At 37.4% G+C, this 69,016-nt stretch overlaps 7 protein-coding genes, 1 long non-coding RNA gene and 1 pseudogene across 12 annotated transcripts in view; 5 read left to right on the plus strand and 4 right to left on the minus strand.

Moving 5' to 3' along the window:
* Window positions 1–1,665: 1,665 nt before the first annotated feature.
* LOC113774535 (probable inactive receptor kinase At2g26730) lies at window positions 1,666–6,222 on the minus strand. Its single transcript, XM_027319073.1, has 2 exons — window positions 4,142–6,222; window positions 1,666–2,409 (listed from the first exon to the last, which is right to left on the minus strand). Exons 1-2 carry the CDS (start codon window positions 5,496–5,498, stop codon window positions 1,742–1,744), a joined length of 2,025 nt encoding a protein of 674 aa, XP_027174874.1. The 5' UTR covers window positions 5,499–6,222; the 3' UTR covers window positions 1,666–1,741.
* Window positions 6,223–16,896: 10,674 nt separating this feature from the next.
* Window positions 16,897–21,757, plus strand: LOC113774598 (sodium/pyruvate cotransporter BASS2, chloroplastic). The gene is made up of 13 exons (XM_027319160.1): window positions 16,897–17,223; window positions 17,395–17,509; window positions 18,111–18,234; window positions 18,366–18,407; window positions 18,482–18,595; window positions 18,701–18,763; window positions 18,871–18,998; window positions 19,168–19,249; window positions 19,658–19,709; window positions 19,897–19,994; window positions 20,111–20,269; window positions 21,110–21,199; window positions 21,304–21,757. Exons 1-13 carry the CDS (start codon window positions 17,112–17,114, stop codon window positions 21,379–21,381), a joined length of 1,257 nt encoding a protein of 418 aa, XP_027174961.1. The 5' UTR covers window positions 16,897–17,111; the 3' UTR covers window positions 21,382–21,757.
* A 4,178-nt stretch (window positions 21,758–25,935) lies between these two features.
* Window positions 25,936–33,658, plus strand: LOC113773487 (transcriptional corepressor LEUNIG-like). Its single transcript, XM_027318132.1, has 18 exons — window positions 25,936–25,940; window positions 26,204–26,301; window positions 26,413–26,507; window positions 26,725–27,021; window positions 27,102–27,202; window positions 27,297–27,381; window positions 27,496–27,568; window positions 28,321–28,370; window positions 28,585–28,827; window positions 28,972–29,148; window positions 29,594–29,788; window positions 30,374–30,473; window positions 30,584–30,687; window positions 30,834–30,980; window positions 31,658–31,813; window positions 32,071–32,187; window positions 32,776–32,982; window positions 33,452–33,658. The coding sequence occupies exons 1-18, from the start codon at window positions 25,936–25,938 to the stop codon at window positions 33,587–33,589; spliced, it is 2,388 nt and encodes a 795-aa protein (XP_027173933.1). The 3' UTR covers window positions 33,590–33,658.
* Window positions 33,659–34,916: 1,258 nt separating this feature from the next.
* On the plus strand, window positions 34,917–35,900 carry LOC113776321 (annotated as a pseudogene).
* Window positions 35,901–36,320: 420 nt separating this feature from the next.
* LOC113772862 (ABC transporter G family member 32) lies at window positions 36,321–46,750 on the minus strand. 2 transcript variants are annotated; one of them, XM_027317351.1, is made up of 24 exons: window positions 46,334–46,750; window positions 45,645–45,765; window positions 45,433–45,521; window positions 45,270–45,354; window positions 44,992–45,151; window positions 44,840–44,916; window positions 44,687–44,740; window positions 43,948–44,038; window positions 43,569–43,870; window positions 43,210–43,491; window positions 42,703–43,019; window positions 42,461–42,621; window positions 42,247–42,350; window positions 41,504–41,663; window positions 41,148–41,270; window positions 40,933–41,024; window positions 40,519–40,851; window positions 40,156–40,446; window positions 39,047–39,130; window positions 38,792–38,925; window positions 38,473–38,700; window positions 37,550–37,721; window positions 37,213–37,467; window positions 36,321–36,846 (listed from the first exon to the last, which is right to left on the minus strand). In XM_027317351.1, exons 1-24 carry the CDS (start codon window positions 46,606–46,608, stop codon window positions 36,574–36,576), a joined length of 4,263 nt encoding a protein of 1,420 aa, XP_027173152.1. In that variant the 5' UTR covers window positions 46,609–46,750; the 3' UTR covers window positions 36,321–36,573. The 2 variants fall into 2 exon arrangements, with proteins under 2 accessions (XP_027173152.1, XP_027173153.1); XM_027317352.1 differs by lacking the exons at window positions 45,270–45,354; window positions 45,433–45,521; window positions 45,645–45,765; window positions 46,334–46,750 and having other exon boundaries at window positions 44,840–44,914; window positions 44,992–45,046.
* Window positions 46,751–52,478: 5,728 nt separating this feature from the next.
* On the plus strand, window positions 52,479–57,090 carry LOC113774509 (tudor domain-containing protein 3). 3 transcript variants are annotated; one of them, XR_003468820.1, is made up of 7 exons: window positions 52,479–52,776; window positions 52,871–53,038; window positions 53,379–53,616; window positions 53,894–54,076; window positions 54,699–54,967; window positions 55,762–56,390; window positions 56,796–57,090. XR_003468820.1 is itself a non-coding variant. In XM_027319038.1 (7 exons), the coding sequence occupies exons 1-7, from the start codon at window positions 52,522–52,524 to the stop codon at window positions 56,857–56,859; spliced, it is 1,332 nt and encodes a 443-aa protein (XP_027174839.1). In that variant the 5' UTR covers window positions 52,479–52,521; the 3' UTR covers window positions 56,860–57,090. The 3 variants fall into 3 exon arrangements, 1 of the variants encoding a protein (XP_027174839.1); XR_003468819.1 differs by having other exon boundaries at window positions 55,762–56,187; XM_027319038.1 differs by having other exon boundaries at window positions 55,762–55,916.
* A 951-nt stretch (window positions 57,091–58,041) lies between these two features.
* LOC113774510 (protein PGR) lies at window positions 58,042–61,621 on the plus strand. Its single transcript, XM_027319039.1, has 5 exons — window positions 58,042–58,515; window positions 58,625–58,738; window positions 59,441–59,663; window positions 60,302–60,550; window positions 61,255–61,621. The coding sequence occupies exons 1-5, from the start codon at window positions 58,370–58,372 to the stop codon at window positions 61,384–61,386; spliced, it is 864 nt and encodes a 287-aa protein (XP_027174840.1). The 5' UTR covers window positions 58,042–58,369; the 3' UTR covers window positions 61,387–61,621.
* Window positions 61,622–61,741: 120 nt separating this feature from the next.
* Window positions 61,742–62,546, minus strand: LOC113774511. Its single transcript, XR_003468821.1, has 2 exons — window positions 62,317–62,546; window positions 61,742–61,994 (listed from the first exon to the last, which is right to left on the minus strand). It is a non-coding gene; the product is annotated as an uncharacterized LOC113774511 (long non-coding RNA).
* Window positions 62,547–66,100: 3,554 nt separating this feature from the next.
* Window positions 66,101–69,016, minus strand: part of LOC113773430 (serine/threonine protein phosphatase 2A 57 kDa regulatory subunit B' kappa isoform-like) — a 4,019-nt gene continuing 1,103 nt past the window's right edge. For both annotated transcript variants that reach the window (XM_027318079.1, XM_027318078.1), the window contains exons 2-3: window positions 67,586–68,766; window positions 66,101–67,065 (exon numbers count right to left, since the gene is read on the minus strand). In XM_027318079.1, coding sequence (XP_027173880.1) covers window positions 66,709–67,065; window positions 67,586–68,749 — 1,521 coding nt within the window. In that variant the 5' untranslated portion in view covers window positions 68,750–68,766 and the 3' untranslated portion in view covers window positions 66,101–66,708. The remainder of the gene's footprint in view (window positions 67,066–67,585; window positions 68,767–69,016) is intronic.

Below are 69,016 nucleotides of genomic sequence, written 5' to 3' on the forward strand. Positions count from 1 at the left end.
ATTTTCTATATTAGAAAAAAGACAAAACAAAGCCAATAGAAAAATAGGCATGTTGTAAAGTTAACTTCGGTAAAATTACAATAATATATATTACCATAGCGTAGGGCAAGGCAAGGAATGCTTTTTTTTTTTGTACTTTTATCAATCCTTAACTCTTACACCATTTCTATTCCTATTTTGACTTATATTTAGGGAGAACTTAACTGGATTAAGTAAGTGGGACTAAGAGAAATGATTCCTGCCTCTGAACTATAGAAACATATTATCACACATTTTCAAATTTCATTATTATAAGTGCAAAGGGTTAGAGGGTGAGCATGGTATGTGCTAGTACGATGCTACCTACCAATTGGTTGCAGTTGCAGTTGCACCACAGGGCAGGGCACGACGGATTGCCTACTGCCTGCGCTGCTCCTTTAGCTTGTCAGAGAAAAAGAAATGTCTCCACCAAAAGCGAGCCAGCCTGTTTCCCAATTCCCTGCCCCACCGCCCCGCCCCACCACGATCCCCGTCAGTCTTCCTTCCTCATCACCCGGACGATTAATTCCCGTTTCTCCTCCCCCTTCCATTTTGTAATAACTCTAAAGTACCACCAAAACCAAAGACCCAAAGCCAAAATCAACCCCCCCCCCCCCACTTCCACTTCCACTCCACTTCTCATTCCCACTTATCAGCCATTTATGCCACGTGTCAATTTATTGTTCTCCAGTTCAGAATGCCATCATTAGCAACTAATTACTGTCAATACAAATTAGTTCAATTAGTAATTAAAACGGATTATTTTCTTATGAAAAGATCTCCAAAGTATAATGATGATGATCAGAGCTGAATTTACTTGAACAATTTTACACCCAAAACAAAAGGGAGAGAAAAAAAAAACCATTGCCCCATATTTTGGTCTATTCAAGTTTCAACACGCACCAGTTCCCCAGTCAAAAAGAGATTTCAAATTATTCAAGATAGAGGACATTTTTACCAATGAGGATGAAAGTTCACTAGATAAGTAGCCAGCGACAAAGAAGTATCAAGAAGTGTGGTGCATAGAGAAAAGTAATACTACTAAAGAACAAATGAGGCTGAGAGCGAAGGGTGACGCCTGCAGTAACCGAGTCGTCGTCGGCCAGCATCCTCCTTGACATCAATCAAACGTATCGGAATGTGCCTTGGTATGCTACTATCTTTTTGTAATTTCAAAGTAGAATTGTTTGTCAACAAACCAGTTGGCAATTTCCAGTCACATGGTTGCAGAATGACCAAATGGTAGTTTACCCAAATCAAGCCAAGACAGATGCATCCGCTAAGGAGGCATATATTCTTCCAGTCTTTGACTAAAAATCGGTAGTTTCTATTAAACAAAGAATCAAATCAAAAATATAAAACAACTAGTAAATCACAGAATGGTCAATTCCAACCAGTACATGGAATCCCCCAACTCCCACGGAACTATTTGAATCTTCAAATCTTCAACTATCACCGCATCCCCCCCCCTCCATCCAAAAGGAAAAACAAAAAAAAAAAAATTAATGCACAATTTGAACCCCACCAAGAAGGGGAAAAAAATAAATCCTGCTACGAAAAATCTAAAGAGAAACACAATGGTGTCAACCATTATTACAAATTTAATCCCAAGAACTGTGCAATTTTTTGGGGTGACACCATTATTCCTTTTTTTTTTTTTTTGGTGATTTCCAATTTCCCCTAAATGTCGATCTTATTTTTACCATTTTCCACCCGGTAGGGACTAGGGAGTGACACCACGAGGTGACGACCTCGACTCCTGAGGTGTGTGGCTATCTGATCCTTTGGAGGGATCATCAGAGGACTGCCGTAGCCCATCGTCTGTTTCACCTCTGTTCATATCTTCAATCATTCTGACCACCTCTTGCATTGCGGGCCTTTGGTCTGGTACGGTAGCAACGCATGCCATCCCTATTTGAAGAAGCTGCACCATCTCTTCTTCCACATTGTGATATCTCATTAGCTCGACGTCGAATACTTCAGCTGTCCATTCCTCCCTAACAACACTTTGGACCCATCTAGGCAAATCAATGCCTTCTTCACCTAACGAAGCTTGATTTGGCGCTTTGCCCGTTAAGAGCTCCAGTAACAATACCCCAAAGCCGTACACATCAGATTTAAATGTGACTCTGCGAGTTTCAAGCACTTCTGGAGCCCGGTAGCCGGCAACTCGGTGATTGGGAGGGCTCGAGTTGGAGAACAGTGGGTTCAACCCGTAATCTGATACACAGGCGTCCTGGTTTTCTTGCTTGAGGAGGACGTTGGACGACTTAATGTTGCCGTGGACTACTTTTCCTGAAACGTGGAGGTGCGCAAGGCCTCTAGCAGCAGCTAGGGCAATCCTCATCCTACTATCCCAGTCCAATGGTGTACGACCAGACCCTCTGCTCCCTGGAAACATAGAAAGCACCATTCAATAATCGGGTTCTAAATTATAGTTTTGAGTATATTGAAGTTCCATAACTATAGAAAACAGTAGCAGGCAAAAAGATAATCTTAATCTACACAACTGTTGCCCGACAAAAAGAATTAAACAAAGGATACGCATATAGCAAATGAGCCGAACCAAAAGGACCAGGAAATGATAATACATTTTAGCTTTAGTTACCGTGTCAAATTTGGATCAAAATAAGGCTTCAAAAGAAAGAAAATTGCCAGTGAAGAAAGAATCAGAAGATTGAGACATTTTAGTAAAAACAATCACAGTTGCTTACTTCCAAAGAATATGTCTGGTACCAGTGCATCAATTATTAGTATTATAAGCATTAGTTGTGATTGAGGAGCGCACTTTTCAATTTTTCAAAATAGCTACAAGCACCTTACCACAGAACTGCGTTTGGCGAAATGGGTTTGATGCGTAATTGGGGTTTACACAGGAATACATTATGAAGATATCGTGAAAGACACAACTTCAGAAAAGGTCATAACTACCATTTTAAAGCTGCTTTGAAAATTGAAATTTATCAATCTGGGTAAAACTGGAAACAGAGTAACAGACCCAGTGATACAACTGTAAGAGAAAAAAGAAAATATTTTCGTATCTTGACAAAGACTACATCTACAGTCTTAGAACATTTTATTAAATCAATCATCATTTATCAGAGAAAGCATGTTGGTCGTATGCAAAGGTACTACTGCAAAGTTAGAACAACGATGTTAATCTGTAAAATAATGGCAATGGACTTAAACTACAATCACTAGTGCATTCTAACTTTCAAAATTGTTGCAGAACTAGTGCAACAAATTCAAACAAGAGCAGCTCTGCACGTTATAAGCTGGTTAACGGTGTTACATGAGACATTTGCGCAACATCTGAACCGATCAACAACAAAAATATGAATAAACAAAGCAGCAGTTCTTAAAGTAGAGTATTTTCATGTAAGACAATGCAGTGCAATCGCTCAATAATTGAGGGGAGAGGAAACACTCACAATTTGTTCAAGTTTCGAAGTCATCATGCCACGCCACGCCACACCAACACCCCCCAAAACCCGAAATAAGAGGTGGTTTTTTTTTTTTTTGGGGGGGGGGGGGTGGGTGTGGGTGGGTTTTGGGGGGAATGGAAACACGAGGGAGATGAAAACATATTGAAAGAGAAGAAAAGCGTGTAAACAAGAAAAAAAGCCCCAGTCTTTAGACTTTTCGAAATCAATCAGTAGCATGACAAGCAGAGAATTAAATGTAGCTATACATTTATCGCATCCATAAATCTGAAAGAAAAGTCTAAAAAATGTAGCACATATCGACAGAGACATGAAAATTCAGACATCACACATTTGTTAGTAGAAAATTCTTCAATCAGGATAGTAATGCAGCAAATAATTTCAAGAGGAAAGAGCGCTTGAAGTCCCAGCGAGTCAGTGGCATATCCACAAGTTAAAAATGATGTATAGGCAAACATAGATTTAAAAAAAAATCAAAACTTTCCAGAGTTGCAGAACTTCGCAACTTCATCTGTATCCAAATTCGGGTTCAATTAACAATATGTAGCAAGGAAAAATTGATCTACAAACAAAAACATCACTCCATTTAGTTAAAAAGTTAAAAGAGAACAATTTTTTCACAGTAAACCAAGAAAAACATGTTGGACATCCAGAAAATTTAGTAGTAATTAAGAACTCACCATGAAGCAAAGCAGATAAGCTACCAGCAGGCATGTAATCAGATACCAACAATTTCTCATCCTTGGAATAGTAATAAGCTCTCAAAGGCAGTACATTATCATGCTTGATCTTTCCCAAGACCTCCAATTGCTGCTCAAACTCTTTCTTACTCACCACCACATCTTTCAGCCTCTTCACCACCACAGTTGTACCTTCTTCCAGAACAGCCTTATAACTAGTCCCCACACTCCCTTTTCCCAAAACCTCAGCAGAAGCCCTCAACAAGTCCTCCAAATCAAAGCTATACCCTCCGCCATCAAAGAATACCAGCTTATTCCTCTCTTCTCCGGCAGAGCCACCGGTGACATCATCTTTAGAGGAAGATGTCCCTGCCTCTGCTGCCCCTCCCACTGCCCCAACGCCTGCCCCAGCTGCCCTTGCAGTTGACGGAGGCTTCTGGGCTTTGGGGGGCTGCTGCTTTCTTCTGCGTAATAGGCAAAGTAGAAGGACTAGTAACAACAAGAGCAGCAATGCTCCGGCAGCCACTGATATTCCGATTATCGCAGCGGTCGAGAGCTTTTTGGACTTTTTGTGGGGTGGATTAGATTGAGGAAGGGATGCAGGGGAGGGGGCTGGGGAGGGGAAAAATGGGTTGCATGGGGGCAATGGGCCGCCACAAAGATTAATGTTACCGGCGAAAGAAGAATCGGGAAATTTCTGCAGAGTTTGTGGGATTGAGCCATTGAGGCGGTTATTGGAGACATTGAATTGCGCTAGGGGTGCGTTAATGCTTGGGAGAGTACCGGTAAAGCCATTGTCTTCAAGAAATAGACCAGTTAAACGGGTTAAATTGTTGACGGAAAATGGGATTGAGCCGGTGAAGTTGTTGTGGGAGATGTCCAAGCGAGTCAGGCGAGTCAACTCGGAGAGACTCGGCGGGAACTCGCTGGAGAACCGGTTGTTCTGGAGGTAGAGGCTGCGTAAGGCCTTGAGGTTGGAGAAGTCGGGGGGGAGTGAACCGGTGAGTCGGTTGGCGCGGAGACTCAGGACCCGGAGCTGAGTCAGACGGCCCAGGGTGTTGGCCGGAATTTGACCGACGAGGCCGACTCCGGGAAGCCTCAAAGAGTAGACGTAGGACTGGTTGGTGTTGCATCCGACGCCGACCCAGTTGCAGGCAGAGTCAGAGGAGTTCCACTGCAAGCGATTCTCGTGAGGGACCCGAGAAATGAAGGAAAGGAGGGCTTGCTTGTCCTGAGTGGGTTCCGAGTTAACTCGAGGATGACTCAGCGTGAATAGCTCCAGTAAAAAGGCAAAGAACAAAGCACGAGAAAGAAAAAGCAGAGCAGAATGAGAATGAGGAAACAATTGCATTGCCATTGGAAGGAATATCGTTGGTTGGGATTTTGGGGATTTTGGCTGCTCTATCTAAACCCAGAAAAAGAATTTGAAAGAATGAGTTGGTGGACGGCGAATGGCTCCCGCTGCTAGTGTTGTACCAGTAATAGCAGCAGCAGTGTTAACAAAAAATTGGAGAGGGACCTCAGTATCAGCAAAAGTGAGTCTCAAGTAAGATGCCATCATCATCATGGGGGGTGTACTGGTGCTGGAGGGGGGGGGGGGTGGGAGTGTCCAGCAAGTGTGTGAGAGTGTGTGTAACGCTTAGGAGAGAGAGAGGGGGGGAGAGAGAGTAAGGGAAGAAAAGAGAGCCAAAAGTAGTCCTGTTCCAGTGGAGAAAGAAGGGGATGGGGATAGTGAGAGAGGGCTTTTTCTCCTTTTCTTTTCTTGCATAGGAATGGGCTGTGGAGAGAGAGAGAGAGAGAGAGAGAGAGTGTTCACGAGAGGAGACTAGCAGGAGACCAGAGTTGGAGAGAGCACAACCAGAGAAAAAGGCTGAAAAGCAAATTCACAAGTGAAAATAGTGGGACGGGAAGGGAAGGGACTGCGTATATCGAAAAACAGCACTGATTCTGCTGGCGCCAATCGGGAAGATTTAGATACTAGCGCAGATCAGCACTCCGATGAACCGTCGAGTGAAGTGAAAAACGATCTCTCCTTCTTCTTCTTCATTTCTTAACCTCTTGGCTGGCACTCCGGCAGTTATATTTTCAAGCGGTTGTAGTAGCAGTAAGTGTCTGTCTCGTACTACAACTTTAGTCCTCCTGGTTTTAAAAATAACAAAATAAAAAAAAATTAGGCCAGGTTTTTTATTTTCTTTTTTTTTCAAAGGTAAATTTCAAATCTTATAAAAGAAGGGAAAATGTAGAGTTTATAATTGAATAAAATACAGTAAACCCTCTCTCTCTCTCTCTCTTTTATTGATTAACGTCCTCGTGCTTTTAATTAATCTCGAAAAACATCCAAATTAGATCTGAAATTCCTATACTACCCACCCTTATTTTTGTCAATCAAACACTGTACTCTTTCCTCCGCCATTTTCCAGCACCAATTCTCACTCCCTCAACACACTGAAAAATGCTCCATCATCTCACCCAGTATGGGTTTCCTTTTTTTTCCCAATCCTTTAATGGCCTGGGCCTCCTTTCTTCTAATTCTTTCATGATTCCCGTGGCCATAGGAGCTTGCCTTTCCCCATGGCCGCGCCTTCGATCTCTCCTACCAAATAATTCTAGACCCATTCTCTAGTGACCAGATAGATGCCATCGCAATCTCACATCACCAAGTCTTCTTGGTTTTTCTCGTTTTCAGATTTGTTTGATACCAAAATCGTTATCCATGCAGAAACCAGAGAATGGCCTGTAAGTTTCACCATCAACAGTGGTAGCCGACAGCACTTCTGTGAGTGGTTGATAGCAGTTGGCTGTATATAGTTTGATCAATCAAGGAAGAACATTTCTAAAAGTTTTACTTTGACCCTTTTAAGTTTTTCTTAAACTTGGAAAATATTTTTGGCCCACTAACTTTTGGTAAACCCCCACAAAAGATTTTTTTTAAAAAAAAAAAAGAGCAAGGAAGGAAAACAATAATAATATGGTGAATTCAATAAGGTCATTTTTGGAAAAAAAACGATGATGACTTTTTTAAACTTAAAAAAAAAAACAAATTTGCAAATTAATAATAAGTAAAATCCAAGCAATTACTCCACTTGGAGATCATTTTTATCATTTTCGCATATATTAGTGAAATTTTTTCATGGTTAAAACATTTTTTAAAATACCTGCACCTATGCAGAATATCTTTAGATTCACTCAAAACTCAAAAGTCCAGCGCTTGGTGGACAACAAACATGAGGCGATTATTTTGCAGCGTGCTGTTGGAGGGAGTATTGGTACCAGACGAAACAATGGCCAAAAATATTTATTTATTTGGTAGACTTGCGCGGAACGGAAGAAAGCAAAAAGTATTTGGACTGGTCGGAATACCTGCCCTCCCCTGTAGGCAGGCTGGGCTCGTATGTCATATTTGTACTTGTCCACTTCTTTCTTCTTTTTTTTTTTTTATAGTACTACTGCTGCTGCTGCTAATTTTGTTTTGCAACCGTCGTCGGTGCTAAAAACCTTTGCTGACTTGTATTCCGTACTAATGTGAAGTGCGTGAATCGCACGAATTTTGTACGATGGCAGTGAACTTTATCGCATTTGCACTCGAGGGGTGTGAATCGAAATCGAAATCGATAATTTGAAACTTTGAAATCAAAATTTTTTGAAATTTTGGTATCAAAATTTTCGATCGATTTCGATTTCGAATTCATCAATTCCGAATTCGATAAATTCTGATTTTCACCGAATTCATGAATATAAAAATGATTATTATTGTTATATAAATATTATATTACATATATATAAAAAAATATTATATATATGTGTGAAAACGAAATTGAAATCGAAATAGGAATTTCGATTTCACCGAATTCATGAATATAAAAATTATTATTATAATATAAATGTTATATTATATATATATTTTATATATATATATATGAAAAACATATTTGAAATCGAAATAGGAATTTCAAATTCCGATTTAAAAAATTTCATTACCGAATTCGACCAATTCGAAATCGAATTTTCCGATTTTCATTCTGAATTATCGAATTCAATTCGAATTCGATCGATAAATCAAAATTTTTCGATTTTGCACACCTCTACTCGCATCTTAGAGTTAGCATACTGGTAATGCATTAGTATCTTATTTTGCTGCACTCCTTTTTGGGGGGGGGGGGGTTGTGACAATTATAAGAGAAAAAAGGGGGAGAGAAGGGGAAGAAAAGAACGTTGGTGTCTAGTCTACTTTCTGTTTCCGTCTTTGGGGTCCTTTGCTTCTCAATATATTTAAATCTCTTGAAAAAAAAACAAGTACTTTATAGCTTGTTTGTAAAGTGACATTTTCACGTTTATAATAATGTAATCTCTGTTTGTCTTAAGTACATCTTGAAAGCAGAATAATGACAGCTAGTATGTTTCATTCTGTGACTGAAAGAGGTAGTTTAGGTGTCAGTTAATTTGTTTCTGTCATTGGCCGTGTGGAGTTCGTAATTAGTGACTTTGTCATCTCGCACTAAGATGCCCCTGTTCTTCACAGGAACAGCTAATTAGTACAATTTGCATGCTCTGATCTCTTTCGTCTAGCCAATAATACATGATGCGTAAGCTACTAATTAATGCAAGTTTAAAACATCTTTATTTGTATGCTGTGCAAGTTACTAAATTACCAAAAAGCTTGGGCCCCGTTTGGCTTGCTATTTACTAGAGTTTTTGTAAAAATATATATATATATATAGTATATCGATTTGATGTATATGAAATGAAAAGATTATATTTAAAAAATGTCAAAAGTTTTTTTGAAGTAAAATGACAGTGAAGTAAACTACTTTTTCCTTTTTTTTTTCCCCGAAGAGAAGGGGACAAAAGAAAACAAACCACTTTTGCTCTTGAATAGAGATACAAACGAGTCGAATCGAGATTTGATTTAATCGAGTTAACTCTTAATTTAGTTTTATGAATCTCGAATTTAAAAAATTAAAATAATTTTTTATTTTTAAAAATTAAATAAAAATAATATTTTTTAATAAATAATAAAATATTATAAATATATATAATTTTATTATTAAAATAAAAAATATATATATAATCGAATCCACTCAAGAACTAATAAATTGAATATGTTTAAGTTTGAATTCGAGCTCAAACTCGAGTCGAGCAACCCTACTCATGAATGATCATCTAGGATAGTAGTGCCCAGTACCCTGGCGAAGCTTCAATGTTCAAACAATAAATTGGGGGGGGTTGGATGTTGGTTACAATTCCTAAAACGCGCTGCCTGTCTCATTCTTCGTTGACGGGAGATGGGTGCCCAAGTCAACAATGCCACCATATATGCATGACCTCTAAAGTCTAAATACGTCATTTTCTTTTCTTTTTTTTTTTTTGTTAACTATCAATGTATCTATCACTATTTTACTTCTACTCCTAAGTTAGTCAATAATAAAAGAGGATTCAATTGGACTAGAAAAGTTAAAGGGACAGAGACTCACTTCTAGACCAAAAAAAAAAAGGTGCACAATTACACACCACTTGGATTTGATTCAAAGTGCAAGAGTTTGAATCCCAAAAATATGATCATTAGGATTACATCTTCGTGTGCCGTCCGGTAGCCAACTTACTTAAGGAAAATTAGTTAAATACGTCATTTAATCAATTGAAGTTTTTCTTTTTCTCCTTCTCGAGATCTTTTTAACTAGTTTCGGTTGAAATAGACAAAGCGGAGAATTTGACGAAAATGCGAAATGTTTTCTTACGCTTATAAAAAGTGCAATTTGCCAATTTGGAAATTAATCGACCCAAAGATTTTGGAGATTCATGGCCGGCAATCAACATGAGCAATCCCGTTACGGTAGGACCTGACACGTGTGGGTGAGATTTCTAACAGTCATCTGGCATACGAACGTGGTGGCATCAATTAGTGTGGATTTAGTAGAGTATTTTCATTTTTTTTTTCCTGTTTTAGCTAGAATTCTTTAGCTTCATTCAAACGCCGGAAAAGTCTTTAAAGGGTGAAGGATAACTTCTGGAGTTGTGAGATATTTGGTGATTTGCTTCGTTTCCGTTCGTTTTAGGTACTTTCTTGATCAAGTTATCCCATTCCGTTCCGTCTTTTACTAGGTTCCTGGACTCCTCCCTGTTTCAAATCATTATTTATATGTTACAACTTACAAGGAGGACGGAGAATCACTGTCGGCTACTATTCAATGCGAACGTACATTTACGCATTGACTGCTATTATGCTCAGTCGCGTAGGCACTGTTTGAACATGATTAACAAGTTGTCGCACGAAAATGACAGTCCCTTAGATTTACGCACTGACTGCTATTGTGCTCAGTCCCTTGAACCCCTCATCTTTTGGAACAAAATCATCAATTATCCATACAATCATGATACCTTGCAACATCGAGTTTAGTACTGGATTCCTCACTAGTGTCTATTATTTAGAACCAATTCCTTGATTTTCCAAATTTAGTCTTGTTTGTTTGGGATGCAAGTTTTTCTTCAAAATTTTTAATTTTTTTATCTTACGTACATTAAATCGTTGTACTAATACATTTTTCTTCAAAAGCTCTAAAAAAAATAGCAATTCAAATGGGCTCTAGCCATCCTTCTTTTTTTTTTTTAGAAAAAGTGCAAGCTATCAATGGTAAAAACTCTCCAGATGCCTTTCATGGAAATGTATCAAATTTTGAGAACTTGTAATTTTGATTCTAAGGTATTAATCCAGCTCAGCAAAAGGTCACACCTATCATGAGATGCACTACTCTTAAGCCCAAAGTTTTACGTACAAAAAACTCATGATACCAATTTAGCCAGGTACTTAACAGAAATAGCAACTTAATTTACGTACCATAATTGCGGCATCTACTAGAATTCTACTCTATTTGTTTAATTGCACCAATCGGAAGCGAAGATGTGCCGCCGCTGATGAGGAACAGGAGAAGAAAGTCAAGAAAGAATGCTGGGGAAAAATCCAAAGTAACAGAACTTTGATCATGAACGACGTGGAGTATAAGAATTTTAAATTTGATTGCGTTACCTACCTGTAATCAAGACAAAACTTTGAGCTTCTTACTTGTTTTTATGTGTCTGTCATTTGTCAAAGGCAGCAGTTAGGACTTAGGAGTAGGACTACACAAATTGGGTGTGGAGACTTTATCATCAGTTTATTCAATGCGTATTACCCGTCGATAGAGGTGGCAAAATGGGCGGGATTTGCTTGGGCTTGAGATGGAACCGAGTCATATGGATTTGGGCCCAATATTACCCATATGTGTTTTGGGACTAACTTGGGCGGGATCACTTTGAGATGGGTTTAGATTGATCTCGCCCAATACCCAAATATATTTTCTACATATTTTTTTCCTTTAATTCATTTTTAATTTTTTATATAACTTTAATATTTTTTATTTATTAAATTTCTTTTAGTTTTATTAAATAAACACGCAAGTGCTTTATACTCAGGATTCCCACCAAAAATTGGATTAACAAATAAAGGAAAAGATAGATATACAGCCATATTCCAACATATATCAAGATGGCCAAGGCACTTAGGGTGTTGAATATTTATACTCATCATTTTCCAAGGATGACAGGTCTAAACTGACTAACATGCTAGAAATTCTTGCGGATAATGACTAGGAAGACTGCTAGATTATATTCGCTGGTATGACTATAAAAATTGTTAAAAATAATTTTTGAATCTAAGACTCCGTTTGGATTGGTTATTTTTTCAAAAAATAAAATTTTCAAGTACAATGTTATAGTAATATACAATAACTCAAAAAACATTCCATCCATATTAGTATATCAAATATTTCAAAAAAAATTTATAGTAAAAATTTTTCATATACACTGCTACAATACAATATTTCAAAAATACCCCCAAAAAATAATTAATCGAAACGGAGCCCTTGCTATTTCAGCCCAATGGGTACCCAAGTATTTCCCAAAATTTCCCATCAATTAATGGGTACAATTGGGATTTGTCCCATTTTAAACCCAATATCAAATTTCAATACCCATTCCGCCCAAAGTCCCATGGGCATAGGTAACCCATTGGGACTTGGGACAAATTGTCACTTGTACCCGTCGAGCCGTCTCCGCTTCTTTCTTATTGCACTCAACCGGTCTCTTGGACTTGAAGTGATAGTTATAAAAAGTGATAGTTATAAAAAATAATAGTAGCATCCACTGAACCATACTCTTCAAGGAACACTGGAAGAGGCACAAATGGATACTGCATATAAATATTGAAGAAGGGCTTTCTGTTTAATTTTCTTCCTGGAAGAGGCTCTTTTTTTTTTTTTTTTGGGTTTCTAAAGTAGTATAATATATAATAAGCAAGACCAAGCTTTAGAAAACATGAAGATTACTATTACATAATAAAGAACTGTAGTGTACTTTTTAGTTTTTGTCAACCAATGCTGCCATATTCTAATTTTCAAGGTTCTTTTTAATCCTTGACAGCACCATTCCTTCTCCATCCTACGAAGTATTTTGTGCCGCTTTCTTCTAAATTGATTGACAGTTCACAAGCAATTTTAATAGGGAGTCCCCCCCCCCCCCCCCCCCCCCAAGTCCTGTGTATCCCAATAAGATACTATGAGAAATTAAAAGTCTATATATAAAAGAGACTAGTGACTTTTTCATTGTTGATTCTGGGCAACAGAAAATAAAAGGTAGTATCAGCCCAGCTAGTGCACTCCGGCTTCTTTTTGAGTTTTTCTTTAAGCAAAGCAGGCCAGACAGGCGATGGAGTTTTCAATTGGATTCCATGACCTTTTAAAAGACAAAGTTCATGGGTTAACTGAACTCTCCGCGTTCTAGTATTTTATGACAATATATTATTTATATATATATATAGTGACCACAACTTTGGAAATCCATATATACTGTGCTAAGCCATTCTAAGCAGTGGCAAGGTTTCTTTTCTTTCTTTTTGCAAATTGAGTTTCTAATCTTTCTTTCTTTTGTCATTACTAGCAGTTTTTTTTTTTTTTGGGGGGGGGGGGGGTTTATTAAGTACTCACAACAATTTTTTTAATCTGACACATATCACATTAAAAAGTATTACATTAATTACCTCAAAAAAAATTTCCAGACAATCTTCCATTCAGACACACTCATCGGCTTCTGCACATCACTCTCTTTATTCACTCGCTCCTGGACCGTGATAAAAGTTCTATTATCTTTTACCAAAAAAAAAAAAAAGGTCTATTATCTTGCATTCCAATTTTAGTAAGGAAAAAAAGAAGAAAAATCTCTTTCAGTTTCAGCTTTATAAACCCCAGTGGAGCCTAGGTATGAAACGTGAGGCCAAAACCATCATATTCCTAAATTTTGAGTGGCTACCAACCTTTAATTTAATGGCAAATAAGTACTTATTGAAAATTGCTGGAGTATATATATGTTTTCGCAAGAGAACAAAAATATCAAATTGGAAAATTCGGAGTGGCAGGCCCAACCCAACCCGCTCTCCCTGCTCCCGCTGTTGTTGTTTGCCGATCGGCAGCCAGCGCCAAACTCCACCACAATAAAAAAGGAAAAATAAAGGACGCTGGAAAAAGTAGAGGCCTGCAATTGCAAGTCAATAATGAGCAAGTCAAGTTGGCAAGTGTACAAGTATTATCTCGGCCGATAGTCGTCAATACATATATTTATTATATTTATACGAGTCTTTAGTTTTTTTTTTCTCTACCAAAAAAAAAAAGAAGAGAATATTCTGGTCCGAGTGGATTGACCATTTTTTCAAAAACAAGTTTTTCAAATATAGTGTTACAGTAATACACAATAATTCAAAAAAAATCTCATCCATACAATATATTTAATATTTCAAAAATTTTTCATATAAATTGCTACAGTAAAATTTTTCAAAAATACTCCCAAAAGCACTTAATCCAAACGAAGCTTAGTTTTTCTGCAATTTCCTTTCTCCAACATAAAACAGAAAGGAAAGAAAATGAGGCCACGCTCGTTATGAGCTAATTCTTGAATTATCAGTTGTGAATTCGTATCTGTTCTTTTTAAGGTGAAACAATATATTAGCAATTGCTACTTTATGAAGTAAACGGATAAAAAAAAAAAAAAAAACTCATTCATCACTCATATGCTGCTTCATCTTCCTTTAGCCACGAGCAGCTTATTATATTCAAGTATGAGAAAACTCGTACGTTATTAAGACTTGAAATTGAAATTTTGTACTATCAGATTTTCGTTAACGCTACGATAATTCGATATCCTTTTTTTCATACCACGACGGAATGGAAGAAAAGCAAAGAAACCTGCTATGGCTGTTGAATGACTGGCTTAATTACATAATCATCTGGGGTCATCAATTGTTAGATCAGATCAATAATATTAGACAAAAGCTCCATATACACCAAAAGTTTTGGAAATTTAAAAGTATGAATTAGTTCAAGGAGTAATATATATAAACTACTAGTATGCTTGACTGACGAAGCACGTAGCAGGAATTAATAGGGCAATCATAATTCCTGACAGCATAATGACAAAATTCTGGATACAGGACACTTTCGCATCCACATGTAGATCACATTTTGTCTATCTACACTTCGACCCTTTGGTCCGGTCTTTCTGAGTCTTTCACTATTTCACCTCGAAACCAAGAGAAAAGGGTATATCATAATATCGACTTTCGGTTGCAATTGGAGTTGCATTTTGAAATGCAGACAAAGGGTGCATATATACATTTATATGTGGAATAGTGCGGTAGACTTCTTTTTTTTTACGTATACAAACGGTTTCAAACTCCAACTTGAAACAATTCAAGATTCTTTACGGATTTCGTCACTTCAAAGGAAAGAAAGTGCTGCTACAATGGTTCCAATCAATCAAAACCATGAGCGATACTTATTCAACAATGGTACCAATTAATGTCTTATCATTTTTTGCTGGAGCCTGTAATTAAATCATTGGCGTTTACGACTTATATATATATATATATACGAATACCTAAAGCCAGTATAGGCAGGCTTCTCTAACAGGACAAGAATTTCTGCAGTTTACAAAAATACGGAATCCTGTATTAGTAGAAAAGACAGCAATACGTACAATTCAAGAATGGCAAGAATTGTGTTCCACCAACCTGATCTAACAATTTATTGAATAAGAATGATGGACCATCACCTAAATCTGCTGAAACCCATCAACACACCACTACTACTTATGTGGTAGTTCATATGTTTCCCACCGATTTCAGCTTTAAAAAGGAAAAGAAAAAGTGTTAGGTGTGGTTCTCGCCAGCCGGTAAGTATTATAACCAAGGTTTGGTGCTTGCTGGATAATTAGCAGGCTCTTGCTTGACTTGGATCGAGTAGTGTCAGAGGAGCAGGGTAGTGGGTACAAATGAGCCTGGTCAAGCCATGAGAGTCTTTTTTTCGGATGCAAGTATGGTCGAAATATTCATGGTTGGTTTGTTCAAAGTAAGATGAATAATACCATACCTGGAGAGAGGATACAAATGATCATTATATCGATTAAGAATTTCCCAACTTGAAATCCAATCGATACACTCGTTAATTCTAAATGACTCAACAAACCATGCACCAGCCTCTCAGCCTGAACTTTCAATGTTTTATTTACAGTAATACACCTAAATCAATGCCTGTCATATGTTATCAGAAATTATCACATTGTGCCGACAAAGTCTTGATCTAATGGTTAATGTTGAGATCTTAGGATTTAGAAATTTTAAGTTCTAATCCCCTTTGTCCCTAAAGGACCTATCCGCTTCTTAAATTATACCCGTCCCTTGCTTGAAAAAATTTAACCAATAAAAAAAGAGAAAAAGATTCACAACAACTATAAATAAACATAACTTGGTGAGGATGACAACACCGGGTATTCATCTTCTTGTTCTCGACTTGGGCCAACGTTTTCGGCTCTCTCAAACGCTTGGCCACACCAAGGGCCGCTTTCGGCCCCTTTGAGAGCAGTGGATTTGTTCTCTACGGCATCACATATTCAGATTGAGCCCTTCCTCAATGCTTGGGCTTCAATGTCTGTGTTCTCTGCGTTGTTGTTGGTCTGTAGGTACATGAGGGAAGAAACTAGCAACTTTGAAGTTATTGGGCTTCAAGCTCAAACTATACCTCAGAAGCACACCAAGACCCTTCAAAACATCATTCAAGTAACCATAGACCTTCATCATTTTCATTTTTTTACTTTATCTGATATTGCCACAACTAAAATGATAAAACTACCCCTCTCAAGTCAGTTGCAAAGATTTTTTTTTTCTCACTTGGCTTGTTATTTGTTAAGGACAATATCGGCATGTTACACAAAGCTGTGGCATTATGATAAATTGAACATCCACGTTAACCAGCTTAAACTGTTAGGAAGTCTCCTTGAATCCAAAGATGGGAGTATTTGACTTTTGGGTTCATCTCATTCCAACCGGGGCCAATCCTCGACCGCTCGTATCGACGTCTTGACAATAACCGCTCACGAAATGTGGGAACTTCGGTTTACGAGAAACCCACCAAAAAATGGGACGTCCGATGGTCCTTCGAACAGGACAGGACAGGGTGGGAACATGCAGAAACCAACACACGAAAAAATAGACCCCAACCATTTTTTTTTCCCCTTCTCTGTCATGGGTCGTTGCAATATTGAAAGTTGCCAAAACGGCTAGATCAGATCAGACCCAATTGGCTAATTAAGTGGCTGTTGTGTGCCTCATTGGTTTCCACGACCCCCCGCAAGAAAATCTGTTATCTTTTTCTTTTTTTTTGGGTCTGAAAATTCTGTTATCTTCGAAATAATGAACAAACATCCCCCAACCTTTCATTTTTCACGGTTTCCCTATACTCTTTCACGTCACTGGTTCACTCCACTCTGTTGCCGCTGCTACCGCGAACCTCTCTCACTCAAAACCCAAGCTCAACATATTATTGATTCAAACAAAACTTTAGCGCCAGGCCCTTTTACTTTATTGTTGCGTTTGGCTCTCTTGATACCGTAAGCAATGGCTTCTATCTCAAGAATTGTTGCTAAAGATTGTAAGAGTTTGCAGTCATCTGAGGTCTATCAGAGACGAAGTTTTGGCCTTTCTGCAAGGACACCGAAAACCAATTTGGGTATGTATTGGTTCTTGAATGTTTTCATATCCTCTTTGGCTTTGTAAATTACCTTAATTTGTTTGGCATGTTGGTTCTGGTGGCAATTGGCTTTTATTGGGCTTTATATGTATATTTTGGCAGTTCTTATTGAGGTCTATTCCTGGAGTTAGGAATTTATGTTGATTTCAGGTATAAGAAGTGGAATTGCTATGCCTGAGGCTGGTTTAGCAATCCAGAACAAACCACAAAGTTCAATATTTGCTGTCACTCCCTCTTCCTTGTTTGAGGATTCATTTGAGTCCAGGTATGTTTCTGTTTCATGGGATGATGCTCAAGAACTCCTTCCTTGTATCAAAGCATGTGTATGTACTATTAACTTCATACTGGTTAATGTTTTGCTGAGAAAGTTAAAATGGACATTACAATGATATCAGCTGTATGATCAATGTGTTCTTGCCACCCAAGAAAGCTATTAGGTAGTAACTCTTGTTTATCAGTGTGGTCAACATGTCTAACTTTGCTTTATTTCAGGGTACAGGTTTTGTTATTTATTTTCAAAGTGAACAAGGTTTGGACTGGAAGAGAATTTCCATGTCCTTTTGAGTAACATATCCTCTTGGGATTTGACAACTGTTATCTGTAGTTTTTTAGTCAAGAAGTGGCCCAAGCCATGCTAGTAATTTTTAATTGAAATATCAGTGCTCCCAATTTGAGGCTGTGTTTGTGTGAACTTTTATAATCCCTCTTTGATTACATTTACTTCTTACACACGAATTTTCGATCCTTTCTTATCAACAACTCAATTTAAGTGAAACTTTCAAACGCTTTATACTATTACCTATGATGATTCAAGTACATGCCATTATTGCACTAATTTGCTAATAACCACGAACTGATGTGATTAGGAATGGAAGATGTTATTGCAACGCAGCTGCAAATGTATCTGGAGATCTTCCTAGCAGCTCTCCTGGAGAAATGAGCCAATATGAGAGAATAATTGAAATATTGACGACTCTTTTCCCTGTTTGGGTATGGTCTTTCATCGCATTAGATTGGATAAACTCCATCTTGATGGATTCTGAGTTGCTTCTCTCTTCATTGTTTAGAAGAAATATTGTGTTGGGAAGAGATTTATAGTTGAGTTTATTTGATCTTGGCAGGTCATACTGGGTACCATAATTGGCATCTATAAGCCTTCTATGGTAAATTGGCTGTTCTGTCTTTGGAAAGTTCCTAAAGGAAATGTAATTGATCTCTAATGAATTAAATCTAATAGGTAACTTGGTTAGAAACGGATCTTTTCACGATTGGATTGGGTTTCCTTATGCTTTCGATGGGATTGACACTAACATTTGAGGACTTTAGACGATGTTTACGGAACCCATGGACTGTAAGTAGCAAGTTGTTCTGTGTTATCTATGGCTTCTTGTGATGATAATAAGATCGAATCTTCTTTCTTTGTCCGTTTAAGTAAGTTGTCGGCATTATTTTCCAGGTTGGTGTAGGATTTCTTGCTCAGTATTTGATAAAGCCCATGCTAGGCTTCTTTATTGCAATGGTATGTGGCTTTTTCTAAGCAGCATACTCTACATATATAATATGCTCTTATCTGTGGTGTTGAAGATTTTTGTATAAGATGTTGGTAATATATTGATTATGATGCAGACTTTGAAATTGTCAGCTCCTCTTGCAACTGGTCTTATTTTGGTGTCATGCTGTCCTGGAGGTCAGGCATCAAATGTTGCTACTTATATATCAAAGGGCAATGTAGCACTCTCTGTTCTTATGACAACGTAAGTTTACTTCTGAAGGCAGCAGAAATTATTAATTGGTGGTTCATTACACAAGCAGTTTCTGCTACCGAAACTACATCTCTTTTCCTCGTCTAAGGAGCCTGTCAAAAAATTAGTAAGTTGGTATGCCATGGATGTGACACTAAATGACTCTGTGCTATCATTACAGGTGTTCAACGATTGGGGCTATTGTGATGACACCTCTCCTGACTAAGCTTCTTGCTGGCCAGCTTGTCCCCGTTGATGCAGCTGTAAGTCTATACAAGTTCTACCAGTTACCCAAAGGTGGATAACAGCTGCTAATTAGTAGTATTCTGGTATTTGAAAATTGGTGGTACACCTCAGAATGATAACTTTGCATACATTCAGAGAAGGAAATGTGTTAGGTGATGCAGAGGAAACAAACCAAAGTCAGCAAATTTATTTACATTGCTGTTATTAATTTTCCATACCTAAAGCAGCTTAGCTCACCTGTAAGAGAAAATATCATGTATGGGCTTGTAGACACATGCTCTGTAGTTTGGCTGAATCAATGTGTAGTCCTAAAGCAATGTTTGTTTTGTTGCCGTCTATTCATTAGCTCCTTTCTTCTGTACCTTACCAGGAAAGAAGTCCTTTTATGTGTAACACACCAAAAATCCATTTTCTCCTCTTTTCAGGGCCTTGCCATCAGTACTTTTCAGGTTGTCTTGGTTCCAACAATTATTGGAGGTAACTGAAAGGTGTATAATATTAATTTCCTATATATTCCTTTTTGTTTTTTTATCATCTTGTAGGAACATGTTTAATGTTGCTTCTGAACTGAAGTGTTATTTTCATGTAACTTTCTGATATCTTATATTTCGTAATAATAATTAAACACATCCAGCTTTAACTTCATTATCATTTTCTGTGGCAGTGTTATCAAATGAGTTTTTCCCAAAGTTTACTTCAAAAATTGTCACTGTTACGCCTTTGATTGGGGTTATTCTCACCACTTTGCTTTGTGCTAGCCCAGTAAGTTCATTGTGTTGTGCTGTAATTTCATATAAGGATTTCGTTTTTGTGCTTTAACATGTTTCTTCAAAAGTTCTATTATTTAAAGAAGGTTTTAATACTTGTGTGTCTTCAAGATTGGTCAAGTTTCAGAGGTCCTGAAAACTCAGGGAGCACAATTGCTGTTCCCAGTGGCCCTCTTACATGCTGCAGCATTTTTTCTTGGTTACTGGATCTCAAAAATATCATTTGGTGAATCAACTTCCAGAACTATTTCCATAGAATGTGGAATGCAGGTAATTATCCTTTCCTCTACATTGCATACTTATTTGTACATTAATTAATTCTGTGAAGTTACCATAAGATTCAATGGTTCTATGCTTATAGAATAACCCTCGAAATGACTATATATATATAGTAAACTGATGATAAAAAAAAATAAGTTTGATGATTCAACAATTAAAGTACTACTAATGTAGAAATGTAAAGGCATTAATCCAGAACTGTATAAACTGATGAGATGAGCAGTTGCAGAGCTCAAATAGAAGTCGATAGATAGCAGAATTCAGAGACCAAAAGAATTACAAAACCAAAAAAGTGAAAAAGCGATCAGGGTCAGAAATGCACCGTGATCAAAATGTGAACGCCGGCCTGGCCCAACTAGACAGGGACAGGGACAGGGAAGGAGAAGGATAGTAGTAGGATCAAAAGCATGAGTCCTGTTGATCTAACTTGCATTTGATGTTCCTCACTGACCAATGGTCTAAAGTAGGTATCACATGAGATACACATTATGCCTCCTTTTGTGATACCATACATGTCCTATGACAGATTGATTGACTATGTTATGTTGTGTTAGTGATACTGCTAGCGTAATGCTGCTTGAAGTAATAAAATCTTTTATTGAACAATCTGGAGAATTGAAGATTCACCTGATTTGCCTCTATCAATGTGTTATTGATTCCTGAAATTGGCATGAATGTGTGGGCATCTGTTGTATGCCTTGCATATAGCCCTCAAAATGTGGAAGAAGCTCTCACTCTTTAAACCAATGCACCAGTTATTTTTCTCTGTCTGTTTCAGGAATATGTTATAATGTCCTCATTATTTTGGTTTCCTCATGAATTCTTGTACAGAGTTCTGCCCTCGGATTTTTACTGGCACAAAAGCATTTCACAAACCCTCTAGTAGCAGTGCCATCTGCAGTTAGCGTTGTGTGCATGGCGGTAGGACCCTTCGTGCTTTTTTTTTTTTGTTAATGTGATGATCTGTCATATCTGGTTTTCCCAGTCAAGGCTTAACACTTTCAATGTCATTATCCCACATGCAGCTAGGTGGAAGTGGTCTGGCCGTGTTGTGGAGGAACAGACCAATTTCTGTTGATGATAAGGATGACTTCAAGGAGTAAAAGAGTTGAAGTTCGTATCCATGTTGATGGTGGTTATAGCTTTGATTCCAGTAGCATCTCTATATTGCATCATGGCAGTACCATCGGAAGTTGCATCCATATTTTGGCTTCAGATTTAATTGAAGCTAAGTTTTGGAGTTTATGTCAATTTAAGTCGTAGATGCAGTTGAAATTAGAACACACTGGCTTTTAAAATGCTAGTATTTTAGATCGTTTTAGAGGGAGGGATGAAAGCCATATCACTAAATAGGAACTTAACAGTCAAATGTAAACGATCTTATCGTCGATTCATACTTTCTCATGATTTCCATGATCTTAGCGACTGCCATGGTTTGGATTGCCACCAGAACCTGTAATGGATTAGGGGTTCTACTGATGAACTATTATCGTATCAAAAAAGTGTTATAGTATATATATATTTTTTAAAAAAATTATTTCAAATAATTTCCTATCTAATATTTTCAATTAATTCATTTCTCTCTCTTTCTCTCTCTTATGTGATGTGACTAGGGCTGTAAAACGAATCGAGCCGCTCAGTCAATATTGAACTCAAGTTAAATTCGAACTGATCAAATCGAATTTAAGTTAAAAAATACTAAACTCGTTAGTTCGAACTCGATTATATATATATATTAATAGTAAAATTATATATATGTTCATAATATTTTATTATGTATTAAAAAATTATTATTTTATTCATTTTTAAAAATAAAACAATAATTATTTTTTTTTTTAAACTTGAGTTCGACTCGAATTTGAGTTGACCCTAACATTTTGAGTTCGTCAACTCGAGTTCGAGTTCGAGTTTTGTAAAATTATATTAAGACTCGATTCGATTAAATTGAAACTAGACTCGACTCGATTTGTTTGTAAACTTAGATGTAAAATAGCCAATTGAAGAGATTTTATAAGTCATTTGATTGATTGAACCAACCAATTTAGCATTCAGGTTTTTCTTCCAACTTACCAATCAAAAGCAATCTATTTCTTCAAACAACTTATATCTAGTCACTTGAATTATTTTGACTGTAACAATAGAAAGGTACTTATTGGTAGTACAATAGATTCATGATAAATTTATACAATTGATAGATGAATATCTAGTACTCATTCAATGGTCATAGACCCATTTGTACGCCGTATAATATACTATGTATTGTGCAATAGTTGCAAGAGTTTCCTCATGTTATCATGCATCAGCTAGCATCATTTTATTTTAATTTAATCTATGCATATATGGCTACTATTGAATAGTATATCCATCCATGATCTACAAAATAAATACGTAGATCAAGCGTACACAAGCTTCAAGTCAGCAGTACCTTTTCGCCATCTCTCTCCACAGGGCCAAAACAGACAAAAAGGAAGAACGCGACTCGGAACGAACTCACACTCTTACCTCTCTGTTATTGGCCTCAGCCTCACGCGACACGACGACAGGTGGTACGGCCGAGCTTTGTTTCTTGTCTTCCAAGCATCCAAATCTGCTGTTTTCAAATAGCCCAAAATTTTTGCCGCTTTTAGAAAAAAAAAAAAAAAACCCAAAATTGGGTTTGACCTTTGGGATACCTCCATTACTTTTTTACTAGTTCCCCGTCAGACTGTCGCCCACTAAATTAAAATTTTGTGGCCAAACCACGTGACCCAAAAAAGCTGCTTAAATTATTACTCCCTAGTATTAACAAGTACCAATACTCAGGCGCATTTTTGTCCTTTAACGGAAGTGTTCAACTATTAATAATGCCCACCACACATGTTGCCTCGCCTGATAAAATCGAATTATTTTTTTCACTAGAAATTAAAATCACATTATTTAGAAAAAAAAATTATGTACTTGCATTGTTAACACGTATCTCAATCAACTTCCTACTCCCTCCGTCCCACTTTGATAGTTCTGTTTTCTTTTTTTCGTCTGTCTCAAATTATAGTCCACTTTTCAATTGAAAAATGTAGTTATATTTTAATTTTCCTAAAATATCCTTATTCAATGTAAATTGTCGTTACTATAAACCTATCCCATTTAATGAGAGTTGATTCTTTTTTTACCATCAATTCAAGTTCCCATAAAGTTGTACTCTAATTAATGTGAGGGTATTTTAGGAAAATAGCTACCTAAATTGATTGTTCCAACAAAATTAATTACTTTTTCTTAAACTGTGTGAAAAAAATCAGAACTATCAAAGTGGGACGGAGGGTGTATTATCTTTTCAACTACATTTTTATACGATATGTATCATATTATATTATAAAATGTGACACAATAAATATTTCAAATAATCTCTAATCAAACACTCCAGCTTGCTAGAAAATTTTTTTAAAAAATGTTGTTTTTGAATCATTGTAAGCAGTGATATATGATTATGAAAGCACACGACACTTTTTTTTTTAAATATTTTATTTTTGATCACCTTTTAATCTTCTGGCAAACCAATTCTTTCTTTTATATATAATTGTTTTACCTTTTAGAAGCTTCATCAAAAAAAAGAAGAAGCAAATATGCATAGTATTAATTGTTTAATCGTGTTCTTCATTTTCACCATAATTTATTGCAAATAATTGTGAACTTTGTTTCGATCCAAAGGTGATGGACAGCTAGTCGTTTGATTTGATATTTCAAATAAGACATGTACGAAAGAAAAAAAAAATCACGCGAAATGCAGCCTGTGAAAGGGAAGACAAAACAAAAAAGAGAGTCAATTACGTACTTCCTTAACAACCTCATGCAAATAATGACAGGAAAATACAAAATTACACGTTGGAAGATGCTAAAGAAGCACATGTAATTAATTACACCATAGACCACTCCTTGGAATTTGATACAAATGTAATCACGCCAAAATACCAAACGACTTCTTTGGAATTGTCACTTAATCACACGTTTTGAAGTATTATCAAAGCATATAAGTGAAAAAACCAAAAAAGCTCAAATGTAGAATCAATTTTTTCATCACAGTCACTTTTCCTGCTTGCAGCCTTGTTTTTTTTTTTTTTTTTTTCTCTTCAAAATACACAACAAACTAGAAGATGGCATTATAGCACTTTTCGTACTACACAATCTTTCAAGTGAAAATAGATGATTTGGAATGAAGTCAAAATTTACTCAAAATTCAAATGAAATGAAAAAATAATTCTGTTTGGATTAACTGTTTTTGAAAGTATTTTTTAAATATTTTACTGTAACAATATAGGTGAAAAACTTTTACTGTAGATGAGGTTGTTTTTGAAATTATTTTTGGTGTTTTTGAGTTTTTTTTTTTGTATCCGTTTGGATTAGCTGTTTTTGAGAATGTTTTTGAAAAATTTTACTGTAACAGAGTTTTTAGAATATATTTTGAAATATTTTTAGAAAATATTTTGGCATATTTATGAGTAATAGAGTTTTTAAAATATATTTGAAATATTTTTTAAACGTTAGCCAAAATTTTAACTACTTTTTAAAATACCTTTTAGAGTACTTTTTAAAAATTTTATAATATTTGAAAAACTAGTTTTTAGAAGACACGGCTGTCTTTGATATTTTTACAGTTATTTTTGTTTGTGTATTATTGTAACATTATATATGAAAATTTTATTTTTTAAAATATGACCAATACAAAGGCAGCGAAAGTTACCACTGAGCACATTTTTTTTTTTTATTAAAAGGAAAGATCTTCTGAAATCTTTTTACTTTGATGTTAAGGGTAAGTATTGGCATTTAAAGGAAGCAATCTGTCACTGCCACTCTACTGCTGAGTGCTGACACTCGCTATTTGCATGTCTTGCTTCCTTCTGCCTGCAAAGCAGAAACAGACAAATTCTCCTCTCCCAAAAGGCCATAACCTCAACCGCCTTTAATTAAAGACCACGAGCTCTTCACATACACACCACCCCACCCCACCACCCCAAACAAAAAAAAAAAAAAAAAATTGCCATTTTTATAAAGTGTACCTTGGCTTGACATTCTTCGGTGATTGAGGTTTTGGAAAGAGGTTTTTCCTCCCAATGGCTCATCATTCTACAGTGGAGGCTGATAAAATGCAAGTATTTCTAACTAGTACTGTACTGTAGTATTTTACTCGTACACATTTGTAATATCCTTTTGTATTTTAATGGTATATGTTTTTGACAACAGTCTCTCATTTCAATGTTTTGATCATTTTCTGTGTCAAACGTTTGTGGGGGGTTTTTTTTTTTATCATGGTTTGTATCAAGTTTAGATTACTTGTTTTGATCATGGGTTGTTTGTACTATCATGGTTTGTAGTTTTTGGCAAGCGGGCTTGTGTGTGTGTGTGTGTATTTATTTATTTATTTTTTTTTTCATTTTTTGGTTAATCTTGTTGAGTTGGTTTTGAGGATGCCTGCTGATACAATAATATTGTTGTAGGTATCGGCTTTTTTTATTTAATCAATATTATTGAAACTTGAAGTTTGTCTAATTAAAGAAGCGCAGGGATTTCTTCTGTCTGTAGGACCTCTGGCTCTGACAATCACAAGGACTCTGATAGTACTCTGTTATTGTGCCGCCTTAATGTATTTGTTCATTTTTTTCAACATGTATGTCTTTTGTGGAGATATGCAGTATACTTCAGTTATAGGAGAGTTTTTTTTTTTTTTTTTTATAGATTTCATCTCGTATATTTTTATGGCTTGATCATTGGTGTTATGGTGCAACTTTTTCCATTCGTGTGATTTCAGGGTCAAATTATTGGATTCTTTTAGGCCTTATCTTCTGTTGTCCTATAAATTATCTAATGTCTAGAAATTTACTTATATACATATATATATATTCATTTTTGTTTTCTCGCACTAAGATCCCGGTTTTTTTTTAATGATTCCAACAGGTTAGATGTTTACATCCACGATTATCTTGTGAAGAGAAAATATGGTAACTCTGCTAGAACATTTCAAACAGAAGCCAAGATACCTACAAAACCAGCCGGTAAGAAGTCGGGAAGCAAAGCTGATTAAATAAAATTTAATTTCCTTTATTTACTTTCTTTTTTAGTTTGTAGAGATGGGCTCTTCAATAATGGCTTACCTATGGTTGCAGCTATTGACACTCCTGGTGGTTTCCTTTCCGAGTGGTGGTCAGTGTTTTGGGATATCTTCATTGCTAGATACAAGTGGACAGGGCCTAACAATGAGGTATTGGATCGGTTCTGCTAATGTATAGAATTATCTGGCTCTGTACTCTTTCATGAGTTGGATTCCTCCTTCGGTCATGTTATGTCTGTGTGAAGTACCAATCGTATATTCTATGAAGCTATGCTTATAATAAAGAAAGAGTTGCTTACCAGCAGCACGACGACAGTGAGACACAGATTTAGGTTTCTGCTCACCTTCTCTTGGTTCTGGAATGCAGCCCCTTCTTTCGAAACCACGAGAGCAGCTTCAGCAACAGAAGTGGCCGCAGAACTCTCAACAGCAGTTGCTGCAACAGATGCACATGCAACTTGTCCTTCAAAAGCATATTGAACAGCAACAGCTGCAGCGCCAGTGCCAAGGCCAATTAGTTGAGGCTCAGCTTCAGCACGGCACTGCCAGCAATGCTCTTGCTGAGCAAAAGCTTGGAATGTCTTATGCCACAGCCCAAAAGATGTTTGATGAAGCCTTGAACCCTCAAAATCAGGATGATGTTCTGTCTGAGGCCCAAATGAAGGTCATACTTCAGGTCTTTGGTAAGTATTGTCACTATTACAGCATTTATCTTCTTGACATCTTACCCTTATATTGCTGCAGAGGTATATGCTGTCACAGGACAGTGGCAAGGTTGGCCTGCTTTCCGATGCAATGCATACCTCAATAGTAAGGTCAGCTGTCAGTAGAGACCAGCCTTCAGGGTAGACCTTCGTGTTTGAAACTGACTCAACTTGCTTTATGGTATACTGTATTGTATTTCTCATATTAAAGTTTATTGTAATTGAAAATTTTCAGGCAACTAGGACATGATACACCTATTGGCAATTTAAAATCATGCCAAGGAGTGAAAGATCAAAAGCACCAACCTTTGGCATCTAAAGTGATTTCTTTTCCTTCTTACTTTGCCAAAAAAAAAAAATCAAATAAGGGGATGATTATGACCTTACTCTGATTAATTACTTAACATCTTTTCTTCTTTGACATGCTGGAACAGGACCTAAAGAATTTGATGATTTCCCCAAGCCCTAGATATACTGGTTTAGATGGATCACTGACTGAAGTTATTGGTTAGCTTCTTTCTAAGCCATCTACTGCATTTTTCCATTTTCAAATTACCTAGGGATTAAATTTTTCATGCAGTTCTTTCTGGGGGTATTGTTTTACATGACATGGTAATATATGGTGGCAAAACCTATAATTTGTGATGTACAGTGATTTCATTCTCATTTATTGCCTCCATGGATATTTTTTCTTTACCTTTTTCTGGATCCTGGGTGTGCCGGAAATTGTATAAATAGTTCCAGATAATAAAACCACAAAGACAAGTAGTATAACCTGAAAGAGTGGACAGCTCGTTCATTTATCGAGTTTCATTTCCTTTTACTTGAGTTTTATCATTTGCAAGTGAAAATGTTAATACTTGGGTAATAGTTGAAAATGATTAAGCTATTCCATGTTGACCAAACTGGAGCCAACTGCTCAAGATGTCTTTATAGGCTCTGCTTTGCCCAAGAATTGCCTAGACAAGGTAGATTTGCGAGTCTAGACACTGAATTTGAGTTTCAACTGTTGATTCGCCCATCAGATTAAATCTCCACAAAGAAGAACCTTGGACTTTGACTAGGTGCAAGGTGAAATTTGGTCAGTAAGGACCCTCCTCCTTGCATCCTATGACAGCTTTCTTACTCCAACCTTAGTGATCCATTTCCTTATCTAGTTCAGGTTACCAGGCATGATGGATGCTAGTGGAGTTGACGTCAATTTTATTTGTATCAAGCATCCAGTTGAGCTTAAAATTCACACGCTGTTTTTGTTTCAGGATCAAATCAAGCAGTGAACACTTTGCCATTAAAGGGTTGGCCACTCATGGTGAGTAGGGTTAAGTTTTTACTTCCAGACATAAACTAGTAAGACTACTAAAGTAATATTGCATTTAAGAAAAATAAACAAATCAAACCGTACAGTTGTCTTGTTTCATGAAGTCCAGGTTTTCTAGCTGGTGAATAATTGATTATGTATCCTAAATTGCAACCTGGTTTTGATCCAATCTCATTGAAGTAGTTTCTGTTTCTTCTGTAATTAGAGCCTTGATCAGCTTCAACCTGGACTTTACCAGCAGAAAAAGTCTCTTGTTCACCCTTATCAACCTGCCCAACCTCAGTTACATCAGCAAATAAGAATGCTTCTCATGGATCAGAATATTGTCAGGGAGAACTATGCGAAGGACAGTGAACAGAAATTAGTTGGCAATATTATTCCTGACATTTTGCATGCTGAAGTAGGTCACCCTATTTTCTCTCATGGAGACACAGAAATTCCCGCAAAGGTTCCAATCTGTATAATTATTGACTTTCCTGAGCACTGTTACTCATCCTTGAATCTTGGCTCCCTTGAAATGATTTTGCTTGTTTTTACTATTAATTATTATTATTATTCATTTATGTTTTGGTTTGTGGGTGAGTTGTTTCAGTTCTATGAGCGACTGCTGCAGAACAACCAATGCCATCAGCAATTTATGCAGCCTATACCTCTTGGATCAACATCAGAAAATTCAGATTGCCAAATCCCACCAGCAGATAGAGCAGGAGCTGCTAGTGGCAGCACCGACGATATTACCATTTCAAAAACCTCTAGAGAATATGATCAGGTTTGCAAATTATGGAGACGCTATCTTGAAGAAGTGTTTAAGCTCAACAAGGCCTGAAGTATCCAGTATGTCTTAGGTGAAGCATGTAGTCTCATAATCCATGTGGCACAAATGACTTGCCTGTTTTGATTTTTCATTCTTAGAGTGGTGTTATCCCGTTCTTCAAATATAGTTGCATGTGACTCCTAAAGTGGCAGTGTCAACTCTAAGATAAATACAAGTTCCTTGACTTCAATCTGGGCAGTGCTGTATTTTGCTGTTTGTCTTGGCTTATTATTTTTCTATGAAAATTGACAATTATTTCCCACATCACTTTCTGAACCCTTATTTGCCTTTTTTAATGGCTGAGATTCCAATACAACTTATCAACACACAATCCATGTAATAAAAGTATACGTCTTCTTCAACTTTCAAAGTTTTTATTCAGTTTTATTTCTTCGTTTAGGTGTCAAAGAAGCAGCCTTTGAAGAAAAGAAAGCAACCAATGTCCTTTACATGTCCTCCAGAATGCTCAGGAGCTGCAAACACCCCTGCATTGACCCCAAATTCAGCACCCTCAACTCCCTCGACACCCTTAACAAATACAACGGGAGATATGTTACCAATCCCTGATTTACCTCCAAAAGATTTTTCTTCTAAGGTACCTGTGTTTCCCACTGTTGCCTCACATGCATTTGTCCTTAATTAAGCAGTCAATGATAGTACTTTGACTTAGCCATGAATATTCAGAAGTTTCCAAGGAGCAATTATTACATTCTGGATGGCTGCTGGTATTACAATCTGCTTCTTCCAACTTAACCTACTATCAACTGTGTTTTGTGTTTCACAATATGCTTCTAGTTTGACTTGAAAACTTGAAAAACTCTCTTTTTCCTAGGTTGATTAAAGTCCTATGATTGAAGTAATACAGTTTTTCTTGTTTAGAACTGACCTGCTTACAGGCAAGAGAACTTGAGATATTCCCAAAGGAGATACAACATCCGCTATTTTGAAAAGATTGTGTTGGTTGTTGCGAGGTCTAGTTTCATGAACAGAATTTTTGGGATCTGTTTTCGGGGGAATGCATCAAGAACACTCGATGCTTTTGTTCCATGACTACAATTGTTTACAAGTTATTTTTGCAATGCACAAAATTTCTTCCTTGCATCAGTATTGCAGATTTCACATGAATGCTTATCAGCCTTTCCCTCAGCTGAGTTATAATGGACAGTAGTGTTGGTTGCAGGCTGCCCTTGATCAGTTAACAGAAAGTGGACCTTTGGAAGCTAATGTTGCACATTTTCTGTCTCCTGACAATCCTGGAAGTGCACCTACTGGATGGTCAGGTAAAAATCAATGTTTGACTTGTAGCGTTTGCTTTCCTTTGGGCAGTCTGTGATCTAACAGCTGTCAAGCTGTTGATGACTTATGGATGGTTTCTTTTGGTGAACGATAGATACAACACTGTTGGAGATTGGAACTATGTATACTGATAATGTGAAGTGCTGCGGCATCTCATCAAATGGGAAGCTTATTGCAACTGGTGGAGTCAACAGAAAGGTATAGAATGTGTTAATTTCAGAATTATCAACACAATATGATATAAGGTGCAATAACAAAGTGGAGCAACAGTTTCAGGTTTATTAATACTCTCCGTTTTCATTAATTATCAGATACATTTTTAATTGGTGGTTCTATGATGTTAGGTTGTATTATGGTGCACAGAATCAAGAAAAGAGAGGTATCAATTTGAACAATCTGCTGCAATCACAGATCTCTGTTTTGGATCAAGGTTGCCGAGGCTTGCTACATCTTCTGTTGACAAGACTGTCAAGATTTGGAATGTTGATAATGTAAGCTGATATATATGTACATTATTAAGTAGCTAGTGGAAGTTAACTTTGTGTAAATGTTAAAGTTGCAAGCCTCGTAAGACTGTTTTGGCTTTTGGTTGGCCTGTCAAATGAGAGTCCAAAGTATCTTCTTTATCTTCATGTGCTTACATGTTATATGAAGGTTAATTTGATCTTAAGGAACTCAAATCAAATATATCTTTTCGTATCTGATTGACTGAATTGGAAGATACATTCTTGATTGCTTTTTTCTATAAATTGCTTACTTCAACTAAAATGTAGTAGCAGCTGCTTCTGATTCTCATGAGATATTGACATACCTTCTATTTTCCAGCCATACTGATAGCTATCAACATCATTTGCTTCCCTGAAAATGACATTTGAACTTGTTTTCTTGGACATAGAAGCATATGTTGAACATGTAACTAGTCTTTGATTTTGACTTGAAGGTTCCTTTGATTCGAATCATTCTATTGATTAGAAACTGCTGCACTCTTGATCTCCACTACATCAGTAATAGCTGATGAATGACAGCATGGTGGAACCTGTTGCACCTACTTTGCTGGAAGGATTTTTTTAGATTGAAATCATTTATTTTGTGAGCCTATAATATGCTTCAAGAATACGTTGGAGGATTTACATAAAGTATGAACTAAATAAATAACTTCATCATGCAGCAAGACTGTCCTATTCAAACTTTCATGGGCCATAGTGGTTCTGTAATATCAGTGGACTTGCACCCAAGGAAGGAGGATCTTGTGTGCTCCTGTGATGATGATAGGGAGATACGATACTGGAGTATCAGGAATGGCGCTTGTACTGGAGTTTTGAAGGTATAAAGAGTTGACAAAGCAACAGATTTTCTTTTCTTTTGGGCACCAGTGACTTATCTTTTTGTCACACTGTTTTTTTCCTGATAGTGTTTCAAAATTGTTTTTTCTGCATTTGAGGGAACTAGGAAAATAGGTGGGGAGAATTGAAGCCAGGATCTATCTTAAGAAAGTGTGACCATGATCGGTGGTCCAACCTTAGCTCTCTTGTTTATTTTCACTTGTATGTTTTACTTTGTACTTTTACTGGCAAATTTCAGGTTGGTGCAACCCAGGTGAGATTTCAACCTACTCATGGAAGGTACCTTACAGCCGCAGTTGGAAATGGTGTAACCATAGTTGATATCGAAACCCAAACATTTAGATATCCTTTAAAGGTTAGTCAGTTGTTCTAGATATCCTTTTTGTTTTAGAGCCTTTTTTGAAGAGTTCCTTTATAATGTGTGCGTGGTTCCATAAGAGACCAAAAGTGTTACTGTTTTCTCGATCAAGTTAGTATCAGGAGATAAGAGCTGGTGAATAATGTTAAATTGGATAGCAACCCTGGATCTAGTAGAAGTAATGCTGCAATATCTTTTCCTTGTCAGTATGCAATTTTTGCATTAAAGAGGACCTTTTGTAAGTTTTGAATTCAGTGTCTCCAGGTTTCGAATGACCAGTCTTGTAATTAAACTTGTGCCCGATATTCAGAATCTAAAGGTGTTTGAAATAGATTTCAGATTTTCTTTGTCATTATATATATCTAGTTTTTAGGTCTTGCAAGCTAGGTAGTTGTTATTTAATGATGTTTTAATAAGTTTATCGGAATCACGCACTGGTATAGGCAAGTCAAGCTTTGTGAATGAGATCAATGAAACCTATTCTATCTGGATTTGTCTCTAATTGTGGAGTGATGTTGAATACTAGAGAGATCTGTGCTGCTGCTCGTTTTCTTCAATTTTTTTTTTTTTTTTCCAATCGTGAAGGATCACGCCACAGATGTTCTTTGTGTATGCTGGAATTCTTCTGGTGAATATCTGGCTTCTTTAAGTGAAGATTCTATCAGAGTCTGGAAGATTGGTTCCTGTGGACAGCAAAAGTGCATGCATGAGTTAAGCATCACTGGCAAAAAGTTCCGCTGCTGCGCTTTTCATCCCTGTCAATCTTCGTTGCTTGTGATTGGTTCTAACGAGGCAAGTCATATTTTCATATTATTGTTTCCAGTTTCACTAGCGCAAATCTGCGTCTACGTGATCCTAGAAGCCATATCATATGGATTCAGCTAAACCGATGCTCATATATGAGACATTTAACATCCAATTAAGAATATAGGATTTTTCCCTTGTTTCTTATTGCTGTGACAATGAATTCTTTATACGTCTTAATTTGTTCATATGCACATTGTAAGGGAAAAGAAGAATGAAAAAAGAGAGTTTTAGATGTGCCTTACAATGAGAATGGAGCTTTTTGATCACTTTATGACTCGATAAATAATCCTTGCTCAAAGACAGTTTCCTACAGACTCTTGTGCTTATGTCAGAGGTTCAAGTCCTTGACATTTCAACAAATACGCATGTCTATCTGAAGCCATTTAGCATCACCCTTTCTTCCATTTGCTTTTCATAGTCATTGATGGTGACGCGTTATTTTTTTTTTTATCAGTCTCTGGAGCTTTGGCATATGGCTGAAAACAAGATGATGACTGCGCTTGGACAGCCAACAAAGACATTGGCAGTATCAAATCCTTCCGGTTTGGTTGCTTCAGTTGGTGAAGACAATTTCATCAAGGTCTGGAAGTGACTCTGTTTTCCAGTCTCTTCTGTGCTTAACGATTCGATAATTTTTGTAGTGATTGCTCTTTTTGGTTCAGAAGTACAGTTGGTTGGAAAACTTATACAAAGGCATAGTGCAAACCTTCCTATACATAGCTTTACTAACTAGTTACCATAGAAAGAGCTCCTCGGAAAGCAACCTAAATGTTGCAGAGTGAATTATGATCATCTCAATCTTATACTACGTGGTATTGCATTTTGGCTCCTATTTATAATATTACTCATTTTCTGTTGGAAAAACCCGAACTCAGTTTATCAAGTTAGAAACGAAACGAATTGGCTGATTTTGATGATTCTAGTCTATACCTGTGGTTATAATTCTGCGCAAATCCTTCATTTGCAGCTAACTTGTTGGGGAAACAACCAAACAACAATAAGCGACGAGTCTGAAAGCTTTCTAAAGCTCCAAAAAAAGGAAAAAAAAAGGTCTGAAAGCATGAAAAAAAGTCTACGCAGTGTCCTGAAATTTACGTGCCAAAGGAAATTTCGTGATATAATCCTTGTGCATGCTGTGAATGTAAAAGACCTAGTCTGTGTATGTATTCGTTACCTAAGTGTATCTAGGAGGATGTGTGAATGTATGTAAAAAGTTTCAGTTCAAAAGCTGTCTCATCGATTGATTACCTTTCTTCCTTCAGAGCAGTCCGTGTCGAGAGTGAGTGAGGTTAGTTAATTTTGGAGTGAATTTCTCAATGCCCTTCTCTATGTCAAGAAATGCATTTCTAGCCCGTAGAGCTTTTATACCCACAAGTGGTAGATTGACTTCAAAACCCAAGATTCTCAGACGAACTTGCTCCTGACTGGTCCCAAATGATCTTCAATCCAGACAGTGACCCGTTTTCTATGTTTCTGTTTCTTTTACAAAAATTACGTCAGATCCTCAAGACTAAAACAAGTAAAAAAATAACGAAGATTGTAACTTTTTTTTAGAAAAAATAAAATTTATTGGGTGGATGGGTATCCACGGTGTGTGATGTTGAGATGTCAATTATCTCGTACATTTTCGGATTACACCGTCCATGAAGGACGGGTGAACAAAGATTGTAACTTGTTCAACTTACCAATAATTTGGCGTTGGTCACTTATAAATACCCCAATGGCACCCAATTTGACATTTTCTTTAAGCTACTAGTAAGTAAGGTTTTTTCTTTTCCCTTTTTTTTTTTTTGAGGAAATTAAGCTACTGGTAAGTTGAATTGGCTCATTAGCAATAAATCAAGTGAGTGATTTGATACTTCCGGAAGTTACTAATACTTTAAGAGATTTCGTTACTAGTATTCAACTAACATACTACGAAAGAATTTGCGAAGAGAGTTGCTGATCATTATAGTGCAAGGACCAATCAGAGTTTGGAAGAGCGGGAAGCAAGATCCATCAACGAAAGCTTAACAATTGGATAAAGGGCTTCTTGATTCAAATTTTTGCCAAGACAAGCAGATCAGTTCTTGATCTTTTTAACAAGTGCAACAAAGCAAAGGTCGGATATGATGTTGGCGCTGATATGACTGAAGACTGCCGTGCCGTCAATGGAGATTCTGATCATTGTCATCATCAGCCGCATCAAAAGATACTTTCGTTCTCATTCCCGGCAAAGATTTTGTGTGGAGATTGTTTTGAGGGTTTTAGCAGATGATGCCCGTTTTGATGTTTGTCGTAGCGAGTCTGCCATTTATTCACGGTCTAAGGAGGCAGGTGCACCGCGGGCTTTGGCCAATGTATCAGCTTCGGTTCGTCCCGGAGGCACCTTTACGGGAACAACGCCAGATGCCGATGTTATCCTCAAAAGGCTTGAAAAAGCTGAGGGATTGGTTTTGGTAATAGTGAGCGTGTTTACTGGGTAATATTTGAAGCGGAATGTCCAGAAAAAAGAATTCAATCTTCGAGTCCCTTTGGGATCTACTAACCAATTCCACCTTGAAGATGCGGTTGACTTGCCAGAATGGCCTTTTCTTTTCACGTCTTCAAATCATTGGCCGAAGAGTATGAATTGGAACCAGTTTTTGTGAAAAACTTCCGTGCTTTTGTGGATTAGTATTCAAAGAGGAACGAGTTCATACAGCTCATGCGGAGCATGGGAGTTTTGGGTGAGGCAAACAGAGACGAGTCTACTCTTCATCACCCTGATGAATGGAAAGTAGCATAATTTGTATTTGGCATTTGTTATGAATAACCTCACAAAAGAAGTCAGCAAGGCAAGATGCATGTGCCTAAAGAGGATACGGTTGACTTCAGACTGATGAACAGATCCAAACTTCAAGGGGCAAGACCCAATTAGAATCTAAAGAACCGAAGAAGAGCCAAAGGTGATCTGACAAAGACGAGGTGTAAACGTGTAAGCTTTGATTTTTTTCCCAGTGTCATCAGGTTGCTGATCAATTTTGTAGACTTTTCAAAGAAAGGTTCCATAAAAGGTTCTCAGCCAAATCGGTCTAAATCATTCCTAGTCAACTCGCAAATTTACATTTTACAGATTTTCCTTTACTAATTTTTTTATTATTTTTGTTTTGAATATTTTTGAATATTATTCACAATTTTTAGAATATTAAATGCTTTAAAATTTACATCTCGTCGAACCGTGATCGATATACCGAAATCGATGTGAAACGATCCGAACCGCGACCGCAACTTTGAACCATAAGTATAACAGACGTGGGAGTCTACTAATCTATGAGATTGATGTATATCAAGTCAAGTACATATGAGAATGGCAAGCCTCGTAATCCTTTTGATTCAAAAAAAGACAAAAAAGGTAATTGCTTTAGCAGCCGAATTGGGTAAATTTCAGTTGGTCATTGTTTGTTGTGTGCAAAAGAATGAAGTAAAATCTTCATCAGTCTATAATACAAGTCTAGCCCTATACAGGTCTTAAAATTTCCAGCTTTTCTATACCTACGTATCAATGGAGCATCCCTTGGAGGAAACAGTCTTAAAGAGTGCTGAAATCTACCAAAATCATCTCTTCATGAAGTTAAAAGCTTTTATTGCATGAGCAAAAATCACTGCAAATAAGATGCAGAAACCAACCACCATAAATCCAGCAATCCCAATGAAATCATGCCTAAATCCAAAAACGTGTTTAACCATAAGCCTTGTAGGAAGTGAATTGATCCCATCCGATAGCTTTACAGGTCTATCGCTGTCAGAATATTGTGAGGCAACAAGGCCATAGAGACTCCATGCTATAGGATTTGCCCAGTAGTACCATCTCCACCATATTGGAATCCTCTGTACAGAAAAAGGAAAAACTGAACTCATTAGTACATAGCCTTCTTATTTAAAGTCATCTAATATGTGATCCATGTGTGTGTTAATCAGATTCTTCATGCTAATGATAATGACGAGAAAAGGCATTTGTAGCTGATAAACAATATGCATGTCCCTTCTGATTTGCTGGGTCTACGACAATGATGATTCCTTGAAGGGATAACTGACACCAGGTACCATTAAAATCTCAATCTTGGCTTCACGGCATGCATTTCATATTGCAACGATGGCATTTTTTAAGAGTAAGATAGCAGGTCTCCTCATAAGTGATTACTAGCTGGTAAATGAACTACAACAGAAATAGAGGAGAACCTAAGATTCCATTACCTTGTGAGGAATCATGAATCCACTGAAAAGGTTCCAAAGCATATAGAATGGAGCAGCTATAATGGCAGCTACATTATGGTTTGGTGTGACTGCAGTAGTCATCATCCCATAAAAGGTGAAGTACAACATGGTGAAGTACATAAAGAACATGTACCAAATAAATTTTGAAACCGTCCGCTCAAAGGAGGCCATGGAATAAAATATTGCACAGTATATTAGTGCTTGCCCGAACACATAGGGGAACTCAATAGCAACCTGGGAGGAGAGGATTAGGAAAAAGATAATATCAGTCCTAGGACCAAATGACAGTAAGATAATATTTCTGAGAAAATCCTACCTGAGCGAATGCAAACGGTAGAGCTGAATACATCCCCGCTGCTCTCTCTCTGTATGAAACAAATCTTTCAACAGAAACTACTGGTTGAACGGCAGCTCCATTGGTGACTCCAATAAACAGCACCGCAATATATAGGGATCCCATAGCATTGAATAGATCTTGTTGTGTATCCCTGAAAGATATATAAGCACAAAACTGAGGAAAATACAAGTAGTAAGGCTGAATATATAGGAACAAGAAGAGCAGAAGCTAATGCACAATAAAGGAAAAGCTAAACCACGCATATGAATTTAATGATACAAACAAAAGTGAACATAAATGAACTTATCCTTTTTGCTCTCTGCCACTAAATGCTAAATTTCTTCCAACAACTGACCGTCACTCAACTTGACAGGAAAGATATTCATTTCCTTTATTTTAAATGTAATTGTAGCAACTGTATTATCTTAGCAGACATTCAGCCAGCTGCATGTCTAAGCAACTTTAAATCGCAATTCCTAAATATTGCACAACAACAAGAGTGGGAACTAAAAAGTTCAATCTCCACCCCAGGGAAAAATTTCCACTACACGAATAGACCAACCAGAAAATATGTAACTAATACCATGACCATGTTCCGTTGGTAGAAGCCACCAGGTAATTCTAATATCACACACTTAGGACATGGGCATCGAGTAATCTTAACAACATCCTTTCTAAAAAAAAAAATTGCTATTACCCAATTACTGAACCTCTTTTGGTTGACTTACAAGGTGAAGCATGTTATCCTTCAATAACGCTGTTTATTTGTCTGGACTGCTAACCAACATTATCATTCAAATCGAACTCTATAAGGAAACAGCTCATTCAAACATGGCAAAGCATGCTTTACTCTAAGATCAATAATATAGCAACACAGTGATAAAAAGATGCCAAATTAGAACCTTTTGGAGCCAAATTTCCAACATATTGTCCCCAGCATCAAAGATATAATGAAGGTGTAGAAGAGGCGAACTGCAGTGTATTGTGGGTTTCGCCAATATGAGAGGTTTTGCTTCCAAAGACAAGCCAGGAACTGATCTAGAAAGGACTTGGAATATATAGTAGGAAACTTCAGATCTTTCGAGTCACTATTTGGTTTAGAAAGCCTTTCAACCAGCTCTTTATTCCGTCTGTGACATAAAAGAGGATATAAATACCAAAATGAAATCTGGAACCAAAAGGAGGAAAGATAAAGACTAACATAATGTGAAATTTACGTACTGAAAAAGATTAGATCTCCGGTAAACTTCTGCAAAATCAACACCAATGCGATTTTCTTCTGCTGACGAAGTAACCTCTAGCATCCATGTAGCAGGGTTATAACCAGGTCTGATCTTTCTCACACCTTCAATTGCCTAGAAACACATGCAAAAGAAAGAGACAAAAGACAATAAGATGAAAGAAAACAAAGAGCCAACTCTTACTGCATTAGTAATCACAGTCCATAAAGAAAATAAAAGCATCTGAAAGTCCTACCTCAAAATACTCTATCAATTTGCATGACTTTGGCCCCAATGGTCCAGCATATATGAGTTCTCCTCCCCGTTTCATAAACAAAAGCTGCACTCACAGAGAGATCAAGCAAAATGAATGGCCAGAAACATATACCGATAACATAACTTATTATGTGAAAGGAAGATACCCAGTAGCCCCATAAGTCAGGAAAGTGTTAAGTTGTGGAAAATTTTCATCCAGCATTCCCGCTTACAGGATAGTTACAGATAAGAAATTTTCAAAGAAAGAACAGCTATACTTCTATTATTCCCCCAGAATCCTACTGGCAAAAACATGAAGTCCCTACATACTTAAGGGAATAGGCATAGAGCAGCAAAAATTTCATTTCCTGGTCAATCTACAAAGTAAGCAAAAGGTTTGAGAAATTGGCTTGTGGTTCATATCTCCTAAAATGGTTGAATCACTTGGCACCCTCCAGCTAAACATCAATAAGCATATGACGAGCAATAGGGTTATTCCATTGGTACAGGAAGCAACAGAAAATACATAGGGCCTCTCTACAGCATTGTTCCTATTTTAGTGCTTGCTAAAAATAACTACTACTCAGAATGGCCCAGACAAGAATTACCTGTTAACAATTCACATATATCAAGCCAGATGATACTTTTGACATATTTCTTATTAACACTATTGTTGAACAGGGTATGACTACAGATTTATATACAGACAATCAAGCATTTTTGCATGCAGACACACAGACAAGAATTAAGGAATTCATGAAGTAATAGCGATTACATGTTGGGGGAAAAATATGAGTGGAACACACATGGGATTTGTTCTATTCATTTTCAAATGATCCAACCATGCTGCTTTTTGCATCTTGGAATGGTGACTTAAACTGTCACATGCTTTAGTAGTTTGAGGGAACTGTAGATTGACAATTGAATTAAATATCCAAAATCATTAGAAGGTGATTCTATCCTAAGGAGCAATGCTTCTTTACTGTGGTTATGTTTGAAGAAACAAAGATATCTACATATTATAGTTATGCAACAGAAGAAGAAAATGTGTGTCCAGAAGATTGATAACAAAGGATTGAGAGAACTGATTTGAGAGACAGAGAGAAGGACCTCATCAAAGGACTCGAATATGTCAATGCTTGGCTGATGTATGGTGCAGACAATTGTTCTGCCTGTATTCACTATATTCCTCACAGTCCTCATCACAATAGCAGCAGCCCTTGCATCCAATCCTGATGTGGGTTCATCCATAAATACTATGGAAGGATTTGCAACTAGTTCAACTGCAATTGTGAGCCGTTTTCTTTGCTCTGTAGACAACCCGTCAACTCCGGGTAGACCAACCAAAGCTCCTTTCAGAGGAGTGAGCTCCACAAGTTCCATCACCTCCTCAACAAATGCCTGAAAATATATAATTAAGCAGAGTCATCTCCTACCCAGAATATATCAAGGCTAACACATTTTATGACATACCTTTTGTGTTCCCAAATCAACATCTGATGCCAAGCGTAGCCAAGCAGAGAAAAGAAGTGATTCGAGAACAGTTAAGCAAGGGGAGTGAATATCATTCTGCTCACAGTAACCAGATATTCTAGCAAAAGTTTCTTGCTTCTTTGGATAACCAGATATATGGATGTTTCCTTCTATGATGCCACCAGTTTTTCTGCCAGCTAGTACATCCATAAGGGTGGTTTTTCCTGCACCACTTACTCCAACTAATGCGGTCAGCACACCAGGTCTAAAGGCTCCTGTAATGTCAACCAGTAACTGCAGTCTGTCTTCCAATATTCCTTGCTGCTTCAGTTCCTGAAACAATTTGGAGGTGATAATATTTCTTACAAGTACCTTAAGACCAATTGCAGATTACAAAGCCAGCACTATACTCACCAGGGGCACATCAACATAGTAATTGATGTTACTGAAAGACATGGAAAGTGGGTAAAATGGAAGAACCATCCCTTTCTGTTTGAAACTTTTTCCTGAAGCAAAGCAAGATGGGAAGTTGGATAGGTGACAAATGGCTATCAAGTGAAGAAGAAAAAAGGAAAGCATGCCTTTGAAACAGGCAAAAGAAAATTAAAACAAGTTCATGAGTTTATTACTAGCAAGTGAGCCGGAAAACTGCAAATAATCTCGTAATTGGATAATGACAGGTTCTCCTTTTGCTGTAATCTCTTTCTCTTGAATCTCTTCTTCAGAAACAACAGCTTGTCGCTTCCCTAAGGCTGCAAACATTGTGATGCAGATAAAGACATGACATAAGAAATTTGGAAACTTTACAGTAATGTGAGTATGTACGCAAGAGAGAGAGAGAGAGAGAGAGAGAGAGCAAGCCAAAATGAACTCATTCATTCTTGGCATGCTTCCATGAAGTGTGCTTATGTGTATGACTATTCTAATATTTCTGATTATTGATAGTGCAGTTCTAGGGAGTCATTCTGCAAAGTAGATGGCTTACGATCAAGGTACGTCAGGAAAACAGTGAACAGGAAATTGAACAGGATTGTAAATCCGAGTAGACCCCCTAAACCAATCCAGTACCAGTAACTCTCTGGGAACAAACTGCGTGCCTTCAGCAATGCTTCACCCAAAGGCAATGATGAATTGGTACCAGCACTCTGCATGAATAAAGGGCATATTGCAGTTAATTCAATTACATCTTGAGATTCAAAAGGAGCTTTTCAAGGACAGAATAGTTTAATAAGACTGCGTTTCTGAGAAGAGACGAATGGTTGAGTAGAAGCAAGAATCACGTAAGATTAGGAATGGAATTTAATGAATCGTTTTGACTGCTGACTGTCAAACAAAATCTACTCCCAATCCTGTCTTGCATGCAATTTCCAGTGAAATAGGAAGTTAAAAGCAACAAGCTAAAGACACTTTTCTGTGCAAGTCTCAAAAGCTGCAACTTACTACACTAGTTATGCTTGTAAATCCCTTAGGTAATAACTGCGGTTAGACAAGAATGGCATCACGGGAAACGTTTGCAAAAGAAAATTGACTTCAATTTGCACCATGCAAATTGACGAGTTTGATAAATAAAAATAGCCTCTGTTTCTATGCTCTTAACCTTTCCCAGAACCCAGAACTGTAGGATCCTTGTGCACATGGTTGTCCATGTTAATGATATAATGGCATCAATAATTTAGTTAATACTTTAAAAAATCCAGTAAAATTTTTTATTACAATTTCAGTAATTACCTTATCCCAGGAATGCCCAAGAAATTCATTTACAGAAGCACCATTTTGGGCATACATGAGAGGAGAAATCCAAAACCCCCAAATCCACCATCTTGGTATACTGTCTGTAACAATAACATAGGAGATAAATTGACATAAAGAAATCCCAATGTACTTAAGAAGAGGCCTAAAGAGCAAAAAAGCTATGAAACGGAGTCATAGAATCTCCAGTTACCTCTTGAAACGACATATCCCCCAAGAGCCATGACAATCAGCATGGCAAAAGCTCCAAAAGTGTTTGCAACAATCATATTTCGGCCTAAGGAACCTATCAGGCGGAAAAGAGATAGGGACATTTGATGCAGAAAGAAAAATAACAGGAATTGCCGAAGGAACCTGCAAGTTAGTGAATCACATGTTACACTTCCTATGCAGTGAAAAGATACAGTCTGGTGCATTAGCCACAGAATACATTACCTGATAATATTGGGATCGAATCCAACCACATAGTATGTAACTCCCACCCAACATCCAGACTCTATGAGTGAAGTTGGAATACTCAAGACCCAAGAAGGAAGTGTATAAGCCCAGCAGGGATAGAAGTGCAAGTCCCTATGCTTATAAAGCACAGGAAGTTTGGCAACCAGCATTGAAACCTCAGTAAAGCCATTAAAAAGAATAATCACCATTGCAAAATACAGTTCGCCAAGATAGAGACCTCCATCATCAATTGTATCATGGTGCAGTCTTGTGCGGAAAAATACACTCATGGTGATTAAAGCAACAAAAAGTAGCTGGCGAAAAGGATAAATGAGGTTTCAGATCAGAATATGCTCCGTAAAATGAATTTACTAGCACACAAAAATGCAAGTACAAACATATATTGTCATACATGGTGATCAATTGGTACACCATTTTGATTTCTAGCCCTTGTCTTAAGATGGTTTAACTCCTAAAGTCTAAGAAACTTCATTAGAAGATTACCTGAATAAACTTGAAAACATAGATAAATGAATTCCTTTTCATTAGTAGCAATTGCCAGTCAAAGTTGGTTTTAAGGAGTTCCCTCCTCTTCACTCCATACTGGGAAGTCGACAAGGCTGCTGGATGATTATAGTGTTGGTCAAAAGGAATTGCCAGCTCTTCAGATAAGTTCTTCCCAGCACGATATGCACGAAAAAATTCTGCAAACTTTGAAACTGGGATGTAGCGGTAAGGGCGGTCATCAACAGACCAATACTGCCCTTGGTCCTTCTCTGACACAACCTACAGAAAACAGAATACTGAGACATTTAAAGACCAGGTAAAAGCAATTAGTCCAATACCAGACATCTAGCGCTTACTTCTTGAAGGAAGTCAGCAACATTCTTCCGCTCCGGACAGCTGAATCCCATGAATGAAAAGAAATCAAGAGCAGCTTCACGGGGCCCTTGGTATACAATATGGCCCTCAGACAAGAGTATTACATCATCAAATAACTCGTATGTCTCAGGAGCTGGTTGAAGTAGAGAAATAACTGTAGTTCCATCAAGCGCATGGGTAGAATGCTTTAGATACTTGATAATTTGATAAGTAGTTGAACTATCAAGTCCATTTGATATTTCATCCATGAATAGCACTCTAGACGGACCAACCAATAGCTCACCTATCAGACATGGGTAAGTAAGCGTGATGATAAAACTTGCCATCCATGGTCAAAAAGCAGCAGCCTAAAGAATTTACCAGTTGTAAGCCTCTTCTTTTGGCCACCAGATATCCCCTTAAGCATTTCATCTCCCACAAGGGTTTCAGCACAAAGATCCAACCCTAGAATCTTTGTGATATAGATTTTAGTATTTCGTTCAAAACAAACAACCCTGTTTACTATTGGGTGGCAAAACAGAAACAGCATGTAGGATATCTCATCCATCTCAATTGCAGTCCAGCATTAAGTTATATAAAATACCTCCAATTATCTTGAGAATCTACTGTTACAGTGACGTTTGGAAGAACTACAACTAGGAAGCTATTGCGTTTTGATTGCTTAATGACTTAGAACTTGTGGAATCATTACAAAATTCTCTCTCTCAACAAGGGGGCTTGTGTTTGGTTACAGACTTTTGACATGAATAACCTTTGCACTTTCTCTCCCTCTCCCTCCCTCTCACATACAAACAAAAGCACAAAGTACCAGAGGTATCATTACGTAATTAAGCCAGTGGACATCGTTATTCAGTAATGTTATTGCCTGTACTTTGAAGTTGCAACACATTACTGTCAAACTTGATCTGTAAAGCTTCCTAAGAAACACGGGTTTGACCATGAAGTGAGACTATGAACTCTTAGACTCACAATAAATACTATAAAACGCAAACATTTTTCTTTACTTTCAAGTTTAAATGCTGATGCGGATTGCGAGTCCAGAGCAGTGCCATAGTGAAATGCCAATGAGCAGTGAACATAACCTGCTCACAGAAAATACCTTTAAGACGTACTCCACCACGAGGCCTGTCTCCTTCCCCTCCAAAGCCAATGCCTTTTCCGAACAAAAAATAAAGAAATCAATGAGTATATAGACTCCAGATGTAGAATGATCAAGCAATAAGAAGCAAGACACTCAAAGGAGTATTTGTACCTTCATGAATAAATCAAGATCTTCATCAGGCTTTACTCCAGCAATTTTTTCTCTTCTTGAAAGCTCCAAAAGCATCTCTATCATGAAGTCTACAGTTCAGGATCAAGGTGATGAATTTCATTCTTAGAGAAAAAAGATATCATAAAGCTTACCATATTTTGATCCAACTCCTTGACAACGTGCTGAGAAGTCAAGAGTTTCTCTTACGGTCATTTCTGCCACATGCCAATCTTGTTGACTGACATAAGCAGATGTTCTTTGCGCAACAAACTCGTTCAAACCATGTCCATTGTAAGTTATTTTTCCTGACATCTTTGAAGAAATCAAGGTTTTGGTTGATATTGTCCAAAAAGAGAGTGCGATTCATATATTCTATGGTGGTCTGTGGCATGATAAACAGGAGTTCAAAATTTGATCACAGTTCCAGTACCTGTAAATCGGATTTTATTCGTCCAGCAAGGGCCAGCAGCAGTGTTGTCTTTCCAGAACTTGGAGGGCCCAACAGGAGAGTTAATCTGCAAATTAACATCCATATCATCCATTATCTTTTAGAAACTACCCAAACTAGATTGAAGATAAAATTTTCTACACACCTGGAAGGTCGAATTATCCCACTGAGGTCATCTAAAATTTTTAACTTCCTTCTCTTGCCGCCGTGTATCCTGAGATTCCTTAACAAAGCCTTCATCGCCAAAAGGGCAGGTTGGCCAGAGTTAAAGAAAACAAAAGGAGGAAGAGATCAGATAAGAACGATATGCAGGGTAACACAACCTGTTGCTGGAGACATGGGAAAACCTAAATGTACCTCGGTCATGTTGAAAATGAAATTTGGAATGGTCGGCAACGCTCTACTGCCAACATGAACAAATGATTCAACCCTCAAGTTCTGAAATCTAACTTCAATCTTTGGAAAGTCCAAATCCACTCTGCAATTCCAGGAGTTCAGTTTATTTAAATGCTGAATTATCAATTTTCAGCAGTGGAAAAGGCACCACTCAAACTGCATTCTTTGTGCCACATTCCTCAACTTCAAAAGGCAAGGCATCACTTCAATTTCACTACCATCTACCAGTCCCGAAAATATAAGCATCATAATCTCCTAATTTCAGCTAAGCCCACCATTAGCCAACTCAAAGTCCAAAAACAAATGTAACGAAACATAAAAACGTCAAGTGGAGAAAATATATAACCCAAAAAAAAAAGAAAAAAAGAAAACCAACTCTGACTTTAGTTAGTTAACATAATGCTCAGCAAAATAGGCAATTAACAGGAGGTCCGAGTATATCGGTCCCCCTAATCTTTTAAACACTAGTTAGATAGTACTTATTAAAGAAACTTTTGCAGTCATCGGAAACTATAACACCATTTTTTTAAATTTTTTTTTGAAACGTCCTTCTCATTGCAAAGTTTCAGTTTCACATCGCCTTCACATTTCTAAAGTCTCAGGAACCAAGCAAGCAAATGAATTAAAAGAAAGCTAGACAAAGAATGAACCTATCAAATCGGCGGCGCATGCGTTTGAAGAACTTCTCCCAATCATCATCTACAGAATTAACCAGCCGGTCCAACACCACCTTTCTTTCCTGAACTTGAAGCTTATCCACGTCGATCTCCACTCTGTCCCCTACCATATTCCTAAAAATCCCCTTCCGCACTCGATTAAAAGTCGGCAACCGCTCTAGCGCCGCCCACCGCAGCGCCTCCTCGTCGTCGTCGTCCTCCCTAAACGAGGACGACCGCACGGACAAATTCTCCGCCGAATTCCACATTATCTATCAAAACTTTCTCCAGCAAAAATAAATTTAAAAAAAATGACAAAATTGTTGCGCAGGAGTGAGGCAAGGTTCAGAAGAAACTTGAAGATAAGCAGGTGAAGGTGATGAAAAAAGTGGAAGAGTAAATTGGAGTCGGCATTTGTTGTTGGGACTGTGGAGGTTATGCTAGTCTATATAAATATATATAGATATAGAGATACAGTGAAGGTGTATGTATAGGTGTGTTTAAAATTCAACTACTACTTAGTACCGGTGGTTGAGCAATGCATTTATGGAGAGCGAAAGAGCCCGGTCTTTTACTCTGCTTTTCTCTCTTCCCTGAAATTCAAGCCTCTCCGTCGATGCTAACAAAGATTTCTGTTTCGATTGGTAATGCGTAAGAGGAATGAATGACTAATGAGTTGTTGGATTGGGTAAGTTTTTTTTTTTTGGGATATTTTAGCTGCTTGCATTTTTTTGGACTGTCGAGTGTTCCAGTGTGTGGAAAGGGATGGTAGCAGAGGGGCTGCATTGAATGTTGCGGGAAAGAAAGAAATATGGCGGGGCGCCATGCATGTTAGTTAAACATTCGACACCCTCGGACTTCGGAACGTAACTGACACGCGTCCTTTACTGAAGCTCGGTGTGCTAGAGAAACGCTCGATGTGGAGTGAACTGTGAAGTGGCGCGAGTGAGAAGAGGATAACGCGGTGATTTTGAAATGTAACGGTTGCGATGGTGCTTTTACTGTTTGTGGCTTTTTTTTAATTATTTTTTTTTTCGGTGGATGGAGAAATTCAATTCGAGAGCAAACGACGGCTGCGCATTTTTCTTCCCTTTCGTTTGGTTTATTGAACGTTCGAGGTAAAAAAGTAAAACAATCAGGGATACGGATGAAGTCTGAAGAATAACCGGAAAAAGGTGATCACTAATTACACGTGAAACGTGAATTATGAGACTCCACTTTGAGTAAAATTTTGGCGGCTAGTGAAAAGTATTACTGTAAAATACTCCATCCATCCCACTTTAATAGTCCTGTTTTTTTTTCACACAGTTTAAGAAAAAGTACTCCCTCCCTTTTTTTATAACTGACGTTTAAGGTTTTGCACACCAATTAAGAAAAGTTTTTCATTGTTTAAATCTATACACTACTTTCCTTTTGTACCCTCATTAATTGTCCAATTCACCCATGTTTTCTCTCACTAGAGTACTAAATGGTGCTGTTTTACTAGGCCAAAAGCAATGCAAACTAACTAGGAGTAGTAATTAAGAACCCTGTATTGGAAAAGAGAGATAAAAGGGTAAAATTGTGAAAAAATAATTAATGCTGCATGGGGATAGTAAAACGACAGATAAAAGTACTTAAGAGCAAATTTTGTTGGAAAAGTAAATTTAGATTGCTATTTTCCTAAAATACCCTCACATTAAATATGGTACAACTTTATGGAAACTTGAATTGATGGTAAAAAAAGAATCAATTCTCATTAAATGGGGTAGGTTTATAGTAACAACTACTTACATTGAATAAGAGTATTTTAGAAAAATTAAAATACAACTACATTCTTCAATTGGAAAGAGAACTACAATTTGGTGGGACGGATGAAAAAAGAATACAGGACTACCAAAGTGGGACGGAGGGAGTATATTATTATTGTTAAGGTACCCAAACTCATTCTCCAAATTCTGGAGTGTTATTGTAAAATTGAAAGTTTCCAATCTTAGCTTTTTTTAAAAATTATTTATTTAAAATGAATGTTCGATTTAGTGTTTAAAATCTCGTTTGAGGTGTTCAAAAAATGAATTGAGGCACCTCAAGAATGGCCTTTTTTTTTTATTTTAGCTTTGGTTCAATTTAGTTCAAAATTAGAATTAAACGTGAAAATGTAGTTAGAAATGAGAACTGGGACGAAAGGAACCAAAATGCATCATTATTTTAAAATGAGGGACTAAAAAACTACAAAGCTCAAATGCAATGGACCATTTTTTGTGGTTTTCCCCTCTAATTAATTGATACATGTCCTCTTTAAATTATTACAATAATACTACTCGTCTTGGTTACGTTCAACTCTTGCCAGGAACACGTGTCAATAAATGACAGCAGGGTATAATTTAGTTCTTACATATCAGTGTGTAACAGAAGACCAATAACCCATCATTAAGTTGTTCTAAAAGAGTCTGACCTAAATTTTAAAGACAAAATTTATAGAATTTAATTTTCTTCTTCTAAGTATTAAATGTTGTTGTTTATTTTAAAAAAAAAAAAAAAAATTGGGATATGTCGGTAATCCATTTAGTAAAATGTTTACGTTTTGGATTCTCAATTATTCTTACGTTGTTGCTTTTATTCAAAACTTCTTCCACAAATGTAGCCCGTGGAAACAGCAGCTCAGCTCACTGATTCACTTTATGACTCATGACTGAGACTTTTAACATATTGCTTTGTCAAATGAGAAAATTGAAGTGATAATTGAATGATGACCAACAATAATATACTATACTATACAACATAGTCATTTTTATGTACAGTCATTTGATGTACATAATAGTGAATCACATTAATTATTATAGACCTAAAAGAAAAACAGAGAGGGAGGGGAGAGTAAAAGAATCTAACTATAACCGGACAAACACGTACGTTGTTGGCGCTGGAAAACATCACATTCGTGGCTGATGAGAGATCAATAAATTTCTTTTATATATACTAGTAGTATATATTGGTATTACTTCGTAAATTTGCCTTTCTTTTTCTCCAGTTCAAATGCTGGATGATTTTGCTATGTTTCATGTGCATTATTGATTACGCAGCGGGTTTGGGTCCAGCCAGAGCCGGGTAATAGATGCCAGTGAAAGAACGCTCTCTACAAAATCTTGAATTGCCTCTTGAAGTCTAAATAAAACTTTTAATTTCGTGGCCAGTAATCGTCAACTGTTCAACTGCATTTGGAATGGAAACGTCCGAATCTTTACGAGGAGGCGTTCGACCCTTATTTAATGGGCTGCAATTGCTGGTAGAAGCTAATGACTTTCTCATTTATCCATCATTAAGAAAACGATTGCAGATTACTAGTAACTCCTACCAAATTTAGTACCGCATTTTGCCAATTCTAGAAGACTTGGTCATAATCTTTGGGATTTGGGCCGACCACACTCAAGTCCCTTTCAAGTTTACATCGATGAAGCAAGAAACATGATCGCATGCACAACAACATTCGGCCAAAATGGATTGATACACATTAATGATCTTGAAAAACAAATACAAGGACCTTACTTCTAAAAACCAAAGAAAAAAAAAAAAAAAAAAAAGGGAAAGGCATAAAGACTGCATTTAAGTCAAAAACGATTTGGACTCGAAAGGCGGTGGTTTGCAAATAAGGGGCGATGAAGTAAATGTTAGCTGATACATGTGGAAGACGATTAGTTGAACATTTTTTTAAGCACTATGAATATCCCACTGTGTGGTTTGCTCTCCTATTACTACAGCACTGTTGACTAATTGTTTTTTTACGGGACGAAGGTTAACTTGCGATTCTTGGCGTGCGGAGGTATGGATATGAACCCTAGACAAGCACCTCTTTGCCAGTTCTCATGGACGACTCTGGTTTAATTACCTCAAGTTTCGAACTCTCAATGGTGTACCTTTGTGCGGTATACATGATTCCCAACACTTTGTACAAACAAAATTTTACTAGAATAATACTCTCTCGATTAATCATTGATGGCAATTAACTATTCACAGAGTAGTTGGCCACCTGGAAGAGGTTTAAAGCTCTCATTGGATGAATGTCAAGAACTGCAGACACCCGTTTATTAAGATGATGATTCAGTTACCTTCGAATTTCTCTCATTAATTCTTTTAAATCCATGCTTTTTCCTTAGTGTAGAGTAGGGATAGAGCAAATTATATAAATATTATCGTTGTTGTAAAGAAAAAAAAAATTGACCATTGATGGCAAACTTGTGCTTGTGCCCGTACCCTCAGGTTAATTTTATAGTACTTCTTTCGTCTATTTATGATTGATTCAATTCTCTCATTTGATATATGGCAGAAGCTTTTTCCTTTCTTTTTGCCCTTTTAACCATACCAGAATAAAAAGAGATGGTGAGACGTGAATCTGTGTACTTAAGGTTGATGTTGCAGAAAGAATAATATGAAGTACGAAAAACAATAAAGACTCAAAACTTTGACAAGAAGAGTAAAAGCTAGAAAAAATAAATCAAGGGGTTGGTTCAATTGGCACATGTCAAGTGCATTCTAAGTTGGAAAACGATTTCTAGGAATCGTCGCAGTTCATTTGCCATTCAAGCATCCCAAAGAGATGGGACTTATTGTGTTAAAGTCGTAACCTTTGAACGTACAATGGACCAAAAACAATGTAGTACAACTATTTAAAGGTGAAATGGAGTAAAACTTCACGAATACAGTTGATGAAAGCGGAAGAAGTCTTTGGCTCAGTGTGTGTGTATATATATATATATGCGCGCGCGCGCGCGCGTTCGTTTATCGAGTAACTCAGAAACATGACTAAGAATTGGTGGCCCCTGCTAAGCCAGCTCTTGCGGTGTTGGAGACACTGGGATTAATTCCTCTGGGTCCATTGCACATAAGTGGTTGGATGAGTATGACTTTCCTTCTTTCTGTTTCTGTTTCGCGAGATCTGTTCTCCTCATTGAGATTGTGGTTTAAAGTGATGCACATTGAAAGCATGTATAGGAGACCAAAAAGATATGGTAGCCCTAGGCTAGAACAAGGAACTGTTGCCATCTCTCAACTTCTGGCTACAATAATGTTGAGTTCCGAATTTAAAAAAAAAAAAAGGTTGGAAAATGTGATTTGTCCTACTTAATTATGGGAGTGAAACTGACGGTGCATGTGCTAATTTACAAGGCGCGAAGAAAACTAGTGACACTGACCACCTAAAATAATATTTTGTCATAACTAAAAATATTAAAATTATAAGTAAAAATCATTTAAAACATTACTCACATTTTGTAAAATAACTTTTTTCGGCCCTCACTTTTAAAAGTGTAATTTTACGTCCCTTACAAATTCATCCTACCTAGGTTCCGACTAGTTTTTAGTCGGAATCCACCACGTGCCTTGCACGTGATTATTTTTAAGGGGCAAAATTATCAAATTAAAGTTTACATAATTCGATCCATAGTCCCTCACATTTCGCAAAATGAATTTTTCGTCCCTCACATTTCACAAAATGGAAATGTGAGGGACAAAAAAATTCATTTTGTGAAATGTGAGAGACGAAAAAATTTATTTTGTAAAATACGAGGGACTATGGATTGAATTGTGTAAAATTAATTTGATAATTTTGTCCTTAAAAATGATCACGTGCAAGGCATGTGATGGATTCTGGCAAAAAACTAATCAGAAACCTATGTAAGGACCAAATTTGATCAATATGAATTTGTAAGAGAGACGAAAAAAGTCATTTTACAAATGTGAGAAACATTTTGAACGATTTTTCCAAATTATAATTGACATTTCATCATGTTACATGATAAACAAAATTATTTTCTGAAATATTGACAAGTACCTTAATGATTTACTCCTCAAAAGTTATCTGGATATATATATATATATGATCCAGTCATCGATAACGTCTAATCAATATGAAATTTTAATAAATAATGAATCCACCGTATAATCATCAGACCAAGCTCCCACAAGTATTCGTTTCGGTTCCTTACATCAAACCGGAAAAGAGAGTTGGGTTCCAGGCAAGGGGTAAGTCATGAACTTGGGCTTGGAATTAGAGCCCAAGGACAAACAAAGCCCAAGGCCCTCTGGCCCCGATCGAACTTCCTCCTGTTGCCACTGACCAATTTCCGCTCTCCCGTCTGCCTGCTAACGGGCGTTCAAATAACGAACACCTATCGGTACCGGCCGCTAAAAGCCTACAAACAATACACCAGATGGAAACCTCCCCATCTTCTTCAGCTGCTGCTGTACAGTCTCACTTGCAAACCCTAACTTCCCGAGGTTGGTGCTTCAAACACGTCGATCAAGTCCAAGCTCTAGTAGCAGCTGAATTATCTTCGCGTCTCACCGTGGATTCTGTCGAATCGGCACTCCTCAACATGGACTTGCGATCCATTGGGGGGAAATCTTTGGCTGAACTTTCCCATCTCCGCCATGCCTCGCATCTACAAGGCCCCAAAGTCCTTCAGGTAAACCATATAAGACAGCAGGATCCTAATTTTTTCTCGCCGCCCAACCATCCGTGTGTATTTTTATTTTTATTTTTATTTTTTTAAATTACAGATATCTTCTGTTAGAGATATAGGTAAGAGCAATGTGGCTGAGAGTTTAGGAAATTCGAGTAATAGACGCCTGCTGAGATTCAACCTTACTGATGGCCAAACTGAAATAGTTGCCGTAGAGTATTCTCATCTGTCATCAATTCCAGATGACGTAGTGCCTGGCACTAAGGTATATCATTTCATTTGTCTCTGTCATTTTGTTTGCTTTCAGATTATCTCTCAGTTTTGATGCTTAGATATGATTTCTTTGAAAAATTTCTACTCTACAAGAATGCACTGGCTTTCAACCAATGTCTTACTTCATAATTTGGAAATTGCTGTAAATAAGTGATTTAGGATAATGCTGTCAATAAGTGATTCAGGAAGCCCAAAAAAAAAGATTCAGGAAATGCTGCATATATGGGTTCCTCCCTTTTCATTGGCCTTTTGGTTTGGGGAATGGGGGAAGCTGTTGGCAGTGTTGTTGTTATAACTATTTTTTTCTTGTATTTTTTGTTTATTTTTGGCAGGTTCTGTTGGAGAATAATGCCAAGGTTCGCAATGGAATTGTCTGCTTAGATGCCAAAGTGACGAGAGTTTTAGGAGGTCGGGTTCAGTCACTGTATGAAGAATGGGAGATGAACCAAAAATATTCAGCGTTTTCACGTTCAGCCTTGCGACCATTGAATGAAACTGCAGCTAGTTGCCCTCCACGATTTGAGAAGTTCCAAGTTGGTGCATCTTTGCAACAGCAGAGCAGAACTTCTCGTCAGTTCTATAATGCTCTCTTTTTTTTTTTTCTTTTCCATCTCAACTCTTCTTGCTTTGTTTTTTAGTTTCCAGTATCGTGGATTTTTTTTTTTTGGTGGAAAGTCTCCTTTTGAGGAATACACTTGAAAGGAATCTTTTATTGACTTATAATAAATGACTGACTAATGTAATATGCGCTCAAAATTTTTTGCAATTGCATATGCAGAAAGGTTCAACTTTACGTCAAACAATTAAACTCAGTGCGATCTCTAACCTTGTAATTCCTTGGTTATAGAATATTCCAGTAGTAGCCTGGGGACCGCTTCTGAAATTGGTGAAAGTTCGACATCAAGGCAGATGAGTGAATCTCAGAGCCGCAGCGTCATAATGGATAGCCGGCAAACTGAAGTACAGCCGCCAGCTCGTGTTGAAAATGCTGAAGATAACTCCACCAACTTTCACGCAAGGCAAAAAGAAGGTGGGGCGTATATAACCTTATTGCTGATATAAGAGAGGCCACAGGAGGTTTAGTTTCTTTGAGATCCTGAGTCTAAGAATAGTTAGCAGTCAGATGAACATTCATGGAAATTGTGCAAACAAGCAACATACCAGAAGCTCAGTAACACCTTTTTATGAATGTAGGACCAACATGGGATGGTAGGCAGATATAGATAACAGAATGAAGTTGACAGTAAAACGTTGAGTTAGGTAATGAACCTTAGCAAAGTAGATCTAGCTTTGGGTCCAAAAGAATAGTTTTAAAAGGTTGTTTATGGGTTGATAGATCAAACGGAGAACAGTATTTAAAGTCATTTTTGGGTTTTGGATGGTCTTAGTCCAGTATAGGTCTTCGTCCTCCAAAACATGATAAGTTTGAGGTCTAATAATGGAGCAAGAAAAAGAAGCCAAGAAAGTGAGCTAGAGAACACACCTTATCCAATATGCTTTTCTTGGAACCTCCCTCATTTATACAATTAATGGGTTAAAAGGAGAAACAGAGATCAATATATTGTGATGCACATTTCTGTATCTTATGGTGTAAAGCTCCTTTTGTTGTTAGGACTGTTTATTTATGTGAGTATATTTTCTTGTGACTACAGTGGCTGAATCTATCCCCGTTCAAAACCAAGCAGCTGCTCAAAAACTCCTCCAGAGAATGAGTCAGCCCAACCATGATAATAAGCATTTCCGGGGGAGGAGACATGGGAGGAAAGAAAAGGAGGAAGATACTGCAACCCTCACTTTAGATGAGTGGGAAAGGAGAAAAACCGGGATAAGCAGTTCAACAGCACACAGCCTAGATGATGTCAGCTTAGATGAGGACCTTGCACGACAGCTTCAAGAGAAATTTGATTTGGAAGATGTTCATGTAAGCATATTTTTTAAATCTGTATTATCTTCAGTACGGGCAGTTTGTCTCAAATATTAGTTGTTTGTCTGTTGTTTTTCGTACTTCTCATGAAACAGCCTCATTATAGGCTTTTTTTCATTTTAGGAGTTTGGATGCCTTTGTTGGAGAACATATTTGAGACTCGAGAGGAAATTGAGATGTTCTTCTGACAGTGTTTTTGTCTACGTGGTTAATGTTTTACTTACAGAAAAAGTGCTGCTTGATAATTCAAAAGGTTTTGGGTCTCTGAATTTTGTAAAATGGATTGTAGCAAAGCATGGGCATTGAAGCTTTGCTTTAACTTTTTATATGAGCGATACATGTATATGAATGTGTGTGTGTGTGTCTCCGTATCCATGTACGTCCTTACGTATCCTTGGTAAAAACTGAGAAGAGTTAGATATATACCTTCTCTGCATTAATTACATCAGAAAGCGTGCCTGTTATCATCTTTTACTTCTGATTCTAGCATAGATAACAAAACCAATAAGTTTTAGACCTAGAATCAATTAACAAAATCTTATTTGTGTTAGGTCTAGATTAAAACCTTTTGGAATGAAAGAAAATTGTACTCCATTTTGCATATTTACTCTTTATCAACCATAATATGACACTGAAGTGATAAATGTGAATCAATAAAATTAGGTGTCCATAAAGAAATTCAGATTTCTATTTACCACATTAAAATGAATATGATATTATCAGATATGACCATTTATACCATAAAAAGTTGCAGCTGTTCATCTCATTAACGTTATTTTTGACTTGTTCAGGTTCAGAAGAATCCTAATGCAACGGAGGCAGAGAATATAAGAATGAGCATGTTTAATTTTGAAAGAGATGATCCTAGAGCCCATGGTAGGATGGGATTTAGAGGCAGAGGTAGAGGTAGTGGAAGGGGAAGAGGAAGGAGTGGAGGCAGGGGAAGGTGGTGATTTTTCACATGTTTGGCTTCTCCTTATTGTTCTGAACATTGCTTTGGCTTTTGGTGATTGCTATGCCCAAGATGTGCGCATGCAACTCTGAAGAGACTTCTAACCTCAGGGTGCATACGAATTCATCTGTCGGAAGTGGCTTCTAACCTCAGCGTGCATAAGAATTCATCTGGTGTTGTTAACTTCCAACTTTTACCTGAATGGTCTTACCAAATGGATGAGAAATCTCCATGTCCTAGGTACTCCTTGCTGCCCATTTAACAGGTACAGATCTTTGTTGATCTAATTCTGCTTGATGATCAAGATTTAACTGATGCATTGATCAAGCGACTTGTGTAAATAGTACTATTAAGTGTAATCCGGAACATATTCCTCTGTCCAGAACAAATCAAAAGAAATAGGTGCTAACATGTCTTTCCTTTGTTTTCATTTCAAACATTATCTTTGTTCAGTTAAATCTTGCCGATGTGAGTAGATAACCTACTCTATCATAACTGTGTGATTGGAATTTTGATGGATGTTCTTGCAGAATTTTGACAAAATTCATGTTTTGATCATCAAATGGTTTTTCTGAAATGATGGTGAATTTTTGTGGTCGCATGCGATCCTCTGTCAGGTCCATTATTGAATATTTATTATGAGTCGTACTTGTTGCTCCTAACTGTAGTTCCTTTTGATAGAACAAGAATAGCTGAGTTGGGCTGGAAAATCAGCAGATCCTTTTAGTCAGATGTAAATGATTTCGTTTAAGCCAGCTTTAAGATTACTTTTTCATCTTTCCCTAACCATTACTACTTCCGCTTGGATAGGTAGCAGTTTTCTTGTAATCCTTTTCTTTTGATTTATAGATTTACAGCATATCTTTTCTTCAGGCTCTTAACCATCTCATGGTGCAATCTGAGATTAGGAAGCCCGGAAGTGCACTGCAATGGTTAGATTCAACACAGGGACATGGACTAAGTAGATAACCTTGTACCTCAATGTTACATTTGGTGTTACTTGTTGAAGAGTGGAAGAAGAAATGCAAAACTGACTGCCAACTGTCAAAATTTTGATGGATATTTTTGTCGTGTAAGCTAGGGCAGTCTACAACTAATCTCCAGGCTTCCAGTAGATTTTTGAAATTTCTATACCTTTTTGGGTAAATCAAGTTCCCTGTTTGAAGAATGTGTATGGTGGATTTAACTGCAGAATGCAGTTCACTCTTTAAACATGTTCTATATATATAAAAAAAAAAAGCGCCTCAGAAATGATATAAAGCCTAAAGGAGTGTTGTACATGCACAGTTGGAGATTTGGTCCTTTTCACCTATGCACGTAGAAGTTATATATGCAGCAACCTGTATATATTGCGTAATGTTCTGGGAATGGAGATTGTGAATAATTTTTCTGCGAATGGATCTGATAGTTGGGGTATGGAGAGGGAAGGGATGATAAGGGAAAAAAGAGGTTGGTGCCCTGGCTTGCGCTGTTGGATTTGTAGCGGGAGCAGTAAAATAAAGCAAGCTTCCCATTCGTCATTTTACTTGCGGGACGGATTGGATTCCAGCCAATTATGTCTGGCAAGTGGCAATGAGGAGAGCCAAAACAAATTTCATGTAAAGAAGAAAGAAATGCCGGCCCGGCAAATTACAAAATGTGGGTTGAACAGCTCCAGTAACTGGGTGCACTTGGTTCCACAAGACGATTCAGGAGCCACTAATATTTTCTAGCATCATTCCTTTTTCTTTTTTTTGACGGAGACACGATAAATCTATTCTATCTTATATCAGGGAGAGAGGTGGACCTGAAGAGGTTCAAGGGTAATCCGAAGAGACTGAATCACCATCGGATTAGATGGATGTTCTATGCACCAACCAAGTTTTAATGCTTTGACCGTGGCTACCAGCCAAAGGCCGGTGGTTCTAGTATCATTCCTATTGATTTGATTCAATCAGATAACTAATTTTATTTGGTTTTTGAGGGTTGAAAGCATTAATACCCTGTGGTGTTGGTTTGAGTTAATCTCCTGCCATGGCAATTTATACCCACCCATCCAAGTCCCAGACAAACAAATTGGCACTGAACATGGGACCAAGGGGACTGAATTTGGGACGCAGGCCTAATCTGCACTCGTTAGGTGTAAATTAGGTGTCTTAACCGATAGGCATAATTTAGATGAGTACACGTAAGCGTCTGAAGGAGCGACCTGGATACTTAAAAAATCCGTATACTGTATTAGTAGTATTATACAGGGTACAATCATCGTACAGTGCAGTGCACATGACGCCGCCCGACGTTGAGGAGCGCCAAGATATGCCCACAACCCGACCGAACATAACCAATTAACCGAATTCGCCTCCACTTCTTTGGAACCGCCGTCTCATCTTGAGCCTCAGTAAACTACCGCAGAGCAGCAGCGGCCGGCCCGCTGAGTTGACTTGGAAGGGGCGGTAACAGAAAGGAAAATGGATAAGCAGATGATCCAACCCATAGTCGCTGCGTTCATTTCTTCAATAATTGCTTTTAGAGCTTATAGAAAGAAGTCACTTGACCTCTCTGGAGCTCTCGCTGGCTTCATTGTTATGACCCTTCATATTGCCGTCAATTTCAGGCAGGTTCTGGAACCTCGGAACTCTAATCTACGGATGCTTACTTTATTATTATTATTTGAATTAGGTGAAGTTTTTTTATTTTCTTTGTGGGATTGATGGAGTTTGTAGGTTTGGGGCAATGTTGCTTGTTTTCTTTTTCACTTCTTCCAAGCTCACTAAATATGGAGAGGAGACAAAACGAAAACTGGACGCTGAGTTCAAAGAGGGAGGTCAACGGAATTGGTAAATTTCCATCCTTCCAATATTTTCCTCTGGAGTATCTGTGCTTTATTGGCAACGACATTTTTATGGTTAACCACAATGAACTAAATTTGTGTGTTTTGAGAGTCAATTAGTTTTCAGTTCTTACTATTTACGGTAATGCTAACTTCATCACATCAGTTAATATGAGAATAGCAACCGAGGAAAATTGGTGGAGATTTGAGCTTCAGCTAGAATAAGGCTACTTACTGCTTATTGGGCAGAAGGATCATTGAATTAGATCAGGAAATAATTCCAAATTTAGAATAGAAGCTCGTTGCCTTGTCTTTCCCTATAATTAATGGAAGCTAAAGCATTACATATCAAATACCAATTCAAATTCAATGGATTTAAAATAGTGTTATTGTGTGATCAGGATGATTAATTTTCCCATTTTCATCCATTGAATGCTCTACCTTATACTTCTGTAACTTTTGGGGAAAGTGGTTTTCCACTCTTTTCAAAACCGCAAGTAACACGTTACTCTTTAAAAAGCTTTTGGGAAGAAGATGAGTTACAGTAGGAGATGCCATATAGGGGACTGGAAATCAAAAGAAAATGCTAGTAAGAATTTGAATTGAACAAACAGCTCGTACAGAGGAATTATAACGTTCCACTTGTTGAGGTTTTTGTGCTTAATCTTTTTCGTTTTACCCATCGTCTCTCCGGATCTCTTCTTTGCAGGATCCAAGTTCTGTCAAACAGTGGCATAGCCAGCCTTTTGGTCTTGGTTGCATGGAAGTTGACTGGTCATCAGGACAAGTGTCTCGATTCAAAAGAATCTGGCAGTATGGTGTATCTAGTCGGTGCCATCATTGGCCACTATTGCTGCTGCAATGGAGACACTTGGTCATCAGAACTTGGGATATTGAGTGATGAGCAGCCTCGACTGATCACAACCTTAAAGGTCAACTTGATTATACTTTATCTGATATCCTTCCCAGTCCTCCTGCTTCTCCTTTAGAATAGGATTTTATTTCATCTGTAGCCACAAGATGTGCATTAAGTGTTCCTTGATATTGTTGAACTCATTTGGTATCCCTTCTGGTATGTGGTACTTGCAATTTGACCCGGTTACTAATTGTTCTAATCAAGCATAATGATAGGCCTTTTCCAGTTATATTTCCTTCATTTTTTTCATAATTGGCGTTTTGATGCGCTAGTATTCAAAAAGTCTCAACTTAATCGGGATGAACTTGTTCTTAGATGTTAAACCTCCAAATATTGCAACGAGAAGATGTGATGGTTTGGTTTTTATCAGCTTTTAAGTGCTGGTGAATGCTTCGATAAAACCCCTGAGTTCTTGTGTTATCTAATAATTTGTGCCATTGGTAAATCTTCCTTTTTCCTCCAAACCTTCTTGTCTGGTTTGCTTTAGCAGGCAAATCCAACTCATTTTTTAACTTTTGAAGCTTGAACAACTGGATGTTTATGTTTTAAGAGACACAGGTTATGAAATAGTCTATGTGAAGCTAGTCTTCAGAATTGCAATTATTATATTTGAATCAGTTCTGTGGATCTCATCTTTCTCATCCACCATATCAGCCAGTTCGGAGGGGTACAAATGGTGGTGTGACCAAAGCTGGACTTCTAGCGGCAGCAGCAGCGGGCAGTGTCATTGGATGGGCATTTGTTCTACCTGGTTACTTAATTACAACATGCTCTTTGGATGTAGCTCTGAAGCAGCTACTTGTCATACCAATTTCTGCTCTGGCAGGAGTTTCTGGAAGCGTCATAGATTCTCTGTTGGGAGCTACTCTGCAATTTAGTGGATTTTGCAGTGTCCGCAATAAGGTAACTTCTTGGTGGTTTTACAGAACAAATATATGCGCTGCAGTTATGTCTCTGATGATGATTTTACCTCCGACGTTAGTCATGAGTTCTCGCTGCCTGTTAATCATCTTGATTTGTGACAGAATAAAACAAAAAATAAAATGATTTATATAAGTGCGAGATGCATCCACTATTCACCACACTCATTCCAGCTTGTACCTTCTTTTCTAACTCCCCTTTTAAAAGAATAGTATCTTTATCATGTTGGTTTTCATTTATTTTTGCTGCCTAGCGGAAAATGATCGTCTTGGAAACGTGTAAAATGGAAAAGGATTCAAATTACAGCCAGAATAAGAGTATGTCACCCCGCTAAATCTCATCCTCGTTCCTGTAAATTTTCGTGGCCTGAACCTCATCTCCCAGCTACAACCTACCCTGCTCCCATTTTCAAATGTTTGAATGGCCTTTGAACAATCAGTGCTTGAAAATTAGCACGGTGATAATGCAGTTGTAATTGGAGATTATGCCACATCATGCGTTTGAGGCATGAATTTGAGCAACAATTTTGGAGTCTAACTTTAGTTAACTCATGAACACAATTGTCCACGGTGCATGTTCTGGTTAAATTGATCAACATGTTGATCCAAGAATCTCCCTTTTTCAGGGATTCAATTAATATCAACAGAAATGAGGACTTCGATAAACTGATACGTACTTTTGTGCAGGTGGTTGAGAAACCGGGACCAACAGTAAAAAAGATCTCCGGTCTTAGCATTCTGGATAACAATGCTGTGAACTTCGTCTCCATATTGCTAACTTCTGCCCTCACTTCCGTTACTTGCTCGTACATTTTCTGAACTCCTCCACTCAGCTCCTTGTGAGTGGCTGCTTTCCTTTGTCCTTTCTCTTTCTTTTAGGAGAGGATCGAATTTTTATTTTTATTTTTTTTTTTGGAAAGAGGGGGGAGGGGGGTGGTTTAACATCCTGAATAGGTATCGATTGATAGAAAATCAGTCATTATGTTGCATCGCCAGTTACTTTATAATCTATCAGAAAGTAAACTAGATGAATGATGACTCAAAGGTTGAGCAATTCTGTATTTTTACAAGCTTTGTTACGAGAACCCTAAAACGTAGTTCCTTATTTTCCCGGAAATTGGATATAGGATAGAAGAAGGCCATGCTTGCAATAGAGAGAGAGTCGTGTAAACAACAGCTGTAAAATACTAATCCATAGAGAGAGCAAGTCACCATACACAAGCGATAAGTGCCAAACTCCACCGTCCCCTCTTCTGAGGGGTATCCCATATAAAACGGTTATTCATTGTACCAAAACGTTTTATTCAGTATATTAACATCAGATGAGATGAAGTATCCCATATAATCAGGTGCAGCAACAGCAGACAACGTCTAAGCAGCATTCACAGGTCTCGTAGCAGCAGAAACAGCAACATAATGCGAACAAACTGCACCCATAAATTAGCAAAATTAGACCATAGTTTTCACTTCAACCTTCCCTGTCTTTCATAAATACAAGAATATTCAGTGCCTAATACAAGAAATAGACTCTTCCAATGTACCCCAAAAAAAAATAATAACTCCATAGTAGTAATAAAAACTAGAAATATATAGACTAGTCAAAAAATTCATACACCGACATCCCATTTTCAAATTCTGAAGGGGAAAGAAAGCAGTAACGACTAAATGTAGGAAAAAGTCTCTAGTTGAGAAGATCAAGAGATTTTAAGAGCAAGTAAAAAAGAAAGTGAATCAAGCCCTAGGACAAACCAAGTATAAAGCACGCCTTTTTCTTCACGACGCCTTTGGAGGTGCTCCTGGTAAGACATCCCCTGGTACCCTGGTGCTCCATCCATGATTTTTTGTTTGTTTTTTGCTGGCTTTTCTTGCGTTACAGTTTCAATTGAAATTGGCAAGCCCACAACAGTGAACAGCTAGAGATAAAAGGAAAACTAGCCGGAAGGAATATGAAGATGGTACTACTACTATTGAGAGAGCAACAGTAGTAGCCAGGGGTATTAATAGCTAGTAAAGAGAGAGAGAGAGAGAGAGAGAGATTGAGGTGGGGACTGGCCCAAATTGACTGGAAATTCAATGGGAAATTTCCTCTGCCTCTCTCCGTATCTTTGATTTCTTTCCCTAGTTTCTCTGGATGGGTGTACCAAAACTGTGAACGGGCCAGATCACCAATGCCTTCGTTATTAAGCTTTTACCTTAGATGCTGCTCCCTCAGTGACGACGGGATTCAGTCCTACAACTACTCTCCCAAAAAATAAACGTATGTCTTACGTAACCCCAAAGAATTTTAAAAAAAACAAATTTTTTTTAACATTTTTACCCAATCAGGGTGAATTACGTATCCATTCATTTCCTCCGTTTACTTATCTATTCGGTACATTTTTGAAAGCAGTTGTAGAATTTATGGCGTCCATCCATGGTTTAGGCTGCGTTGGAAGATTGACCTTTAAGAGATTTGAAAAGATTGTCGTTTAAAGATGGATATCATTTTGATTTGTAATTCATCAATGTTAATAATTGATGAATTACAAATCAAACGCCTTCCAAGTAATCGAAACAAATTACATTGATTTAAAAGGATTTTAAATCTTTTATCAAATCTCCCAATCTAAATGCAACGTAACAAAACACAATTAGTTGCATAACTGCTATTACCAATATAATAGAATTTTCCTATCACATATACATAGAATTGATTCCTACTGGATATTTTTTGGAAACATGTATTCTAGCCATCATATTGACCTTTAAAGATTTTGACCCAGACAAAAAGTGACAAACCAATCAACAACTGAGGGAAATGGATCAAACTAAAAAGATGGATCCATTTCCTTTTTGTTTCTGTTTTTTTTCCCCCGCTGGGCAGGAGAAAGATTTATTAGACACCCGATAACATCCCATTAACAACGCACAAACTTTATCCAATAATAAAAGGCAGCATTTTTTCTTCACGGCGTCTTTGGAATGCGATGATAGTAAAAGATTGTCTTGAGATAGTTGTGCCTCAATGTCCATGTTTTCCCTTTTTTTTAAGGGTTCGTCTCTCCTACACTGAGAGTGTATACATTATCACTATAAGAAAATTTTGAATTTAAATCAAAAAAGTCTAGGTGGCATCAAATAATTTCGAACCTATCGATCACTTGGAATATCTTTATAGATTATCCATCAACAAAATCCTGACATCTGGGCTTGTGTTCGATATGTGTCTTTTGTTTATTACTAATTTTTTTATACCGGCTGGCCCCTCCCCACTCTAATGAGGTTCTCAGTCCATCACACGGAGCTTTGCTTCCATTATCCCTTTTTTTTTTGTAAGCAGAATGACTCGAACTCGAGACCTCTTGCTTACACTCCCTCCCCCCTCCATTATCCCGTTTTTAAAAAACTAATAGATCACATACAATGTTTTTTTTTTTTGAAAGAACATGCAATGTTACAATAAACACATTTCAAAAATGTTTTACATAAAAAAAATTCCACCCTCTCTTTCTTCTTCCACCCATCACCTCCTCTCTCATACCACCGCCCCTTCCACTCCTTCATCCTATCTCCTCTCTATTTCTCCCCCTGTTCTTCTCCTACCCTCCTTATCTCCCTGTTACCAAATCAAAAAAGGAAAAAGGAGGAAGAGAAGAAGGAAGGATAAAGAAGAGGAAGCGAGGAAGAGAGAAAGGGTACAAGGGAGGAGGTAGAGGAAAGAGAGAGGAGAAGGGTGGTGGTATTGCTGGGGGTGGAGGAGTAGCGGTGATGGGTGGTTGTAATACGGGAAGATTAAAAACATTTTAAAAATATTATAACAAATTTAAATTTTTAAAAATATTCGAAATACAATCTTAGAGTAAAGATTTTTAGTATACAATGTTACAATAAAATTTTTTTAAAAAACACCTTGAAAACACCTAATGTATACAAACCTCACCTAATCCATACGGACAACCACGTTGTTTTGTATGATATGGTTTTCATGTTGCATTGGTCCCCATTCGAATTTATGAATCAAACCATTATTATGAATTCTGAAGATTTTTGCTTTCAATAGCAAATTCTGATTTCTTTTTTTTTTAAAAGAAAATAAAACCGAAAAAAAAAAAAGAGGGCTGAAGAAGAGCAAGGGACGCGGTTGGCACTTGGCACTCAATCTGTCTCTTTGAGCAGTTCAACTGGATGGTGCATGTGAAGTGGTGATCTGTACATGCACGTCATGACGTTCACGTGAACAATTAATTGCAACCAGTCTCCACACATAAACTCTCTATTTCTTTTTTATTTTATAAAACAATTTTATAATTCAGTCTCGCAAATCTATACTATTAACGACGGAGATACATCAAATTAGCAAGCACCAAAATTAATAAATTTATAATTCAACAGATACATTAGATTTAAAAAAATGGCACCACGAATTGAAACCTCAAAATATATATTTTTTAATTAGATGAATCACTGCACCTCTTTTCCGTGCATGTCTTGAACTGCCAAATCTGATGTAAAACAAATTTGGCTTACGAAGAAAGTTAGATGTGTCATAAACTCTCCATTTTGATCATAGAGAGATTATGAATAATAGGTTTGCTCAAAAGTAATACCAAGCACTCTTTAAATGAGGGATAAGGTACGGCGCCAAGTAATCACTTGTTGATTTGTTTAGCGTAAATCCTCCTCATTCTTGAAATGTAGCAGTAGGGAGGTCCGTTTTTCTATCTGTTCCAAAGCTAGGACAGGTACAATAATAATATCAACATCTTCTAGAATTCTGGTACACACCTGACGTTAGACTCTCTCGTTATTTCGGACAAGGAGCACGGACGGTTGAAGGTGCAATCGTCCCTGACGGTTTTGACCATTTTCAATAACGCGTAACTTTGATTACGCACGGCGTAACTTTGTTTGCACAAGGTGTAACTTTAGTACAAAATTTTGCGGGTCCCACACACGATGTGAAAATCGATGCACAACTTGTTATCTGGACCGCACAAAATTTTTTGACCATATCATGACCAAATTTTTTGACCGTCCCTGCCCCATTTCCCGTTATTTCTTATTCACACATTGCACTGAGATGACAGTTGAGTCTAAAAAGAGTTGTGGATGAGAATAATGCAACACAGGCCGATGAATCACCCCTTTAATTTTTTTTTTTTAAATAAATTCCGGAAACAATAAACTCAGGAAGATGGATCACTTGAGTCGATTCAGCAGATGGATTGTGTGGTGCAGCCTCGAATCGATTGGAGATCCCTGCGGCTATTGGACCACTATTTGGCAGAGCTGCAGTTAGACCACAGATTTTCTTGTCCATGCAACAGATGGGTAAATTGGGCTTGATGTCTTCCCATTTTAAAACCATCTTATTCGCATCAACTCTCTTATATTAGATTTTAAGTCATCTTACGGCCCAACTGAAAGTGCTCAAGTCATCTTAGTCACTTTAACCTTTTTTCTTTTTTTTTGAAACTCAGTGCTAGAGTACCTGGTTAAGGAAAGAAGGGCATTTGAGAACCGACAAAAGCCTAAAGGAGAAGTATACAACATGGTGTTAATAACTTGATATTGATTTAACATTCTGAACAAAGTTGTTCCTCAAGGGAAAGGGTTGAGCAAAACACAAGTTTCCATTTGTCTATGCAATCTCACGGACCTCTACTTCCACACCAATGATGAGCTGAACTGTATAGTATGATTACACATGCCATGCCAACAGCCTTCACCACAACAATCTGGAATCTCAGCCCTCAACCACGATCAGCCTCGCAACTTAATACATGTAGATGTGATATTATAGTATATATCAGTGCAGGCACTCATCTTTGGTATCACCAATAACGGTTACAAGTGACAACAATTTCTGAGGAGGAAGATAAGGTTTCCTTGTAACCCCTAGGGAAGGGGAAGGGTAGCTTATCAGAGCAAATTACAAGTGCTGTGAACACTAAGGAAGCAGTGAGTTGCAGTCATCCTTAAAAACAGCTTGAATTCACATCATAACACAGAAACAATTTGTTGACATCCCATATAACAGAGCTCCAAAGGGATATTATGATAATCAAAGATCACCTGTATATATTGCGGAGCTAGTTTTATCCTATTCATTTTGTCTCCCAGATCCTATGCAAACATAAGAACAGGAGTCCATCTCATCAATTAGTAGCTAACAACACAAGAGGCTGATTCTCTGACTCCTGAAATGCTACTGACTATTGATTGGCAGCTAGCAGCAGTTTCAAGGCGTTCCCAAGTCATTTTCCGCTTCTCAGCAGCCAAGCTTGACTTTGAGTTTTCCTCCTCCACCTTGTTTTGGCAGGCAAGTGCCAGTTCTTGATCCATTTCAGATAAAACCTTCCTTAAATTCTGTGTAAGGTTTAGAACTGTTTTATTCCAGTGGTTCCGGCTGTTCCATTCCAAAGCTGAAAAGGTCATAGGCATGATAACATGTCTGTTATGTGCAATGAGATTAAGCACATGATCATTGTTCCACAAAAAGTGTGCTCTCTCAGCTACCTGGACATCATCAAGAATAAAGAATTCAGGTTCAGAATTTTTCCCCATTTTACAGTCTCCTTCAGCTTATAAGAACTTGAACAGGAAATTTAGATTCTTCGATAAAAGCTATAGCTGACCTAGGAAATAAACAAGGCAAAAAGTTTTAACCGTTTAACTAACACCATCAGTCCGTTTGATAGAGTTTATGGTACTTCTAAAGGTAAATTAGAAATCCTGCCTCATTTGTTTACTTAGTTCCTGATGGAAGACAATGAATAGAAACAACCCTTCCGTTGCTTCTTCTAGGTAGCCCTTTTCCATTACCTTTTCTTTGTTGTCTATCACGTTTATTTTCTCATTGTCTAGTTTATTAACATCCTATTCGGGATTTAGATTTCGCTTTTGATGTCACAAATCACAATTTATAGCACAGATCTTTTCCTCCATCTAACTCCTTGTGATTAATAATACCCTTATCCAATGAAAAGAAGGAAACCAGGGGTCTAAGCCATGAGAAATTAACATCAGCAAAGTTTACCTGAAAGTGGGAGCTGTTGAGGCAGCATGACATACGCCGAAACAACGGCACCATGATCTTCTCAAAGTCTACCATGCTAATCATTTCCAATAGCTCTTCTAACTCACTTAAAAACATCAATTCCTTCTGACTACTTGTTACAGGCCAGTATTTCAGAAGCCCCTGTATCACCATTACAGCCAACTTTTGCTCCTTTTCAACAAACTGTACAACACAGTATGCCAACTGCTGATGATAGACACCCAGTGATTTTGGTTTATGTAAAGGAATTAAAGCCCTGGAGAGGAACACTTTGTGCTCCTCCTTCAATGGTAAAGCAAACCCACTTATTACACTCCCAAATACCTCCAGTAGCTCAGCAATTCCATTATGTCGTTCAGTCTCGAAAACAAATCGGTAGAATATATTGCTTACAGCCTTTCTGATAAAAGGCCTGTGCATCATGAACTTTCCATAAAGACGATGCAGAATTGATTTCAAACAATCTCTTTCTCTTGGATCCTCAGAGTCAAATAAATCAAGTATCCTTATAATGAAAGAGTGGTCAATGTACTTCTTAGCTAGCTTTGCATCAAGACTATTTTGATTCAGGACTCGGAGAAGCAGATCATAGACAAGCTGCAAATGGGACCAAGCTGGATCAAATAATGGTTCTTCTTCTTCACTTTCACCACGAGGAACATGAGAGTGATATCGGGGTGGAAAGTCTCTGAACAAGTTAACCGCGCACATTTTGCAAATTGCAGCAATTGCCGATTCAGTGAATTTTGCAGAACCTGAAGCAACAAAATCACCAAGTTCTAATAATATCTGGTGTTTAAGGTCTTTCTCCTTGGTGTTCTTGCCTGGATCGCTGAAGTCATATACCAAACAGCAGAGATTTAACTTACTCACGAATAAGCTCTGTTTATCAGCGTTTGGAACATCTTTAAAAGGAACATGAGGCTCGACCAAGTCCCCTCCAGCTATGATGCTAGCAGGAAAAATTGCCCAAGACTTCCTCTTTACTACATTCAGTCTACTCGATATCACACTGCAAGTGTTGGTAAATTGGATGCCGTTGTCTGAATTTGGACTAGTGTTGCAAGAATCACTTCCAACAGAGGTTAATGAATCAGATTTTAATGACTTCCTAGGGAGTTTAGCTAAAATTTGCTTAAGCATAGTAGCAGGTCTCCAATCTGGAAAGTTAAAAGAAACCAAATTAAGAGAAAAGTACTTCCAATAAGATATAGACAACTTCAACAATGTAAATTCTTGACTGAGAAAAGCAAAAGCAACAAGGAGTTATATTAGATTTGCGGAAGAAACCTCGTTTAATCAAAGTCTTCCAATTTTAAACAAGCAATTAAACATATCTATTTGCATTACTCTCCCCGTTTCTGCAACCCAGCTCAATTAGTTCAACTTTCCTAACCTGTACAATTAAAC

Source organism: Coffea eugenioides, chromosome 6 (assembly GCF_003713205.1).
Source record: "Coffea eugenioides isolate CCC68of chromosome 6, Ceug_1.0, whole genome shotgun sequence".
Classification (NCBI taxonomy): Eukaryota; Viridiplantae; Streptophyta; class Magnoliopsida; order Gentianales; family Rubiaceae; genus Coffea; species Coffea eugenioides.

Bases quoted from the DNA above. Each gene is read 5' to 3' on its own strand.
- LOC113774535 (XM_027319073.1), bottom strand. From the start codon at position 5,498: ATGGCAATGCAATTGTTTCCTCATTCTCATTCTGCTCTGCTTTTTCTT. The intron at 2,410-4,141 runs GTGAGTTCTTAA...CTATGTTTCCAG, and splicing joins CTTATCTGCTTTGCTTCATG to GGAGCAGAGGGTCTGGTCGT.
- LOC113774509 (XM_027319038.1), top strand. From the start codon at position 52,522: ATGGAAACCTCCCCATCTTCTTCAGCTGCTGCTGTACAGTCTCACTTG. The intron at 52,777-52,870 runs GTAAACCATATA...TTTAAATTACAG, and splicing joins AAGGCCCCAAAGTCCTTCAG to ATATCTTCTGTTAGAGATAT. The intron at 53,039-53,378 runs GTATATCATTTC...TATTTTTGGCAG, and splicing joins ACGTAGTGCCTGGCACTAAG to GTTCTGTTGGAGAATAATGC.
- LOC113773487 (XM_027318132.1), top strand. The intron at 27,022-27,101 runs GTCATACTTCAG...ATATTGCTGCAG, and splicing joins TGTCTGAGGCCCAAATGAAG to AGGTATATGCTGTCACAGGA. The intron at 30,688-30,833 runs GTATAGAATGTG...CTATGATGTTAG, and splicing joins CTGGTGGAGTCAACAGAAAG to GTTGTATTATGGTGCACAGA.
- LOC113772862 (XM_027317351.1), bottom strand. From the start codon at position 46,608: ATGTGGAATTCGGCGGAGAATTTGTCCGTGCGGTCGTCCTCGTTTAGG. The intron at 44,917-44,991 runs GTAAGCTTTATG...ACTTCATGATAG, and splicing joins AGGAGTTGGATCAAAATATG to AGATGCTTTTGGAGCTTTCA. The intron at 40,447-40,518 runs GTATGTCATAAA...ATATATTTTCAG, and splicing joins TTGATTTGGGAACACAAAAG to GCATTTGTTGAGGAGGTGAT.
- LOC113774598 (XM_027319160.1), top strand. From the start codon at position 17,112: ATGGCTTCTATCTCAAGAATTGTTGCTAAAGATTGTAAGAGTTTGCAG. The intron at 18,596-18,700 runs GTAAGTAGCAAG...ATTATTTTCCAG, and splicing joins GTTTACGGAACCCATGGACT to GTTGGTGTAGGATTTCTTGC. The intron at 19,250-19,657 runs GTAAGTCTATAC...TCCTCTTTTCAG, and splicing joins TTGTCCCCGTTGATGCAGCT to GGCCTTGCCATCAGTACTTT.
- LOC113774510 (XM_027319039.1), top strand. From the start codon at position 58,370: ATGGATAAGCAGATGATCCAACCCATAGTCGCTGCGTTCATTTCTTCA. The intron at 58,516-58,624 runs GCAGGTTCTGGA...TGGAGTTTGTAG, and splicing joins CATATTGCCGTCAATTTCAG to GTTTGGGGCAATGTTGCTTG. The intron at 59,664-60,301 runs GTCAACTTGATT...CCACCATATCAG, and splicing joins GACTGATCACAACCTTAAAG to CCAGTTCGGAGGGGTACAAA.